This window comes from Phocoena phocoena, chromosome 2, assembly GCF_963924675.1.
Source record: "Phocoena phocoena chromosome 2, mPhoPho1.1, whole genome shotgun sequence".
Classification (NCBI taxonomy): Eukaryota; Metazoa; Chordata; class Mammalia; order Artiodactyla; family Phocoenidae; genus Phocoena; species Phocoena phocoena.
The window spans coordinates 152,451,781-152,521,828 of NC_089220.1; the positions used below are offsets into that span (position 1 = coordinate 152,451,781).

Here is a 70,048-nt window from a genome sequence, read left to right on the forward strand (position 1 = left end):
GGACATCCATGCAAAAACGTACAGCCGGCAGCAGAGGGCCAGGGCTGGAGGGACTCAACGGTCAGGGGTCAGTGAGATGAGTGGATGAGATGGGTGGAGGCACACTCGGCACAGGGACAGTGCTGAGCGGGGACAGAAGCATGTATGGGATAGGCCCTGACAGAGGCGCTCACGACAGAGACGGAAAAGGAAGGTCAGAAAGGAAAACCCAGAAGCGTGTTGTCGGAGGTGACAAGAAATGAGCTTCCGGAAGGTGGGAGTGATTGATAATTGAACTGAAAGGATCAGTAACATGAGGGCTAAAGGCACGTTACTTGATTTGGCAATTGGGTCCCGGTGACCTAAGAGCAGCAGTGAGGAAGCCGGGCGGCAGGGGATGGCAGGGCCCGGCAGTGCCCATGAACTGGGAACCAAGCACAGGCTCTTCTCTAAGGAGGTCGGGATGAGAAAGGATGCTTGAGATGGAGGATAATTAGGAGGGGCTGCCCCTCGTAAGAGCCAGGGAGGGAACGAGACTGGCCAGGAAAGGCACTCAGCACAGCATCCAGGACACAGTAAGTGCTCAAGAAACAGAAGTTATCGTTCACTCGTTGGCTATTTCATGATCTACAACCTTACCATGCGCCAGGCATTGTTCTGGGCCCTGTATATATAGTGAGTGAGCAAGAGACACAAAAACCCTGGCCAAGGAGCTTACATTCTCGTGGGGGAGACAGACAACAGAGAAAATAAATAACTCAAGACAGCTGGTATATTCCACAGTGGTAAATGCTATGGAGAAAACATGAACTAAGGGAAGAAGATATAAAATGTTGAAGGAGGGAACGAAATTCTAGATCTGGTGGCCAGGGAAGGGCCCCACTTTTAACACCCAAAGGAAGTGAGAAAAGTACCTATAATTAGGAAGTGAGGGAATACTACTAATGATCACCACCACTGTCATTAGCATTCTCAATATATTACTACTGCGGTAATAGGTTGTAATTATATCATCACCGCTATCTTTGCCACAATGTATGTTACTATCATCACTGCCCTCTCTGGCTCTCGAGTAGCTTTGGCAGCAGCATCCAGCAGCCCTGTCCACGCTACAGGGGCGTTTTCAATGGAGAGCCGTGTACTGGAGAACCAAGCATAACCCGACAGACCATCATCACGGTGAGTGTGTAAGGCAGAGGCACAGCTCGGGTGGGAACACACCTGTGTGCAGTCACTGCAAAGAAAAAGCTGCTTCACGTGTGTGTTGAGGGGAGAAGGGCAGCCCCAGACCGGTCTTTCTGTCCCACCTGCAAGTAGGGATGCACGTAACAGGCCATCCTCAGACCCAAAGGCAGGGACACGAAGACATCTCTGGAGCAACAGGAAACGGTTAACTGCAGCTGGAGAAGGTGCAGATGGAGACAGTGTGTGACTCAGAGGTCCCAGTCGTGTTTCTACCAGCACATTTATCTGGTTGTTAGGGATAAAAATCAGCCAGCACCACCTGGGAATAACAGAGAACTGGACATTCCTACTATTTGCCCAGCCTGGCACGATGCTGAGAATGGGGGTGAGGGTGTGTGATGAGTTCTTACCAGATGACACTGAACGAGGGGACTGTGTCTTGCTTGTGACTGATGAGAATGCTTTTTTAACAGATTGACTTGGACTAATAATTATTATTTGCATATAAAGAAAAGAAGAAAAGGAAAAGAAACAGGAAAAGAATCCAAATGCCTGAGGACTCATCCTTTCTTCAATCTGTTTAAGTTGCTACAAAATTTTTCAAAGTTACAATGTCGAGTGTTTCACTTCTGGACAGCCACAAGCTTCCGTGGGCAGGTGGAAGGTGGGACAGGAAATGTGACCTGTGGGACAAACCCCATTTTTCAAATGAGGTCGTGGAAAGGCTTTGTAAATATCTTCAATGCATTTTGAGATGCCTTTATTATCCAAAGGGAGCCAATACAGAACTTGTCATTAAAAAAATAATAACCTCAAGATTAAAACATTATAGCTCAAGGAGCAGTGCTTGGACTATAGAAACGTTTCCATTCCTTGTAAATGTCTATGTAAACAGATCCCAGCATTTCCTTCCAGGCTTTGAAGCCAAAAGTTAAACCATTGCAATGCCAATGAAAAGCCCATGAAAGAAGAAAGTATACAGGCCAATTATGTTTTACCTCTCAAGGCAGTAGGAACTTGCTATATTCTAAATATTATTATCATGGCCTCACCACACACTCTTGATTATAAAACATTTCACACACATACGTAACAGTATGTACACTGTATTTTCATGCTTCTCTAAGGATTCCAGACACCGACTTCATCAACATCATCTGACTCCACTGGAAGGGCAGAAAAAGTGAATCAGAGATTATGGAAAGATTCCGGTCGTGTGGTGTGCAATCATACAGCCAGGAGACAGACGCCTCATCCCTGGGGAAGCCGCCACCGAAGCGGGGAGTGCAGGAGAGGGAGGGCAGAAAACACTGGCTACTCGCCCATTTCACTGCATCTGCAAACAGATTCAAGCAGCAGGATGTGGATTACTGTTTTCCTCTGGAAACGCCCTCAGCTGTCGCGCTGTGGTTGAAGCACTGAAGGACATCCGGACTCCGTGTGAGCTGCTGAGCCAGGGCGCCCGTCACGTCCAGAGAGTCCCCGAGCCCAGAGCACAGGAGGAACTTGACGCAGGCCGCGTGCTGCCCCGTGCAGGCCAGGTGCAGGGCTGGGTGGGGACAGAGGCACCCAGCTCAGTGCACCAGCTACAGCAGTACTGACTGGGGAGCAGGACGCCCCTGATAAAAACACTGACTCTTTCAACTGCACAGATTTCATAGTTCCATATTCTTCCCTATGACTTTGCCTATTCTGGATCAAAACATTTTTCCTTTTAACCTGACTTGGTCACAAATGGTTTTAAAAGTAACAAAACCAATTGGAGAGAATTTGAGAGACTTGTCTAAAACAACAAAGTAAGTTAATGAGAAATAGGAGACTTTAAATAGTACAGAAGACATTTTCAAAGTTTTGTGAATTCTCTGTGTAAGTAAAAATATCACCATGAGTAAGAATGACGTAACAGAAAGAAAAACTGCTGACTCATCTTCCCATTCTGGTTAGAAACTGGCGCTGAGGGTTTCTGATGTGCTGTGAGCCATGATCCTGGGTCCTGCTCCCCTGTCGTTAGGAGAAAGTTTGTGTCCTGGGACTTAGTGACCTTCCTCTGCAGCCCTGGAGTGAGTTGTGAATCATCACAAGGTCCTACTTAACCCTTGCAAGATGGACACTGGTGCACAGAGTGCTACTGAGAAGGTTTATTCTAAAGTCCAAGTCTAAGGAATTAGCTCTGAAAATATCTTTCTGAGCCCGAAATCTAAAAAATTATAGTGGTTAAGGTTTTAAAATACATTCCGTAGAGAGAAGACCTATGAAGAATCTATGTAACACCTGGGGAGCTGGTGTGATCATGGATTAAGATAGAAAGTGCTTTGATTTCACATACGTTGTGTGGTTTAAAATAATCAAAACAACAACAATAATACCAGCAGCAGTAAGGAGTAGTAGTCATCATCGTTACCATGGTAACAGCAGTAGTTCTATAGCTTTGCAAATGGAGGAGGTGCTTTTTTAAGGAAAAGTTGCTGAGCTACTAGAGGAATAATATTAAAAGTGATGATTTTAACATAGAAGTCCATTGTTTACATTCAGTTTACTATAATAATTTTCAAAGCACGTGTAAAATGAGGTCGTACCTGATCGATTTCTTTCGTCCTTGGCGTTGATGTCGGCACCCAAGGACAAGAGTGTCTGGATTGTGCTTATGTGTCCTTCCTGAGAGTTGAAATAAACGTGTTACCACTGTAATGACAACAAAAGCAAGCCTTAAACACAAACTCTAATGCACATTAGGTGCTTTTTCCAAAATACTCGACTGCTGAAACTGAATTTTCATTTCCAAAGGAAGGCTCGTCACATTACTCTCGAACTTCAGCATAAATCATTGAAGACGTAGGTGACGCTTAGTTATTAGAATACAGATGATCAATTTTGTAGCCAAATCACTGACCACTATGGTTGGGTTTCCCTCAGTGTAAGGAGTATAAATCTTGTGATTTACTCAGAAAGCACAATTCTAAATCTCCCAAGCAAACACACTCTTTGCTAAATCTTTAGGGGAGAAATAAACTGGAAAAGAGCGTAACCTCCCCTGGATGGGATTATTATCACAGCTGGCATTGTCCTTTGTGAAGCAATCGATATACCTTTGTCCAGCCAGTTAGCCTGTCAGTACCTGCTGAGACTGAAACCAAGGCTGCAGGTTCAATCTTCCCACTCGCTTTTATCCCCGTGGCCATAGACCATGCTCTTAGCCCACCCTCAACTGTATACCCACGTTCTCAAAGGGGGAACACAGGCAGGGGAGTGCAGTTCACCAGAAAAATGTTTATTCCTGTTGCTAGGAAAACAAGTAAAGGCAGGCGGCCAATAATATTAAAGATAGTGGCTACTTTTCTAGCGAAAACTTTTGTGTGTCTTCAATACTTCATACATCAGAGAGCCCAGTAAATGCAATTCCCTTTTCTTACTTAAAGAAATCTTCTGAAATCCAGTAAAAGGATAAGGAACTAGGAATTTCATACGATGGATTTTTATGGCTTCAAATAACATTATTCCTGAAAACAAAAAAGGGCAGGAGGGAACACAGAGCCCAGACATTACATGGAGTAAAGGGCTCTTCTCAGTTTTTACCCAGAAACAAATAAAGGCAGGTTTCTATTTAAAGGGCCACAGGGCTTTAGAATCATGACCATTTTAAGAGTATGTCATGGGCAATTTCTTTTTTCCATAGAGATCGAGCAAAAGAACCACGACTACAGGGTTACTCATCAACAGAGTTAGGCAAGCCTCAGGAAGCAGGAACACTGTTCTGGAAAGAAACAAACCTTAGCTGCGTAGTGAAGTGCTGTGAGGCGGGTGGAGGCTGCTCTCACATCTACGTTGATGCCAAGCTCAGAGACCAAGAATTGGACGGCCTCATTCTGCCCAGTGACTGCTGCCCGGTGGATGGCCTGGGCCCCCAGGGAGTCCTCAGCAGAAACGCAAGCCTAGAGGTTGGGAGAGACATGAACAAAAGTAAGGAGCAGAGATACCTGGGTCCATGGACTTCTGACATTTTGGCAAAACTCTGTGGTCTACGTACATTTTCCTGGGCACATGATACATACAAAGCTTTTGTCAGATTCTCAAAGGATGCTCTAACCAAAAAGAATGGTTAAGATTCAACGCTGTAGGCTAAAGTGCCAAACAAATAGAGTTACTGGGGAGAGTCTGTTGTTATTATTATTACGAAACAACTACTACTTATTGAATACTTATTTTGCTAACTGCTTTATGTACATTATGTTATGTAATCGTTATAGTAACCCTGTTTTACAAATGGAAACACTGCTGCTTAAAGAGGTAAAGGGGACCTCAGAGGGGGGGATGTGGCAGAGCTGAGATTTGAACCCATGATCTGAACAACAATGCTTCCTGTTTATCCCATGATCTAAAACTTGTAGGAAGAACTAAAGGGATAAAACCAAACCATTTCTATACCTTGTGTTTTTCGAGGAGCAGCCTGGCTACGTCGATGTGTCCACACTGGATGGCGTCCATGAAGGGTGTGAGGCCACACTTGTCTCTGCAGTCCGGTTCATACTGGCACCTAGAGCCCAAACACAAAGTAACAGCTGGGAACAGTCACCGCTTCAAACCCAATGGTGCTGACTCCTGACCACCTGCCTTATAGATGATCCGTGAGAACCTGGAGTGCTTGCCCTCCTTCCCCACCTCAGTATGTGTACCGAGCTCTTCGACAGCAGGTTGGTTTCCCCAGCAAACCCTCTCCTCCTCTAAGCTTCTTGTCACATTTTAGGGACCGTGATCTCTCCAGCTTCTCATGCAGAACATTGAAGTCACCCCTCATCCCTCATAGCCAATCTATTACCAAAACCTCTCGATTCTACATCCAAAATATTAAACAAAACTGTATCCTTGTCTCCATCTTTGTCTTCACCCCTTAAGACCAAGTCAACAGGGACCTCCCTGGTGGCGCAGTGGTTAGGAATCCGCCTGCCAAGGCAGGGGACACGGGTGCGAGCCCTGGTCTGGGAAGATCCCACCTGCCACGGAGCAACTAAGCCTGTGTGCCACAACTACTGAAGCCCATGTGCCACAACTACTGAAGCCATGCGCCTAGAGCCCATGCTCCACAACAAGAGAAGCCACCGCAATGAGAAGCCCACGCAAGAGGGATATATGTATATGTATAGCTGATTCACTGTGTTACAAAGCAGAAACTAACACACCATTGTAAAGCAATTATACTCCAATAAAGATGTTAAAAAAAAAAAAAAAAGCCCTCACACCACAACTAAGAATAGCCCCTGCTTGCTGCAACTAGAGAAAAGCCCATGTGCAGCAACCAAGACCCAATGCAGCCGGGAAAAAGAAAAAAGAAAAAAAAAAAAGACCAAGTCAACAGGCAACAGCCTCCTACCCATTTTTCTCTCTTTGGTTCCGGCCCAGCCATTCTGCTCTCACCACTAACAGAGTAATCTTTTCACCATGTAATTTGGGTACAGCCTCTCCTGGTTAAAAGCTTTAACTACTTCCCAACCACAAAGGACAAAGCCTAAAACCTCAACATGACCTCCCATGGTCAGGATTATGTGGCATCCACTCACTTCTCCGGGATCCTGGGGCCCCTCCTCCCTGTGCTTAAGGTGACCCCCCCTTCTGTCCGGTCCCACAGCCTATCTGTCCTCCTTCTTCTGTTCATATTGCTTCATGGTCCTACCTCCTTCCATTCCTACCCGTCTTCCCTTCTCCCCAGTCCTCCCTTCTTCCGTTCCTACCTTCCTCGTGATCACACCTGTCTCCCCTTCCTCTCGGCCCTACCTCGCACCTGTCCCATCTTCTTCTGTTCCTACCTTCAACGGTCCTGCCTGTCCCACCTCCTTCTGCTCCCCTGGGTGCCAGGCTCTTTGCTGCCTTTGCACTTGCTGGTCCCCTCTGCTTGGAACATCCTAATGCCATTCTTCACCTGGCCACTCCAAGGCATCCTTCAAATCTCAGCTTCAGGAGGACCTCAGAGGCCCATCTTCTCCCCCAGATCTACAGGACGACCCCTGCTCCCGCACAGCATTGTGGACTTTCCCTTTGTAGTATCATCACCATTTGAAATTTTATGACATTTCTGTGATTGTGTGTCTATACTTGGCTCCACACTAGCCTGCAGGCTCTTAGGGAAAGAACTGTGTTAACTGCTTATCACCCAGTGCTTAACACACACAGGAGGTGCTTAGAAAACATCTGTTGAATGAAGGAAGGAGTATTTATGACTGCAGGTATACAGTCCCAACACGTAGGAGGCAAGCCCTACACAGTGATGCTTTCGGGGCACTACATTAGGCCGCCTCCTCTTCACTCATCGTCTCCTAGGTAACCACTTCCATCCTATGGATTCAATCGTCACTTCCATGTTGACGAGGCCCACTCCTGTATCTCAGCCCACACCTCTCTTCTGGGCTAAAATCTGTGTCTAACTGCCCGCTGGATGTCTCTGCCTGGGTGTCTCACAGGTACATGTGACTCAACATGCCCGAAAGTGACACTGCCAGCTTCTCCCCAAGCCTGCCCCTCCTCCCCAGGTGTCATCTACCTCGGCAGGTGGCACCAGCACAGCACCAGCTGCTTAAACAAGACACCTGGCCATCATCCTGGACTCGTCCTTCTCCCTCATTCCGTTTGTCCCTTTATTCACCGAGATCTGGTGATTCTACCTCTCAAGTGTCTCCAGACCTTTCTCTTCACCCTACAGTCAGCATCGTGGTCCAGCCACCACCATCTCTCCTGTTCAACTGCGACAGCCGCCGGACTGCGTTCACAGCACCCACGCTTGCTCCCCCTCCAATCCATTCTGTTTTGCAACCGGGGGATCTTTGAAAAATGAAAATCTCTTATTATTCAGTGGTATCTTATACGCTTAGCACAAGATCTGGAACCCTCAGATGGTGCCCAGTGTCCCACTGGTCCTGAATCGCCCTTCCTCTGCAGCCTCCCCGTCACTCTTGGGACACAGCAAGTGCCTATCTTCTTTTGGTCTCTTCTGTGCACTGTGTTTGTCCCCGGCCCTGAGCATTCACGGTACTGTCACCTCTGCCTGGAATGCCCCCTCCACCCTGCCCCCATTTTCAGCCTCCTCCAGGTCATAGCATCAGTGTCACTGGGGCCGAGATCTCTCACCCCTAGGCCACGTCCCATGCTGTTGTGGGGACCTCGCAATTCTCTGTAATGCCCATCAGACTCACACGACGCGGGCAGCGTCCAACTTCCCTGCCCGTCTGTGAGTTCCACGGGTTGGGGGGGAAAGTGCATTATTTTGTTGCTGTGGTAGCCCCTGCGCCTGGTACAGTGAGTGCCGAGTGAGTATATGAATGTCTGTTGAATGAACAGATAAAAGGCCAATGTTTCCCCAGGTTTGTTAGCTATTTTTGTTTCACCTTCTTTATCTGCTTAAGTCCTTTGTTCATGTCTGTTTTGGTACCTTAGATTCTTTATGAACATTTTGTCTGAGCTCTGATATTATGCAGCACTGATATTAACTGTCAATTAGCAAATATTTTCCTTAATCTACTGTTTTGTTCTTACCTCTGAAGAAGCACCTCTACTGCCTCTGAACAGCCATGCATTGCTGGGTGGAGAGAGTTGAAAATGAGAGCTTTTTAGCACAAAAATAAAATGCTTCTTCCCTCCTGGCACCTCTCTGTACCCCATCCCTCTAGCTGTAACTTCCAGGAAAGAGTATTAAGTTAGGTACACTGCCACCGCCCCAGAAAAAGACAAATTTAGCTCGATGAGTGGTAAAGAGTGATGTTTTCACTTAACAGGTACAAGGCTCACACTTGATTATCTTGTCTTTATGAGACTCTGATGGCAAACATTCAATCTTAAACCTGCCTCCTCACTTTCGTGCTACAAATCCCTAGGACCAGTCAGTTTTTTCCCAAGAAATGTAAAACATTTTAAGAGTAATCCATGACAAAATAACCAGGAATTTAATTCTCCTGCTAGAAATAACTATCCTCTATAATAAAGATTTCGAGGGAGTTCCCTGGTGGCCTAGTGGTTAGGATTGCGAGCTTTCTCTGCTCTAACCCGGGTTCAATCCCTGGTCGGGGAACTGAGATCCCACAAGCCACACGGCGTGGCCAAAAAAAAAAAAAAAGAAGAGATTTTGACTATCTACTCTCTACTATTTTGTGTGAATGACTGGGCACTGACTGTTTCTCCACAAGAGCAGGGTAGTTCGTCAAACAATTCACGAGCAGAGAAGTTTTTCCACTCATGTGCAAAGTTTTATAAAGGATTCTTTAGTCCCTAACTGTGGCCAGAATAACTGTGTGCCTATCTCCTCAATTACATCATGTCACAGGTATTGATTTCAGAGAAACCTAAAAGCCCTGTATTCTAATTCAATGTGGTATCCAGAGGGCTAAAGATTATGTTCTAAATGTCTTGACCTGGACTCTTGGTCTACTTAATGCCCCTTTTGTCTTATACCGTGGTGCTTTTGCTTTCAACTAAGATAATCTACAAATAAACAGTTCAGAGTTAAGGATAATTACTCCAAACAATGAAAATGGTAGTCCAGATTTATATTCAACATTGTCACTAGATAAGTCACATCCATTGAGCCCTGGTATTTAATTATAAGCACCTATATTTATTTAAATGGACAGTACCATAGTAGGTATTACTGAAGATACAAGGAAATAGTCCCCTTTCCTTTTGCTTTTAATAATAATAATGTCAAAATGGTTGTGAAATAGCAGCTGTAGCTGTCCGGTGCTCACTGCGTGTGGAGCACTGCACAGAGGGCCTTGCATGTGCCTTAATCCCTACGACCTTGTGATACGGGCATCATCATTATTATTATTTTGTGGCTGAGGAAACCTGCTCAAGAGACTAAGATCCTTGCCCAAGGTCAAAGACTTAGTAAGGAACAGAACCAGCCTACCATCTAACTGGAGAGGAGAAGACAAATGTATGTGAAAAGTCACCTAAAACAAGAAAGAAGAGCATGTTAAGGGCCCGGTGACACTGGTTTTAGAAACTAAGTGCCAAAATACCCCAAAGCTGCTCGTATGCCTTGCCATTTCCCCAACCCCTCGCTCCCTGGTGGGTGGCATCCTGCACAGCTCCAGGTCCTACCTGCCGTGTGCAGTGGGGTTCTCCCAATCTTGCTCTCTGTCTTCCAGGCAGCTGGGCAAACAGCGAGTAGGTACTGGAGGATCAGAGGGTCGCCCTCTCGGCTGGCAATGTGGAAACTGTTCCAGCCATCTTTGTTCTTCAGCAGTGGATTGGCGCCATGCTCCACGAGGTCCTGGACCACCTCAAGATTCCTCCTTGTGCAAGCCATCATCAGAGGAGTCCTAAGATCAATCGGGACAAGCTGTCAGACGGAAGGGCAGCTGAGGCATTAGAAGCACTCGACCAGGGCTTCAGAAAAACGCACACCCTTGGCAGAGACGGAAGACCTAGAGGACTCGGGAGTCTGGGAAGCAGGAAAACAGCTTTGGCTGGCAACTTCTCTGCCTGTCGTGAGGGCCCTGGGAGAATTAACAAGGGGAAAATGATTGTGATGTGGGCGCCCCTACAGGTGAGGAATACTGAGGAGGCAAAGTTGTTTCTGAACTAGTTTTTAGTATGGCACTGAATTGGAACAGAACTAGTCAAAATCACAGAGAGTTTGTGCTTAATATTTGCATAAGAGGTACTCTGCTGGACTTATCCCATTCACCTCAATCAGTAACCGATAATTAAACTGTTCTGAAAAGGAGTTAAAACAGAGCAGATGACAAAGTGCCTTGCCGTAAGGAGCCTACATTGGTGGAGCAAATGAAACGGCGTGATTACAATAAGGTTCTGAACTGATGTGTGTCCACAACTATGGGACAGTGAACTACATCACTATCAACTCCTCTTCTCCCACATCAGTGATTTTGTGCTTCTGCCTTCTCATCTGCTATGACTCTCGGAAGCAGGGGCAGGTCTTGTTTACCTCCTGTCCCAGGGGCTGGCCCAGCTGAAGCTCAACATAACTACATGGGTCTCAGCCAGGATCTGTCCTCTGAGACTGCTTAGATATTACTTAATTACCAACACTATTTTGATTTTTTATTTTTGGTAATGTAGTAATGATAGTGAATGAGAAATCAAGAGGGAGACACCCAGATAAATGAAGGCTGGAATCTTCAAGAAGTGCTTCACAGAGGGAATGAATCCAGGGAAGGGACTTGAGAAAGCCAGCAAGGTGAGAACAGGCAAAAATGTCTCACTGTAACTGCATTTCCTAACCACACAATCAAATGAAACGTGCCCTTTTAACGGTTGTTTGGGAAGCCTGTTTCCTTACCCATAGAACTGGATAAGCATAAGAAAATCAGTTTTGTGCTTTAGTCACAGCCCAAGTGCAAACCTCAAAAAGTCACCAGGTCTATGCACCCCGCACCCCCATGCCAGTGGGCAAGATGCACTTTGTTTAGCTATCTGGCTGTCTGATGTGTTCCTTATTTATATCAGATCAGGAATCCCTTGTGGATTCATTCAGGAACTTCATTATGTTATGAATCTTCAGATGTTCATAACCTCTAAGGAGGTGGACAGACATAGTACTAAAAACGATGTGGATCTAACACAATGCAATTACTTTGTGTGATGGTTACAGGTGAGCATCGTTGACTGTGGAGGTGGTCATGCAAGGCTACACATGATAAAATCACACAGAGCACCCCCCGACGCACACATGTGTACGTATAACTGGTGAAATCCGAGTAAGTATACTGATTGTAGCAATTGTGGTTCCTTCTTCTTGTTACCTTACTGTGGCTGTTAACATGTTAACTTTGGGGGAAGATGGGAGAAAGGTGCATGGGACTTCTCCCATGTCTTTGCAAATTTCTGAGAACCTATAACTACGAATTTCAAAGTATAAAGTTAAAACAATGTCAGTGGTGAAGTAATCATTTAGCTACATGTTCCTAGAAGAACATCCCGCCCTGGGGCTCATGCTATACGTAGGACATATAGACAATTTGTAGTTTCCTTATATTCTATCTGATCATGTACTTTACTGTTCTCTGCTCTATCATGGGAGACAGTCTGGAACAGAAGATCGGAGCAGTTAACCCCATAAGGGTAGCAACAATGTTCTGCTCAATAGGGTAAGGCTGAGGGGCTATGGCGTGGAGGCCGACCAAGGAGCGGGAATCTACGATTCTGCGGGGAATGGTGAGGGTCTCTCCGCAAGTTCCGCCACCTACCAGTCGGCCTTCTTCAGGCAGTCGACCGCGGCCCCTCGGCCTAGCAGATACCGCACGCAGTCCCGGTGGCCCATGGAGGCAGCCTCGTGCAGAGGCCGCTTGTAGTCTCGGTTGGCGGCCTCGATGTCCAGGTCCCAGGCCTCGACCAGATAGGCCAGGATTTCCCGGCGGCCGTGGCGCGCGGCGCAATGCAGGAGGGTGTCCCTGGCCGGCCCCGCGCAGCCGGCGCCTCCCGCAGCCCGCAGCTCCTCCTGCAGGGCACACAGCCGGCCTTCCTGCACCAGCCGGCACAGCCGCCTTGGGTCCGCGGGCGCTGCCATGGCCCCTGGCTCAGCTCCCGGCCCGCCCCCGCCCCCCAAGGGCCCTCCTCGACCCTTCCCCCGGACGCCCCCGGCCTCGCCCTGCCGGCTCGGCCCCGGGCGGGCGCTCAGGTCTCCGGCTGACCACGCGCCCCGCTGGCCGCCGCGAACGCACGCTCGGAGGCTGCCGCCCGCGCTGGCTTCACTTTCCGGCGAATCATTAGGTGAACCGCGGGACCGCCGCTGCCGGTCCCAGTCACAAGCAGAGCGGACCTGCGGGGACGGGGCGGGGCCCGCGCGTCCCCGGCCACAGCCCCGCCCACCGCAGCATGCCCCGCCCACAGCCTCGGCCCCGCCCCACCCCAACTGCCGCAGCCCCTCACTGGGTTCCCGAGCTCGGAGGAACTCTGGGAAAGTTTCTGCTCGCCTCTTCCGCCCTAGCGGAAGCACGGACGGGGCGGGGCCCGCTAGCGGTAGCCACCCCTTCTCCGGGTGCGCGTTTCGATTGGCCGCCAGAAGTCCGTAAGCACGCCCCCTCCGCACGCGCGTTTCAATTGGCCAGGGGCGCATTCCGTCAGCGCCGGCGGCGGGCTCTTCCCTGGGCTGCGGCGGGGGCGGAGCTGGTGGAGGAAGTCCGCGGCCTTCGCGGGCTCGCGCTGCCCGGGGGATGCTGGGACTGGGTGTCCGCGCGGCTCTGGCCCGGCGGCGGAGGCGGCGGCGGTGGCGGCGGCGGCGGGGCACCCGGTGTGGAGCGCCATAGTGCGTGAGGACGACGGCGTGGAAGGGGGCGCGGGGGGGCCCAGTCGTGTGGACACTGAACCTTTGGGTTCCTCAGCGGGTCCCGCCTCAGGGGTTCCGCGGGGGACTGGGGGCCGGGCGCGGACGCAGAGGGGCGCGGGCCGGCGGTGAGGGGCGCGGCGGGGCGCGGCGGGGCGCGCGCCGTGGAGGCCGAGGCGCCCTGGGACGCGGGGGCGCGGCGCTGCTCGGCGGTGTGGGAGTCGCGGAGACGTGGCCTCCGCTGGGGGCAGCCAACGTTTCCTTTCCTTCTGCTCTGCTGTTTTGACCTTGGGCGAGTCATTTTATGGTATCCTTTTGCCTCTTTCGTTTGCAGTCGCCCTCCCCCTAACCTGAGTATTAAGAAAATTAAGGTGATGTGGGAGGGCCTTGAGCGGGTGGAGGGTACTTGAGGTCTGAGCAAGCTGTGTGGGGTGACGGGAGACGTGAGGGTAGGTGTTGAGTTCTTTACCCAATCTTACTGGATGCTCGTCATTTAACCCTTCTGGTGTTTTCAGTTCCTTTAGAGATAAAATGGGAGCAGCTGCTATTTGCCAGGCCTGGAGACAATTCTGCTTTACATCTTGTATTGTACTCTGGTTTACAAACCACTTTACATTAATTATCTCATCCGCAAACAACCCTGTAAGGAAGGCATCATGACAGGTGGGGAAATTGAGACCTAAAGAAGTTAGCGATTTTCCCACGGGAGTACAGCTAATAAAGACCTCTGGAAGGAAGGGTGGTAGCCCCTGGTGAGGGTCTGCTAGTGCTTGGTACTCTGCTCAAATAAATTAAGGGAGATAAAATGAAAAAGACCTCTAGTACGAAAACAAGCTCATTTTACTTGTGAGCGGATTGAATTTGGTTAACTGAGTGTAATATGGATAATCATCAGAGATAGAACCAAGTCCAGTATCAGCTTTGCCAAAGTTACTGTCCCCTTGTATTTTGCCACTTCCAAAAAAATGGAAGGTGTAAAAGTGCTTTGAAGCGCATCAAGTTTTAGGACATGCCAAGCATTGGTCTTAGCGCAGCTGTTGGTGTTGGTGCAAATGGAAGTTGAGGTATCTGGTAGTTTCACACTTTTTGTTGTTAATCCCCCTCCACATCCTCATTGCCAGTGACTCCACCTTCTCTTGCCTTACGCCTCCAGCTTCCTTGCTTTTAAAAACAAAACGTTTGCAGTATAGGACAGTATTTTAAATTCAGATGATTGGTTATTTAACTGGTATCCCACATGCAGTTCTGCCCCTGCTGCCTTCTTTAGGAGCTTATTTTGGTCTGCGTCCCCCTTTAGATAACTAGATGACAATGTATGTTAACCTGTCCACAGCCCCTGTGGTTCTCTGGAGCAAAAGTTTGGTGTAGAGCGGACAGATCTTGACAGTAAGCTAATAGATGGAGCTATACTAGGGTCTTATTAAGGTTTCCCAGTTGGTGTGCTCATTCCTTTTTGTGCAGGTGTTTGGAATTTGTGGTGTGCCCTGTAGTGACTCATTTCGCATGTGGCCTTCATTGGCATTGTGATTTGCTGCTTGGCTGTCCTCTTTCCTTTATCTTTTGTTGTGTTTCGTGGTTCCGGTGTCGTGATCATTTGACATGTTTTGTGACCTGTGAGTGTGTGAACACCAAACTTGGTATTGGACTTAGAACTCTAATTTCAGATTTGTTGTCATCATCTTTCTCTGCTTGTCATTCCCCTCTATCCTTCCTAGGCTGATTTTATTCGAAGATTGAATGTGAATTCTGTCTTTGCCCATCTGTCAGTGGAATCAGCTGCTCTTAGAGCATCTCACCAAAGCGTCTTGAATCTTATGTCTCCAGTTGTCACTCACAGACGTTTTGAGGACAAGTCTCATATCTCAGATTACCTCCCGGAGCTTAACCTGGCATGCTACAGATAATTTTAAAACAGAACAAACAGCCATTTTCAAAACTGAAAGCTTTCATTTTCCCTTCATTCCCGGAAGAAGTGATTAAAACGAAAACACGATTTCTCCTTTACTCTTTAATGTGGTTAATGATGTGATCATTGAGCTCTGGCTAGAAACGTCAGTTACCTGTTTTGTTTTTTCTCTTCCAGTCTCACCAGTCCAAAAAAACTTGTTAGGCTTCACTTTCCCCTTCTCCCTATTTTTGCTGCTGTTGCCCTTAGGCCTCGACCACCTCTTGCCTTGGTTGGTAAAGTGACTTTCTGCCTTGTTTTCTTGACAGTCTGCATGTTTACTCATCCTCTGCCTGCCTCCAGAGTTACCATTCTAATGTGTAAATTTGGTTGGTCATTGACCCTGCTAAGAAAAGCGAGATGATTCGCCGAATTGCCTACATGATAAAGTCCAAATTCCTTGGCATTATATTTAAGGACATTTATCCTCTGTGTTTCCAAATTCTTTTCCATCCTTTTCCACAATCCATGAGCCTCTTGTTCTAATGAAACCCGGCTTACCGGCATACCACTGGTGTGCTATTTCTCTGTGTTTCTGCACACACTGTTTCTTTTGCCTTCCCCGATCCTACTCATCTTGCAAGGCTGAACTCTTCATAAAGCCTTTTTCATCCTTCCTAACTGGTCACATTTCTTCATTTCATAAGTGCATTTGTGTAGCACTTATAGTGCCTTATGTATAGTAATTTGTGTGTGTTTTGAGAGCTGCCTTATGGACAGGTGACATCATTTGTTTTTGAATCCTCAGTGTCTCAAATAGCATTTGACCCCAGAGATGCCAAGAGAGGAAGCCCTCATGGTGTTTATAATGAATCTGGGAAATCATAGATACTTAAAAGTGGTTGTGGGTTGAATTGACAGAAAAAAGCCTTTCAAATCTGTAAATTCTAGTCTGTAAGTAATGGTTATTTTCTTGTATTTCCGTTCTTCCCCTGTTCTTTCTTTTCCTTGCGAGAAACACGTAGAAAAGCTCTCGCCATCCTTGTTTGCTGTAATAAGTGAGTGCTCTTCCAAGGGAGGAGCAGGTGTTTGTGGGTGTGAGGGGACCTAAGTGAGGTTGGGCCTGCGAGCCTGGACCTTTGGGTTTGTAGGGAAGCAGGATGTAGTGCTGGCAGGGACCCAGCTCTGCACTGAGAGTGAGGACTTGGATGTTGTGTTTCCTTTCTGCCTTTGCTTCTTGTAGAGCTAATGGGGACAAAATATTTGGAAGTTTTTTCATTTTGAGTGTACAGTATTTTGTGATATTTTCCTTATGCTTGCTATTTTCTAAATACTTGCTATCTTTGGTTATGGTGTTCCACAGTGATTTCTAAAAAGGGACAGAGAAATTAAAGCTGAGGTTTTTAGAAGCTGCTTTGAATGTTTCTGGTTGTGGAAGAGAGAATATTACCTTCCGTAGAAAGAACTCTGGCTTGAGGAGTCAGAAGACCTAAGTTCCATCACCTGAGCCCCAGTGTCATCCTGGCACAATTGCAGGATTGTGCAAGGATCAGATGAGAGTACGTGAAAGAACTTCCAAAAGCTGTGAAGCACGTTGGACCTATAACAGAGTGTAGGATTTCAAAGCCAAAGAAGACAACCTCATCTTCTTCAGAGGGAAGTGCTGTAGTTGTGCATTTGTTCTTTTAATGCATTCATTTCATTAATATTTATGGAGCAGTGAGTGTTGGGTGCTGGGGCCGAGTGCCTTGCTCCTCCCACCAGACTATAAAGCTTTCAGCCTAGCGGCAGAAGACATGTTAATACATGCTTAAACAATGATTAAGAAGACCTTAATGAAACATACTATAGGGACTCTCCTGGTGGTGCAGTGGTTAAGGATCCGCCTCCCAATTCAAGGGACACAGGTTTGAGCCCTGCTCTGGGAAAATCCCATATGCTGCAGAGCAGCTAAACCCGTGCGCCACAACTACTGAGCCTGCGCTCTAGAGCCCATGAGCCACAACTGCTGAAGCCCGCAGGCCTAGAACTCATGCTCCACAACAAGAGAAACCACCGCGATGAGAAACCTGTGCACCGCAACGAAGAGTAGACCCCGCTCGCCGCAACTAGAGAAAGCCCGCGAGCAGCAACGAAGACCCAACGCAGCCAAATAAATTAATTAATTAATTAAATAAATTTAAAAAACCATACTATAGTAATAGTAATAATTTGTACATAAATGACTTATGTTAAATATAGTTGTACAGATAATTGTTGCAGGTCTCTCAGAGACATACAGGGTGGTTTTATTACTACAGAGTGCTGCCTGGGTTGAATGAATACTTTCTGTCGCACTGGAGTTGGGGACCAACACCGTTCATGTTGCTCAGATTGGGCTCTTAGTTCTCTCAGGGCACAGTTTGGCGTGTGAAGTACCTGCTCCTGGTTAACGATGGGCCAGCAGTGGGCACCTTTGCTGTCTCACCAGAAACAAGAGGGTGTCCGCTTGATCTGCACGGAGTCCCTCGGAGAAGGGCGGGAGGCTTGTGGGGAGCTAACAGGACAAGGTTGGGTTTCTCTAGATTAGCAAAACCACCCAGCTGGGTTCTCGTTATGAGCTGTTTCTCCAGTCAGGCACCTGTGCTGGTGAGTTATCTTGATTTTTTTTTTTTAATGGTTTTTTAATAATCTTTCCTTCCAGGAATTGTAGGCACTTACTATCTTCAGCTTGTCCATTTAGGTCTGTAACCTGTACATTTTGGAGGCCTTTTGTTTTTTCTTTTGTTTTTGTTTTTTTTGCGGTATGCGGGCCTCTCACAGCTGTGGCCTGCGCCGTTGCGGAGCACAGGCTCAGCGGCCGTGGCCCATGGGCCCAGCCGCTCCGCGGCATGTGGGATCCTCCCAGACCGGAGCACGAACCCGCGTCCCCTGCATCGGCAGGCGGACCCCCAACCACTGCGCCATCAGGGAAGCCCTGTTTGTTTGTTTTAATTAATTAATTTAATTTATTTTTGGCTGTGTTGGGTCTTCGTTGCTGTGCACAGGCTTTTCTCTAGTTGTGGCGAGCGGGGACTGCTCTTTGTGGTGTGTGGGCTTCTCTTTGCAGTGGCTTCTTTTCATTGCGGAGCACGGGCTCTAGGCGCGCAGGCTTCAGTAGCTGTGGCACGTGGGCTCAGTAGTTGTGGCTTGCGGGCTCTAGAGCGCAGGCTCAGTAGTTGTGGCATACAGACTTAGTTGCTCTGTGGCATTTGGGATCTTCCCGGACTCGGGACCAAACCCATGTCCCCTGCACTGGCAGGCAGATTCTTAACCACTGTGCCACCAGGGAAGTCCTGGAAGCCTTTTGGTATAAATTATGATTAACAAATGTAGGGGAAGAAGGGAAGTGACTTGGTGTCAATTTCAAATGATCCTAGAATGGTTAGGGTAGGTGTGACTGCAGTAACAAACAGATCCAAACGTGTAATGACCTCAGAATCCAAGCTCATTTCTCAATCCCATAACAGCCTCGGGTGGTTGCAGTTTTGTGTGTGTGTGTGTGTGTGTGTGTGTGAGTGAGTGAGCATTGTGCGGGAGGAGTGGTGCTCTTTAAAGCAGTTATCCGAGGACCCAGCCTGCTGGAGGGTCTTCCTTTTCGAATGTTTGGCCTCTAAGATTCTCTGGGGTCACCCTTCCCTTCTCTGGATGGGAGCAGAGGACGGAGGAAGGAGCAGGAGAGGCTTTTATGGGCCAGGCCTGGAAGAGGCGCACATCCTTCTACGCACATTCTGTGGGGCCTCCAGCTACCAGCACGATGGGGAAGCGTGGACCAGCCATGTGCCAAGGAGGAAGGGGACTGACAGTCTTCACCACGAAACCAGGAGCACTCCATTCTGCTTTGTGTGACTTGTTTTTTAAATTGTCTTGCAATCAAGAAGATGACAAAATGAAGCTAGGCGGATTACAACAGAATTGAGTCATAGCACGTACTTCTCATTCAATAAGCGTTGGAGTAAATAACTGTTATTTGCACAATGTCGTGCTAAGTGCTTTGAGGAAGAAGCTGATGAGACATGTTCCCTGCCTTTTCAGGGCTGGTGGTCTCAAACAGGTTTAGTGATGATTGCTCCAGGAGGGCTGAGGAGAGTCTAATCTCCAGCAGTGTGCCTGACTGGGGGCGGGGGTGGGTGGGACAGATCATCATCAAGGTGAAGAGATCGGTGATTGACAGAGGGCCACACCCCAGGTGGTTGCCACTTCAGAGTGAGATGCAAGGCTGGGACCTGCACCTGCGGTCCGGTGAGGCGTCTCTGTGAGAGGACCATCACAGAAAAAGCAGCGTGGGAATGAGCAAAATTCTGTTTGACAAATGGTTTTCATACTTTTCCAGTGTTTTTCTTTCATCGCATCTGAGGGATGTGACACATTTCTGTTAGTTACTGTGGTAGAGTCTCCAAGGGTACAGATACCCACTGTGGCCTGGAGATGATTCCGCTGGGCCTCTGGGGCCTCACGTAGTTTGGTTGTCATCTCCCTCCATCCCTTTAACGGTGCCCGTTCCTCACCGACCACTTTAAGTTTGCTTCTTGAAGAAACGCGAGCAGCTTCTAATAGTGCCCTTGGAGAGCGATGCAAAGGGCACCTACTGCTCAGAGGATGGAGGAGCAACACGAGGTTTGGGGACTCAGGGAAGCAAGAAGTAGCATTTGAGCATCTTTATTTTGATAAAGTTATATTTGAGCTGCTGGTTTAGAAGTATATTAACAAGAACAGAAGGTGGTTAGAATTTTACTGTAGTAATTTTAAATAACTTCACAAGAACATTGGTGCTGTTAAAATGTAGGCATCTTTTAGGAGACTCAGCACGGTGTGGTCCATGTGTAATTCTGAGCTGCTGGGCTTTGTGAGCCTCTGCATGGGTGTCGCTAGGTACTTTCATCTGTCTTGTCTGGTTCAAACCACGTGACTGTGGTGTTAACTCCACATGTTAGCTTGTCAGGGTCCTCGTTGTGATGAGAAGGGAACCAAGGCTGTTAGGGAGGAGGTCTCCCGGCTCCGGATCCGAGTGCATCACACGGCCTTTGACTTAAGTGCCTTGTTAACTCCGGAGACAGGTGCGGGGGCCCCAGCTCCCCATGCAGTGAATCACAGCACTTCATCTCTCAGAGACCTGAGAGGCAGAAAGAATAGTCTCGGTTTCTGACCTCTCACTGAAGTCAGAAAAGTAAGAACGTAAAAGTGCTAGCTCTGCCTCCCAGATGAGCAGTCAGGGCTGTGAGGACCATTCCAGATGGACAGTGTAGGCGGCTGTGCTGGTACCCAGAGGCCAGATGGCCCAGTGTGGGCACCTCTGTCCCCAGCTGCTAGCCTTTGCTCTGTGATGGCTTCATGCAGGACCACTCTGGGCTGTACCAGGACTCTGGAAGCAGAACGCTTCCTGCAGGTCTGTACCAGCGCCAAGGTCCTGGGTCATATGAATTTGAGGGTTTGATATTGTTAATCTTATTCGTTTGTGATTTTATCTATGGAACCTTCTTTAAATAAGATACTCTCTGTTGATAATTTTTCTAGACTGTTTCCAGTTTTAATTTCCAGTTTTAATTCTGGACACTGTATTTGCCAGCTTTGAAACAGTTGGGAATGTTTGAAGAGAAAGCAGAGATCAGTCTCATATCTGGGATCTACAGGGTTAGTGGGTTTATTGGCTGGAATTCTTAAACTGCTTCTGTAGTTGACCCAAGTGTGTTTGGAGCACCTGAATTAGGGGCCAGTATTCATCAGTATAGTCGTTCCAGGGTTTCTGCAGGGAATTCGTTCCAGGACCCCCTATGGCACCAAAATCTGAGAGGGCTCAGGCCCCTCAGAGTCCACCCTGTGGACAGGGACCTGTGGATCCCACATCCACGGATTCAGCCAACCACAGGTGTTGGTGTTTTTCATCTGCGGTTGGTGGAACTCGCAGGTGTGGAACTCACGGATCCCAAGGGCCAACTCTGTTCTGCAAGGCCCATTGTAGCTTCCTTATGTCTTCTGCCAGTCAGCCCAGAGGTCCCCATTCAGACAAAATAGCAATTATGTTGTTGGCTTTGTAATATGAAGAATTTTGAGCAGAAGAGGTAAACTTTCGTGTCTTATTTTTAAAAAGAATAATCAGACTTCAAGCTTTTTTTTAATGTGGAAAATTTTCAAATTTATTGTTTTAACATAGAAAAACTGCACATTCATTTTTTCTGCCTCTGTAAGTATGAGGAATATGTTCAACAACAAAATAATTATAAAACCATTATAGTGGAGGGGATGTTTTCTGTTCATAATAAGTAATTAAGATATATGACTTGGCTTTTTTTTTTTTAATTAATTAATTTATTTTTTGCTGCATTGGGTCTTTGCCGCTGTGTGCCGGCTTTCCCTAGTTGCGGCGAGCGGGGGCTACTCTTCGTTGCATTGCACAGGCTTCTCATTGCGGTGGCCTCTCCTGCTGCGGAGCACAGGCTCTAGGTGCGCGGGCTCAGTAGTTGTGGCGCATGGGCTTAGTTGCTTCGTGGCATGTGGGATCTTACCGGACCAGGGCTCGAACCCATGTCCCCCGCACCGGCAGGCGGACTCCCAACCACTGCGACACCAGGGAAGTCCCTTGGCTTTTTAAAAGGTATTTTCAGTAATACAGAGTAGGCTGTAATTGGACTGCTGATATATTTCATGTCTTGCCATTAGGTGACATCTTTATAATTTGAAAGTTATTTCAATGTTTTATGCAAATCAGTCACATCTAAGCTTTGTTTAACACAATAAGCAGATGTGTATATTTGTGTAGGGTTTTATAGTTTAACAAGTCTTTTGGAGTGTGTTTTCTCATTTAATCATTGTAACGCCCCTGAGTCTTAGAGAAGCTAAGTGACCAGGGGTCCTCCGGCCACTATGTGGCCAGCTTAGGGCTCACACCCAGTTTTCTTCCTTTTAAGTCCACTGTCCCCTCACTATGTGACACTGCTTTTATCCGGCTGAGCATTTTTTTTAAGTAAATTTATTTATTTATTTTTGGCTGCGTTGGGTCTTCGTTGCTGCATGTTGGCTTTTAGTTGCGGCGAGCGGGGGCCACTCTTTGTTGCGGTGCGCGGGCTTCTCATTGCAGTGGCTTCTCTTGTTGTGGAGCATGGGCTCCAGGCGCGTGGGCTTCAGTAGTTGTGGCTCATGGGCTCCAGAGCACAGCCTTAGTAGTTGTGGCACACAGGCTTAGCTGCTCCACGGCATGTGGGATCTTCCTGGACCGGGGCTTGAACAGATGTTCCCTGCATCGGCAGGTGGATTCTCAACCACTGCACCACGAGGGAAGCCTGGCTGAGCATATTTTAAAGTACTTCTTCATGACTTAAGAGTTATACCACTGCATTTTAACTCTGAATTCAGGTAGTGAAAAGGTCTCTAGCGTCCTTTCAGAGGGGCCTGTAGAACTATTTCTGTGTGTAGAAGTAATTTTTAAAAAGTCTTGAAATATCCATGAAGTTTTTTTAAACTTCCATTAAACCTTGAAAGAATAAACTGAAATTTGGAAGGATCATTTCTGAAGAAGCTAAGGGCTGAGGGGAGTTATTAAGTTTATAAACTGTATCAGATATACTCAGTGGTGTCTTGGTTTCAGACGTTTTCAGGCTTACAGGAAATGTTGAGTGAGATTCTGGCATTTGATACTACAGTTTTTACTACAGTAAAAATACTGGAGTATTTTTAGCACCTGAAAATACAGTACTGGCAGGAACTGATTTCTCTGTTGACCATCTCCTGTAAAGGGTCACATTTTTATTTTTTTTTAATTTATTTTTATTTATGTTATTTATTTTTGGCTGCGTTGGGTCTTTGTTGCTGTGCACGGGCTTTTTCTAGTTGTGGCGAGCAGGGGCTACTCTTCGTTGCGGTGCACGGGCTTCTCATTTCAGTGGCTTCTGTTGCTGCAGAGCACAGGCTCTAGGCACTGGGCTTCAGTAGTTGTGGCTCGCGGGCTCTGGAGTGCAGGGTCAGTAGTTGTGGCGCGTGGGCTTAGGTGTTTCGCGGCATGTGGGATCTTCCTGGACCAGTGATCAAAACCATCTCCCCTGCATTGGCAGGTGATTCTTTTTTTGTTATTTTGTTTGTTTGTTTTTGCGGTACACGGGCCTCTCACTGTTGTTGCCTCTCCCGTTGCGGAGCACAGGCTCCGGACGTGCAGGCTCAGCGGCCATGGCTCACGGGCCCAGCCACTCCGCGGCATGTGGGATCTTCCCATACCGGGGCACGAACCCGTGTCCCCTGCATCAGCAGCCGGACTCTCAACCGCTGCGCCACCAGGGAAGCCCTGGCAGGTGATTCTTAACCACTGCGCCACCAGGGAAGTCCCTAAAGGGTCACTTTAATTCTCTTGTATCTGTTCTTGTCCTCTTTTTTTTTTTAAGTGTAACTATTCTGTTTTACAGTAGTGTAACTGTTCTATTTAATGCCATAAGGAGGTAGTTAGATCTTACATGCGATAAAATGCAGAAATAGGAATGAAAAAATACCTGGCAGAAAAATGACTAATATAAACAAAAGTATTTCAGTACTCTCAAGACAGAATTCTAGGCACAGTCACTGCTGTAGTGTTTTGCTGAGGGAGAATATGAAATTTCCTCCTCTGAAGATGCTGAAAAGTGGGCTCCATTCTCTTCTACTTGGGGGCCTTACTCCTGTCCTATTACATCAGTGCCCTATGCTGAGATGCTCTCGGGGCCTAGAGGGGTGCATGGGGAGAGACATACAGCAGGGGTGGGAAATCTACTGTGACTGTCCGCTTAGTGCCTTCTGCTTCTCATACTTGGGGAAGCTGGTGTATACAGGGGACAATGCATGAGTATTTTTTGAAAAGCTATAGCCAACTCTTAAAATATTTATGGTTATTATGATAGTATAAACGGCCTGGCTAAAGTCAAGGAAAAGTTGCCAGATCTCCATTTATCCATTAGTGGCAACTTTTTTTTGAATGAGCATTTCATGATCAGGGCTTCTACAAAGTGTGATAGGTGGAAAAGAAGGCTATTTTAGGATCTTATTTTAGGATTCTCAAATCCTAAGGAAGAGATGCAAAGAAACTATAAAATGACTGAAAGTTGATGGGAATATGGGGAAGAGGGAAAGGGCTGGCTGGGGTGGCCCACAGCCACTGTATTCCTGAAAATTAGGGTTAACTTGCTAGCTTGTAGAATTGGTGATAACTAACAAGTGTCCCATTTCTTCTGCCTGTTGATACAAAACAGTGAGACGGTTTAAGCGGAAGCATCTTACAGCCGTCGACTGCCAACATCTGGCTCGCAGTCACTTGGCCGTGACCCAGCCCTTCGGTCAAAGATGGACAAACAGAGACCCGAACCACGGTCTCTATCCTAGACCCAGAACCAAAAGAGGGACTAGAGGTATGTCTTTCCCCCAAATATCTTGCGTTTCAGAATCTGTAGTGTGTGTGGCCTTTGAGTATCTCCCGGTATTTGTAAATACTGCTACTGTGATCTTGTGGTTCTTTTGCAGTAGTTTGACACTTTTTCACTATTTGTGAGTTTTCTATGAAAATTCCATCCTATCACAGTGGTTGGTAAAAGCCCCAGAAAAGCACGGCTGAATGAATTATACTAGCTGGCTTAACTTTAACGTGGTAGGGAACACGTCCCAGCATCACCATGATACCATTCTGGAACCATCGTGATTTCCTGACTCTTCAGCAGTCCTCTTTGTCCAATCCATCACGAGGTCCACCGGATCACTCTTTTTCTCCCAAACGTCCCCTCACTCAGTGCTTTTACGGTAGACTGTGCCCTCAGTCACCTCCTACCTGGGCTGCTGCAATAACCCTCTCCTTGCCTTCAGACTTTATTTTTTCCATATCAGCTCGAATATCAAATAATGTTCCTGAGTACCATTTTCTGTCATGTCACTGCCACTCTCAAGAACCTCCAGTGTGGTATGTTCCCTGTTACTGTGAGGGACTCAGGCTCAATCCCCTGACGTTATTACATGCAGGCTCTACTTCTGGCAGATTGTTTTCCTTATGACCCATTTAGTGCCAAGTGAATTCCCACTTTCATTAATACCTGTTTGTATAATCCAGATTGTCTTATTTCCCTGTGATATATCTCATTTCAGAATCCAACTCGGATCTCACTAGTCATCTTCAATTCTTGTGATGTGATTGTAGTCTCTGTTTACCACTTTTTGGAACCACTGTAACCAATTGTATGAGGCAGTTTTAAACTCGGTGGTTATATAGTGTTTGATATTTTGTCTGTTTTGTGTGTATAAGTCAGCTTCTCCTCTGTGTTGTGAGTTCTTTACTGATAAAGACTTATCAGCATGTGTGTTTCAGCGTGGAGTCCTAGCACTGAGCAGGTGGTAGCTCTTCATAAATATTGGTGTAATTAACTCCACAATTAGAAAACATCAGAATTTAACCCTGGCCTATTGCAAGGTGTACTGTGGTCCTCACACCATCCAAAGACTGGTCTCTGTCCCTTTCCAAATGTGTATCTGACTGTATGATAGAGCCCGATATAAATATTTTTTGGATTAATCTATTTATATAATCAGTTGACCAATAAAATACATCCTTGTCTCTTTCCTCTATTAAAATAGATAATTGAAAATTAGTTTGTCTTATTTGGGTCAACAAAGGGTCATCAGTCATTATTCACTTCTTGTTCACCTTGTTTGGGTTCTCTCTCCAGGTCGAGGATGCCTGGGATACAACCCTGAATTCTTCCTCGCTGGCCAGCAGCAGCGCACCAATGACATGGCCAAAAGCAATTCTGTGGGCCAGGACAGCTCTAAGGACTCGGAGGACGAGATGATTTTTGCTGCAGAAGGCCACTGTGCCCTGCCTCAGGGAGGTGATGGAGCAGTACGGCCACGCTCGTCAGGGAAGCGGTCTCGGTCCTCCGAGGACGAGAGGAATCAAGCCACAGGGACCAGTCAGTGGGATGGGGTTTCTAGGAAGACCCCACGGCATCATCTGTCCCTGTCGTGCAGACAGCCCAGGGAAGGCAGGCAGGAGGCAGAGGACGGTGTGTCGTGGTTCTCTGCGCAGCCTGGAGAATCCAGCCAGGAGGTGGAGGACATTGGTCCTGATCCTGTTCCTGACTCTTACTATGGGCTTCTTGGGACCTCGCCCTGCCAGGAACCCCAGAGCCACATCTGCAGCCTGCCCAGTGAGGTCCTGAGGCACATCTTTGCTTTCCTCCCCATGGAAGACCTCTACTGGAATCTGAGCTTGGTGTGCCACTTTTGGAGGGAGATAATCAGTGATCCACTGGTACGGAAAGCACTTTTCGTTCTCTCGTGTTTTCTCTAAAAAGTCCATGGATTCACTTCACTTAATGCATACTCCTGACAGTGGCGTTTCTTCAGAAATGTTGGTGTCCATTTGCCTCCAGGATCAAATCCCAATCTCCTGGAGGCAACCGGGACCTTCTGTGTGTGTCCCACCTTATTATTCCAGGCTCATTGCTGACTTCATTCCAGTCCATTCCTGTATTCTGTCCACAACCAATGATGTTCTGTTTCCCAACTGTGGACTGCACAGTACTTCCCTTATGTTGGTCTAATCTGCACCCCACTTCCCCCAGCCAACCAAAAGGGCCCCTCATAGCTCTGTTGATGTCTTTCCTCTTCAAGGCTGCACTCTTAGACTAACGCTTTCCCATTCCATCCCATTGAAATCACACACTCTCTTCCTTGTGCTAGTATAGTGATTTATACCTCTGTTCAAGCTTATCATGTTCTGTTATGGTCTTAGAGAGCCTTCTTCCTCCCTGTAAATTATTAGCATATTGCTAGAGGACTGGTTGTCCTGTTTGGTTTTGCATTCGGCACTGTCTCACGATGTTCTACATACAGTAGGTGATTAGTAAATGAGTGTTGCGTTTAGTCACAAGAGTACCTTTTGAAGATGACACAGGGGCAGCCCGTGATCTCATAAAGGATTTCCTGATACCGTTATCCTGTGCCCTGCCCTTCCCTTTGTTGTGTCATTATACTTCCCAAGTTCAGGTCTCCAGTAAGCCTGAGGGCTGGGAGAATGTTCTCCTTAGCTTGTATGTCCCTTAGACCAGATATTGGGAATAAACCAGAGGTAGAGAGTTTAATTTATTCTTCAAATGCATTGAAGTTTAAAACCTTGGATATGGAGGGAAAGGTGGATATATCAAAACTTAGTACATTTCTCTTCCAAGCCCAAAAGATTTTGGAGGAAATTTCATATCGCTCTTGCTCCATTCTTTGCCTGGGGTCTTGTCTCCTACTTTCTAAGAAATATCTTTCTGTTTTTATTTGTGGACTCTGTTTTGGTTCAGTATTTCTACCCATTTAATTATCTCTCTGATGTGAACTGGGGATAGATGAGGTTTCACTCCATTCTGCTCGAGAAGATTTTGGGAAGGTATCCCAGCTTATCCTTACCTCTTGATGTTTTTATCATCACCAGCAATGACTTGGTTATTTTCAGTGACCTTGTCACAGCTCTCATTTTCTTTTTATTTCTTGTAGTGTCTTTGTCTGGCTTTGGTATAAGGTTATGCTGGCCTCAGAATAAGTCTGCAAGTGCTCCCTCCTCTTAAGTTTTTTTGAAGAGTTTGAGGGGGATTGATGTTAGTTCTTCTTTAAATGTTCAGTAGAATTTTTCAGTGAAGCAGTCTGGTCCTGGACTCTTAACTTTTTGGGAGGCTTTTGATTACCGATTCAGTCTCTTTACTAATTATTGGTCTGTTCAGATTTTCTGTTTCTTCATCATTCAGTCTTTGTAGGTTTTGTGTTCCTAGGAATTTATCCATTTCTTCTACTATATCCAGTTGGTTGATCTGCAGTTGGTCATAGTATTCTTATAAGTCTTGTTATTTCTGTGACATCAGTTGTAATGTTCCCCTCATTTCTGAGTTCAGTTATTTGAATCTTCTCTTTTTTCCAAAATATATCTAAGGGTTGTCGATTTTGTTGATCTTGTTAAAAAAAAAAACAACTCTTAGTTTTATTGTTTTTTTTTTTTTTTTTTTTTCGGTACGCAGGCCTCTCACTGTTGTGGCCTCTCCCGTTGCGGAGCACAGGCTCCGGACGCGCAGGCTCAGCAGCCATGGCTCACGGGCCTAGTTGCTCTGCGGCATGTGGGAGCTTCCCGGACCGGGGCACAAACCCATGTCCCCTGCATCGGCAGGCGGACTCTCAATCACTGCGCCACCAGGGAAGCCCTTATTGGTTTTTTTTCCTATTTTTCTATTCTCTATTTCATTTATCTCTGCTCTTTAGTCTTTATTATTTCCTCCCTCCTGCTAGCTTTGGGTTTAGTTTGTTCTTTTTATAGTTCCTTTAGGTGTAAAGTTAGGTTGTTGATTTGTGATCTTTCTTCATTTTTTAAAAAATATTTTTAAAACATTATTTTATTTTTGGCTGTGTTGGGTCTTCATTGCTGCACGTGGGCTTTCTCTAGTTGCGGTGAATGGGGACTACTCTTCGTTGTGGTGTGCGGGCTTCTCATTGGGTGGCTTCTTTTGTTGCAGAGCATGGGCTGTAGGCACGTGGGCTCAGTAGTTGTGGCTCGTAGGCTCTAGAGCACAGGCTAAGTAGTTGTGACACATGGGCTTAGTTGCTCCACGGCCTGTGGGATCTTCCTGGACCAGGGCTCAAACCTGTGTCCTCTGCATTGGCAGGCGGATTCTTAACCACTGCACCACCAGGGAAATCCAGATCTTTCTTCTTCTTGAATGTAAGTTTTTATACCTATCAACTTAACTTTTAGCCCTGCTTGCACTTCATTCCATACGTTTTGATATGGTGTGTTTTTGTTTTCATTTGTCTCAAGGTATTTTCTAATTTCTTTGTGATTTCCTTTTTGACCCATTGGTTGTTTTAAGTGTGTTGTTTAATTTCCACATATTTGTGGGTTTTCCAGTTTTCTTTCTGCTACTGATTTCTAGTTTCTATAGTGATTGAAAAACATACTTTCTATAATTTCAGTCTTTTAAAATATGTTAAGACACTTGTTTTGTGTTCTTGTACGTGATCTTTCCTGGAGAATGTTCTATGTATACTTGAGAAGATTGTCTATTCTTCTGTTGCTGGATGGAGTGTTCAGTATATGCCTTTTTTGGTCCAGTGTTGTTTGTTCTATCCATTCTTGAAAGTGGAGTATAGAAGTCTCCTGTTATTATGTTGCTGTCTGTTTTTCTCTTCAATTCTGTTAGTGTTTCCTTCCTAGATTTAGGAGCTCTGATATTTGGTACATGCATATTTATAATTGTTATATTTTCTTGGTGAATTGACCCTTTTATCATCAAGTAATATTCTTTGTCTCTTCTAATAATTTTTTTTAAGTTATTTATTCGGCTGCATCGGGTCTTCATCGAGGCACGCAGGATCTTCATTGCAGCGCTCGCTGTGGCGTGCGGGGTCTTTGTTGTGGCACGCGGGCTTCTCTCTAGTTGTGCTGTGCAGGTTTTCTCTTCTCTAGTTGTGGCGTGGGCTCCAGGGCACGTGGGCTCTGTAGTTTGCAGCATGCAGGCTCTAGTTGAGGTGCGTGAGCTCAGTAGTTGTGGCACGTGGGCTTAGTTGCCCTGTGGCATGTGGGATCTTAGTTCCCCGGCCAGGGATCGAACCTGTGTCCCCTGCCTTGGAAGGCGGATTCTTCACCGCTGGACCACGAAGGAAGTCCCTCTTCTAACAACTTTTGACTTAAAGTCTATTTTGTCTAATCTTAGTATAGCCACAACTCTCATGTTATTTAATCCTCGCTGAAGCTCTGAGCCATTAGTGTCCCAACAGGGACAGGACACTATTTCAGATAGGGAAATTGAAGCACTGGCTTTTCCCAGATTCTGTAAAAAGTTAATGTTGGAACCCAAACCAAGAGCCCCCCCTTCTCCTAGTTTCCAACTAAAATTTGTATAATGTTTCTACCCTATTTGCCCAGCTTTTGAATTGTAGACTGTGATTGTTTTTCAAGCAATTATCTATATGTTTGTGGCCTGATCAGTTCTCTAATAGCCATTGCCTGCATGTTGTTTTGGATTTTTTAAACTGTCTAGTTCATTCCTTGGAAAAAACTGTATCACCGATACCTGATGAATGAAGAGCAAGCTGTCAGCAAAGTGGATGGTATCCTCTCGAGCTATGGCATAGAGAAGGAGTCAGACCTGTGTGTGCTGAACCTCATCCGGTGAGTCCCTGTTTCCTGGGAGGAAGTCAGTTTCCAAAGTCCTTTCCCAGAAATCAGCACTTACTGGATCACCTTTCCCATGGACGCTGCTGTGAATGTCTTACAGCTACACAGCCACCACTAAGTGCTCCCCGAGTGTGGACCCTGGACGGGCGTTGTGGAGTCTGAGGGATCACCTCCTCCTCCCCGAGGCAGAGGCCTGCGTGCGCCAGCACCTCCCCGATCTCTACGCTGCCCCTGCCGTATGTGAAGAGGCTGCAGGGAGGGGAGGGTTGGGGAGGCGACACCTTTTCTCTTTGGAAGAAAGTGTATTGGTGATCAAGTTTGGTTGAAGGTTATTTTAGATTTATTTTCAAAATCTTCCTTCAGCCTTTGCTTTGAAGCCTTAATCTTGTCATTGGTCCCATAGAGAAATAAAAGGCTACATTGTTATAGATTCTTTAATTTGGAAGGAATTTTAAAAAGTATTTCATCCGATTTCCCATTCTGTTGAGCGGTTCCAACAGAGGATGGTCATCTAGCCTCTACACACCTTGATTAGTAAGGACTTCTTTACAAAGCAGCCCATTGTATTGTTGACACCTTGGGTTATTTGAAAGAACCAGAGAAAAGAAGGATTTTGTACTGATACACAGTGAGTTAATGAGAAGCTGGAAATAGTCTCCAGTTTCCTTTGTCTTGTGGCTTCTCATCTGGATAGCGATTCTTCTTAAATTTTGTTTTGGAAGCCACACACAACCTCAGCCTCATTCTGCAGCCAGTCGAGGGTTGGAAATCCAGCCATGTGCATTTCTCTGTCCATCTTTAGTGAAGTGATTGTCGATGGAGTGAGATTTGTTTCCCAGTATGGTTGTAGTGAAAGGTGTGTGGAGCTTTGCTTTTGTGGATGCATTTTTAACAGGGAGGCTTGCAGTAAAGTTAAGAATGATAGTTATATACTTATATGTCTATTATTATTATTTTTATTTTTATTTGGTTGTGCTGGGTCTTAGTTGCGGCAGGTGGGCTCCTTAGTTGCGGCTTGCCGGCTCCTTAGTTGTGGCTTGCGAACTCTTAGTTGAGGCCTGCATGTGGCATCTAGTTCCTTGATCAGGGATCGAACCCAGGCCCCCTGCATTGGGAGCGTGGAGTCTTGACCACTGAGCCACCAGGGAAGTCCCTATATGTCTGTTACTGATATTTCCATGTTAGTGAACATTTTCTTAGACATTAATAAATGGAGCATACTGTGTCCATAATAATAAATTTTCAATAACTTAGTTAACTTAATATTTAATAAGTATTAAATAATAATAATATAAATACTAAATTAACATCTTAATGCCATTGAATTGTCAGTCTTGATTTCCCCCTAAAGACTGCTGTCTTCTTTTGTATCCCCCAGTTTTTGTGCCTCCCAGATGGGCACCCATTTAATAGTGAGCTTGTTTGACTTGAGTGTCTGGACCTCAGAGCTCACACTGACCTGGTGCGGGTGGGGTGGGCTGGTGAGGAGGCGGGAGGATCACGTCTGTGCAGCGTCTTGCATTAAGTACTTTATAAATGTTATTTAATCAAAGAAAACTTAAGAACTCAAACCCAAAAATGATGAGAAAGAAGGAATCCAGGGTAAAAGGAGACATGCCTGGTGTTTCCCAAATGTCATTCAGGAAGTTTGCGCTCCGTTTAGAAGGTCTGAGGAAGGTACACGAACCCCAAACCTGGCTTTCTTCACCGGCTGTCCCATGTGATTCTTACCGGTTGTGTTTTGGGTCTCGTCTCCTGTCCTGTCCACCTCCCTTTTCAGGGTGTCAACGTGTGGGCCTTGGTGGCGGCCATCATCCTCCTGTCCAGCAGCGTCAATGACATCCAGCAGCTGCTCTTCTGTCTCCGGCGGCCCAGCTCCACAGTGACCATGCCAGACATCACTGAGACTCTGTACTGCATTGCCGTGTTGCTCTATGCCATGAGGGAGAAAGGGATCAACATCAGCAACCGGTAACTGGCCCCCGCCCTGCCCCTTCCCCGCGTTACCACTGGGCGAGCCCCACCACCCACTGCTCTGCCAAGTTCTCCGTGAGGTTTGAGTGCAGTGATGCAGGCAAGCGGGCTCTGTGAATGTGAGGTGCCGTGGGGTCGTACATCATCCCCAAGATAGTGTTTACCTTCAGGACTGTTGAGCCTGGAGTGGACGGAGCCTTCTGTGTTCATACGTGGCTACATTTTGTTCCCCAAAGAGCACATCCTGGTGTATCTCCTTTGCCTCTGCCCACCGCAGCCAGGCATCTCTCCCAGAACCGTGCTTTCCAAATATTTACCTCCAACAGTGCAGGTAAATATAGCTCAGCTCTAGGTATATTTAAACCCTTTTCTTCCCTTTTTTTCATAAAATGGTGGTACATATTTTATTTTTAGCAATGATTAGGAGTCTAAAAAACATCTGAGGAAAAATAAGATACAGGTCATGACTGAATTTGAAAATCTCTAATCTGCTTTTTTCCTGTTAGGATTCACTACAACATTTTCTATTGCCTGTATCTTCAGGAGAATTCCTGTGCTCAGGCCACAGCAGTCAAAGAGGAACCATCGGTCTGGCCAGGGTATGTCTGTAAGGGTGTGTGTGTGTGGACGTCTTTGATTCCTGACTCTCGTACTTGAAGAGGAAAAGGTGTTTTGTTTTAACCACTTTATTGAGTTATAATTTACATTACATAAAATTCACCCATTTTAGTTGTATAATTCAATAATTTTTAGTAGATTTACTGAGTGTGCAACTAACATCATAACCTAGTTTTAGAACAATTTAATCACCCAAAGGGGGGGCGGCCCTTCCCTTTTTTCTGGTTAAATTTTATTCATCCCATTTGGTTTCCTGTTTCATTTTTGACAGTCTATCACCTGATCTTTTCAATTCCTTATTCTTTTCCTGATTTCTCTTCTGTAATGATTATAGCAAGAAAACAACCATCCAGCTGACACATGAACAACAGCTGATCCTAAGCCATAAGATGGAACCTCTCCAGGTGGTAAAAATTATGGCATTTGCAGGTAAGGGGGCTGCCATTCCTGGAATGCCTCTTACCACCTTACCCGCCACCTGCCAGAATATCTTTACCTTAATCTATTATTGAACTGCTGCAATTAAATCATCTAAAAAGCAGTTGCCAAGGAATAATTGCTTTTTCTTACCACTCCAGGGGGGCATCCACACTGGACTTCCTGGTGAACAAATGGTCCATAGGAGTTTGTTTGTGGGGTAGATGCCACTGGGATTGATCCAGCCTATTATGTATCATCATATCTGCTCAGACACTGATTGCTTATGGGGCGGTAGTTCATGTGAATCCCTTGTTCAGACAGTGTCAGGAGCTCCTTGATTTCTATAGGGTGAAGTCTGGAAGGACCTCCTACCTTTTGGTTCTGACATACATTCCTCAGTCAGCTAATTGTGCTTCCTGGCTCTTAAAGTACTTGGTTGCTCTTTGAACCTTTGCTCATACTATTTTCTCTACCTGGAATGCCTTCCCGCTTCTTTTCTGCCTAAATATCCTACTAAAAACAACAGCCACTTTATCAAATGTCTGCCCTGTGCTAATCCTAACATTCTGTGAGGTTGGTTTATTTATTTATTTTTTGGCTGCACTGCGTGGCATGCAGGATCCTAATTCCTCAGGGATTGAACCCATGCCCTCTGCGGTGGAAGTGTGGATGGCCAGGGAATTTCTGGTTCATTTTATGTATGAGGTTTTAAAGCTCAGGGAAATTAAAATGATGTGGTCCAGATTAAATGAGCAAATACGTGGTGGAGGTAGAATTCAAAGCTGGATCTATTTCTCTCCAGAAACGTGCCTTTTCGCCTACCCTCCCCGTCCCCTACTTCCTCTATCTCTCTGCCATCCGATGTTGACCCCCGTCACTTCTGTGTCTTCTTGGTGGAGGCTTCCTCAGCCCTTTGAGACCTCCGTGATTCTGAACTCTCACTGTGACTAATCTGTATTAACTGTTTGGTGCCTGATTACATAGGAAGAATAGCCAACACACACCTTCTGTAAACACCTCCACACTATGTCATTGATCTGTTGATCTTCAAACAGCCCTGGTAGGTAGGAAAGGAGGTGCTATTTTTCTTCTTTTATAGGCGAGATTTTCTTTTTTGTTTCCAGATCCATATTCTTTTTCACTCTACTGTGTTACCATTATTCTCTTTTTTTTTGTTCCAGTTGTTCCAACTGTGTTGGTGTTTTATTCCCAACTAGATTGTAATGCAGGAACCTAGCTTTGTGTTTGTGACATGCCTAGTGTAGGGCTGAATATGCAATAGGTGCTCAGGAAATACTTGTTCAGTGGGTGACAGTTGACTAACTGAATAACTGAATGAAAGGCGGGGAGGAGGGGCAGATAGGATAGTTCAGAACGGTTTGGAAGGATCCTTGAATCTCATTTTCATGCTCTTGCTGTCGAAGCATGAATGGTGCCTAGGCCAGCATAGCTACCGTTTATGAGTTCCTCTGCTGGGTACCTGGGTAATTATCCTGCACACCCTATGAGGTCAGTGTTACCCACACAGGCTGAGGAGCAGACTGAAGTGGCCCCTTTAGAGCTGCAGGGTCTGCTACCCCAACCCAGGTGGCTCTGTCTTGAGTCTGCTGCTCCCTTCACAGCACCGTTTTTAGTTTTCATCAGTACTGGAAAACTTGCCACTGTCTGGTCCCAGACAAGCAGGGAGATAGGCATGGGTGGGACCCGATTATAGCATCTGTGGGAACCGTTATTCCTGGTCAGAGGATCACCTCCCTTGCTCTTGGCTTCCTCAGGCACTGGGAAGACCTCCACCCTGGTCAAGTACGCTGAGAAGTGGTCTGAGAGCAGGTTTCTGTACGTGACCTTCAACAAGAGCATCGCCAAGCAGGCCGAGCTCGTCTTCCCCAGCAATGTCATCTGCAAGACCTTCCACTCCATGGCCTATGGACACATCGGGCGCAAGTGAGCATCATGGTGCCACTGTTGCCATTACGTCCAGTTACTGCTCTCACGTTGCAGTCAGTACACCACAGTGACTCGGAGAAAACTTAGTGCTTTATCTTCACTTACAGGCAGGGAATATGGCCATAGATTGAGTAATTTTTACTTCACCCCATAGAGATATATTGCTACTGAGGGAAGCTTAACACTGTCTCACTGAGGGAGGCATTTTCATGTCTCTGGAACTGAGGCACAGAAGGTCAGAGTGACTTGTCTAAAGTTCAGGGCATCACCAGTCTGGCTGACCCATTCAGGCTTTCCTCAGAAGCTGGAGGGGAGAAGATGGGGCTGAGGGGCACTTGTTCCAGGCACCCAGGGCCTCTAAGCCGTGTCCCCTTGGACGAGAAAGCTTCAGGGAGCTTCGAGGGTCCCCCCCTGGGGCCTCCTGGAGTCTGGTCCACACCTTGGAACAGTGGTATCTGCTGTGAGCCACTTCGTCTCCTGGGTTATTAGATGTGAATTCTGGAAAGTGTAACGGAGCCCTTTCCTATCCTACGAGGACCTCACTCACCTCCTCAGGCTTTTTTTTGTCACCTGTATGTCCCACTTCCAGTGACCTGGTGGTGTCATTGGAGAGAAGGGGGCAGGCCTGGGGGAGACACTAAATCGCGAGTTGCCACAAAAGCCAACCCGGTGCCTTTGGGACGTGCGTTGCAGGTACCAATTGAAGAAGAAGTTGAATCTCTTCAAGTTAACCCCCTTCATGGTCAACTCTGTCCTCGCTGAAGGGAAGGGTGGCTTCATAAGGGCCAAGCTAGTTTGTAAGACTCTGGAAAACTTCTTTGCTTCGGCTGACGACGAGCTGACGATCGACCACGTGCCCATCTGGTGTAAGAACAGCCAGGGACAGAGAGTCATGGTCGAGCAGAGCGAGAAGCTGGTGAGTGTCTCAGTCCCTTTGGAGTTAGGGCTCGGGAGGAACAAGGGCTCGACACGGTGCCAGTTTGTACTGGTCTTTGATGTCTTTAGAGCTGCTGGCAGGAGGTAGAGGTGGAGGGGAGACCGTAGGCCGGTTGTGCTGGCTGCGAAGTGTACAGGGTTTTCTGTGAAGAGCACTCATCTTGCTTAGTCCTCAGCCTGGTCCTCCATTTCACAGATGGGGCTCCTGCCCAGGGTTTATAAGAGCTCGTCGTGGGGTCTGCTGGTCCAGGGTCTAAAGATGTGATTCTCTTTTCTAATTTTTATCAAGTCTTTTCAGTCATTGACCACACTTTTTATGAATTAACTGTCGGTCATAAATCTAGAGGAATCATCTAGCCTTTCTTGGTTCATCAGATGCTGTGCTCCCTGAGCGATGCTCTACCTCTGGGTGTGGTCCAGCCCCTGGCTTTTGCCCATCTGGGCGCCTGACGTTGACATGAGGCCCTCGTGGAGCCGGGGGAGGTCAGGGAGGGGCTGCCGTTCACCGTGAGCTGGGGCCTTTGCTTTGACCCCTGCACATGGACATGAACTCCTGATTTCAGGGTCGTGACCTTCACATCACCGTGTCACTTGCTTTCTAGAACGGTGTCCTCGAAGCGAGCCGACTTTGGGACAACATGCGGAAGCTGGGCGAGTGCAAGGAGGAGGCTTACCATATGACGCACGACGGTACGCATGCGCCCAGCCCTGAGCCCCGCCGTGGACCCTCCTCATTCCGATTTCTGACTCTTGTGCCCCTTCTTGTAGGCTACTTGAAACTCTGGCAGCTCAGCAAGCCTCTGCTGGCCTCTTTTGATGCCATCTTTGTGGACGAGGCCCAGGACTGTACCCCAGGTGATAAACCATTCAGGACACCAGTAGTCCCAAACACATAGCAACAGTGTTGTGAATGTGTAAGAGGACACGTGTGTGCATAAGTCGATGATTCTTGTCTGTCATGAGGAGGAGCACGTGACGCTTAGTCATTCAGAAACCCTTCGCTGTCTGACTGGATTTCAGCACTTGTCTCTCCACCCCCACCCTCACCCAAAGGAGACTTAATTTTCTCTGAATGTTTTGCTTGCGTTATTCTTAAAATATTGGCTGAGCCTAGGTCACCAGATGATTGGGTTGAGACTCATGTGGAGGGGGAAAAGGTAGTCAATTTAGAGTGAACAATTTGTGTTGTGTATTTTTCCAGTGGCTGATAGAAAATAGTGTGACTTGGTCATTTTGGGGCCTTAAATTATAATATCAGAGAAGATAACTTGCCTCATTTTATATTTGCCTATGTGGTTTCTTATACTCAATAATTTATTCAGGAGTAAAAATAATCTGCATTCGTAGGGTTAGAAGCTGTTTCTTTTGTTTGTTATAAAATCATTTCTTTGGACTGAGTGCACCTATGCTGGAGGGAAAGATAACTCTGTTGTCCAGTGTGCAAGCGTTTTCATCCTTTTCTGTCTTAAGTTTGGTTTCTTTTTGCTCCGTGGGTTGGTGTCGCTTCAGAGCCCTTACTTTCCATCTTCTTGGTCGCAGCGATCATGAACATAGTTCTGTCTCAGCCATGTGGGAAAATCTTCGTGGGGGACCCACACCAACAGATCTATACCTTCCGAGGTGCAGTCAACGCTCTGTTCACAGTCCCTCACACGCACGTCTTCTATCTCACACAGGTAAGCGCTGTCTTTGCTTCCCAGTCCCCAGACACGTATATACACACAAGCCTTGTGGCTCCCCACCCTGGTTCTCCAGTGTTGACTACGTGCCAGGGCCCGTGTAAGGCTTTTCATGAGGCTCACTGTGTGTAGCAAATCCGTGCCTCTAAGCAGTGGCTCTCCGTGGTTCTCAGGGGGTCTGCGAAGTCAAAACTGTTTTCATAATAGTTATCTGCCTCTTGCACTATGTTGACATTTGCACTGATGATGCAAAGTCAGTGGTGAGACTGTGGCTGAGAATCTCGGCTTCGGCACCAGCCAGTCCTAGCAGTTGCCTTATTCTTCACTGCAAGGCACTGAGTCAAAAAAGAAAGCAGGCAGTTCACTAAGAACATCTTTTGTTTTTAAGAGTACTATTTTTTTTTAATATTTATTTTTATTTATTATCTTCATTGTAGCACACAGGATCTTCTGGTTGCAGCATGCAAACTCTTAGTTGTGGCATGCCTATGGGATCTAATTCCCTGACCAGGGATCGAACCTGGGCCCCCTGCATTGGGGGCGCAGAGTCTTACCCACTGGACCACCAGGGAAGTCCCTACTAAGAACATCCTTGATGGCACAGGAAAAATGATTAATTTCATTACTGTAGACCCTTGAGTCTATCTCTCTCACAGTCTGTGTGATGAAATGGGAAGTAGGATGAAGTCCTTCTGCCCCTGCGGTGTGCTGCTGTCTGACCAGGAGCACTTTTGTGATTGTGTTGTGAGCTCCACCGCTGCTTCTTTCGTTTGTGTTTGAACAAGCAGTTGACGGACCAACTCTGGTTATTCAGACTTGGGGATTTGGCATTTTCTCAAAAACGCATGCTATGAGCTGTGACTTCAAGGAAAACAGCTGACGTATGTATTGCCGAAGATAAACTTCTTGCTTTCAAGTGAAATCCAGATTTTGGAAACCTTGTTTCCAGCATGAGCATGGCAACTCCTGGGGCCTTGATTATCTGGAAAAGCTGCTACACGTTCCTCCCCTTTTCAGCACTCATCTTTGTGAGGCTGTCACACCAGGCTGGATGCAGACAGAGCTCTGAGATTCGGCTGTCTTAAGCTGGGCACTAAAAACATTTGCAAAAATGTAAAAACAGTGCCACTCTTCTCTCTAACTTCTGTTTTGGAAAATACCATTAAAAAATTTTTTTTTTTATTTTTTGGCTGCGTCAGGTCTTGTTGCTGCGGGCGGGCTTTCTCTAGTTGCGGTGAGTGGGGGCTACTTTTTGTTGCAGTGTGCAGGCTTCTCATTGCGGTGGCTTCTCTTGTTGTGGAGCACGGGCTCTAGGCATGCGGGCTTCAGTAGTTGCAGCATGAGGGCTCAGTAGTTGCGGCGTGTGGGCTCTAGGGCACCGCCGTGGGCTCAGTAGTTGTGGCTCTCAGGCTCTAGAGTGCAGGCTCAGTAGTTGTGGTGCATGGGCTTAGTTGCTCCACGGCATGTGGATCTTCCCGGACCAAGGCTCGAACCCGTGTCCCCTGCACTGACAGGTGGATTCTTAACCACTGTGCCACCAGGGAAGTCCTGAATAATACCGTTTTAAAAATATGTTCTGTATGTTATCATGTAATGGGGTTATTGTTATATTGAAATGCACTAAAGTTGCTAATGTGGTAATTGTAGGTAGGTGCAACTCACGTAAATGATAAGCGTCTTTGGGTGCTCACTAATTTTTTAAAGTATGAGGAGTCCTGAGACTAAAAGGTGTGAAAACCACTGCTTTTAAGAAACTCACTTCTAGTGAGAGGATGTGAGACTGCCAGCGAAAGTGCCAGCGTCATCTAAACTGTGTTCTGTTCTTTTCTAGGAGGCCCTGTAGCCCACTCAGTGACCTTATTTCCTGGAGTTTCCCTTGTTTGCTGTAGTGACTTAGGGTGGTGTCAACCCAGAGGAATTATTATTTTTTTTTTTTTCCAGAGGAATTATTTTTAATAGACGTTTTTTAGTTTCAGATATATAGAAGAGTTGAGAAGATAGTATAGAAAGTTCTTACACATCCTACATTCAGTTTCCTTTATTATTCACGTCTTATATTCGTGTGGTACATTTGCTACAGTTAATGAACTACCGTGGATACATTATTATAAACTAAAGTCCATCGTTTATTCAGATCTCCTTGGTTTTTTGCCAAATGTCCTTTTTCTATTCCAGGATCTTATTCAGGTGGCCCTATCTGCATTCAGTTGTCAAGTCTTCTTAGGCTCCTATTGGCTGTGCTCTGTGGTTTCTCACACTTGTCTTTTTTTTGGACCTTGAAGAGGACTGGTTAGGTGTTCTGTCGGATACCACTCTGTTGGTGTTTGTCTGGTGGTTGCACTGATGTTTTGGGAGGAAGGCCTTGGAAGAAAAATTGCCATTTTCATTACAAGGTATTAGGGGCCCGTACTGTCAACGTGGTTTATTTATTTATTTATTTATTTAAAAAATATTTATTTATTTGGTTGCACTGGGTCTTAGTTACGGCAGGCGGGCTCCTTAGTTGTGACATGTGAACTCTCAGTTGGGGCATGCATATGGGATCTAGTTCCCCAACCAGGGATCGAACCTGGGCCCCCTGCATTGGGAGTGTGTAGTCTTACCCACTGCGCCACCAGGGAAGTCCCCCATCAACATGATTTATAACTGATGATGTTGTCTTGGTCCCCTGGCTGAAGTGGTGCTTGGCAGTTCCCTTCACTGTGAAGTGACTCCCCCCACCACCCCTCCACACTGTGTGCCTTGGAAGGAAGTCACTGCCCTCAGTGCTCACTTGGGAACAAGAGTTGGAGTGTCTACATAGATTATTCGGAATTCTTCTGCAAAGGAGATTTTGTGTCTTCTCTTCCATTTATTCATTTATTTATTTGTGTCAGTATGGACTCGTGGATCTTTATAATTTGAGTTACGGCTCACTTAGAATAGTTCTATAGCAACAAAGTACTGTTTGTTGAAAGTCTTGCTTTCCTTAGGCTGTGTTATTGATATTCACCAAAGTACATAATACTTCATTACCTTAAGTTGTAAGTGAATGGAAAAAGGCAATAAATACCACGAGTTTGGGCAAGAATGGTGTCTTTCCAGCTACAGTGGTCAAGGGATTAGTGTGTTGGGCCGCGTTTTGAAGTTACTGCCATGCAGCACGGCAGGGGGAGGGCAGGGAACGCTCAGGAAATGGTGATTAGTCCCGTGGCCGGTTATGTAGGGTTTGAATCGATGTTGAGGGAGCCTCAGGGGGCAGGGAGAGACCCCCTTCCTCCCTTAATTTTCTGTATAATATACGCTTCTTTGTTAGAGGCAGTTTGGAAGGAATGGTAGATTTGCTTAAAAGAAAAGTTTGCTGCTGGTCTCACGGAACGAAGGGGCTAAGGCTGTCCAGGCTGCGGGAGTCCTGAAAGTCCACACGTCACCTTTTCTTCGTGGAGTGCTCGTCCTTTTTGTGGCGAGGCACGGGGCTTGATGAACACATGAGGGAAAGATTCAAGTGGCAGAGGGAAAAGAGGCCAAGTTGGGAAGGCATGAGGTAGGGGTCTCTGAGCTGCGCTGGGAGCAGTGGTAAGAAAACGACTGTAGAAAGCATGGTGGAAGATTGTCAAGGTTTGGATTTGGGGGCAAGAGATAAAGAAAAGCAGGTAACTCTCAGGTTTCAAGATAGAAAATGCTATTCTGAAAACTTAGAATGGTGATTCCTTGCTTGCCAAACTCCTGTTCTGTGTAAGTCGGTTTACAGTAGGGAATTCCCAAGTACCCATTCCAGGTCGGGCGAGTCAGAGATGCTCAGTGGGGTTTGGCGAGGCCAGGCCTTGGCGGTGGTAGCAATGTGCTCACGTTCTTCAGGGGGTGTTAACTCCTTTCATTGTGTTGTTCTCCCACAGAGTTTTAGGTTTGGTGTGGAAATTGCCTATGTGGGAGCTACAATCTTGGATGTCTGCAAGCGAGTAAGAAAAAAGACTTTGGTTGGAGGCAACCATCAGAGTAAGGCTTTCAGTTACTCGTATTTTTACACAGATTAGCTTCCCTCTTTATCTGGATTTGCCCTAGAGTTTGTGCTCTCTCCCAAAAGGTGGCATTCGAGGTGACACGAAGGGGCAGGTGGCCCTGCTGTCCCGGACCAACGCCAACGTGTTTGATGAGGCCGTCCGGGTGACGGAAGGAGAAGTGCCTGCCCGGATCCACCTGATAGGGGTAGGAGTGCGTTTCTGTCCTCTGCTCTCGCCCGGAAACATCGCCGACACACAGAGCCGTTGAAAACGGCCCACATGTCCAGGCTTACTCTGCACACAGGCATTTGGGTTTGTGACTGTTCCCAAGCCTGCTCTGTGAAGTCCTTCCCCCTGGCCATTCTGGTCCAGCGAGTCCTGTAAAGTCTGGCCCAGCAAGGACTGTGGACCTTTTCCTCCGTTATTTAAAAAAAAAAAAAAGAATGCCCTTCTAACCTGTGTGCATGCGGGGCTGCCAGCTGCCTGTGAGTGTCCTGGGGTGTGATGATCGGTTGTGTAAGACAAGCGAGGTGAGGGCACAGCTGGGAGGTGCCCGGGGCTCCAGATGCAGAGTGGACACTGGTTCTAGCTCTGCTTCTTCACTAACTGTGTGTGGCTTGTGGCAGGCGACTCAGCCCCTCTGTCTCTGGGACAGCAACACTGCCTGTTTCACAGGGAAGCTAGGAGGGTTGAGTGACATGTGTACGGCGTTTTTAACTCTTGGAAGCAAGAGTTTTATGTCTAAGAGACGTTCACCCGTTCATGTATGAAAAAAATATTTTCTAGGGCCTACTATGTGTAGGCCCTCAGTACATACAGTAAGTGAATCAAAATAAAAAATTTCTGATGCTCCTTTTTTTAATTTATAAAGATTATGTAACCAAGTTACAGAAGTTTTGGAAATTAAAAGGAAAAAAATCACCCTTAATCTCAGTGTTTTATGTAAAAATTCTCATTTTTGCTAATTATTTATGTCTTTGGCCTTATAGTTGTGTATTTTTACACAATTGCATTTAGAGTGTACAAAAAAGAGTATGTGTTTTTTACTCCACCCACGAGCATATTTTCTCCCATGTTGCTACTTGAGTGACTTTACAATACTTTCTCAGTGGATGTAGCATAGTTTAGCCATCTTTGTTATTGTAAGGAAATGGTACTGTTGGAGCATCTTCCACGCCAGGCAGGATGTGAGCTTGTCCTCTCCCCTCTTTCACTCTCACATGTGTCATCCCGCTTGATCACTTCTGGTTACGTTATAATCTGTACTGTCTTATTTTGGTCTCAGTTTGATGTTAATGTTTTATGTGTCCCTTCCCCAAATGATCTAAACCCTTGGAGTGTGGAGCCTTTGTCCTGGGCCCCAGTCAGCGCTCAGTACACACTTCCCAGTAGAGGTGGGCTGAACTGGGAGGGTCAGGCCCTCTCCTCCAGCAGCTGACCTTTTAACAGATCCAGTACCTGTAGACAGTCTAGTTCTTTCCTCAGAAGGAACAGCGGCGAGTGTTTGTGCTCCACACTCAGTATTCAGGTCTCATCTGTCTTCTTTGCTGCAGCTGTTTTATATTCGTGGAAGGTAGATGATTTAAATTGCCTTCTTTGACATGAAAGCAACATGCAGCTAGTTCTTGCCTTTTTTTTAAACGTAGGAGAAGTCTGAGGGAGCAGCCAGAGCTTAGCACTGGGCCATCCCGAGTTTGCAGGCTGCGTTGCAACCTCTGCTTTTGTGCGTAATGAAGGTTCCCACTCGATGTCTTTATGCTTTGGGTGCAATTTGAGATCTGTTTCCAAAAAAAGGGTCTCATTTCAAAATCCCACCTCTACGTTTGCTTTACTTTGTCCTGTTAACAACAGTAACAAAAATAAAACAAAACTAAAAACAAAACACCAAAAAATTCCCACCGAAAAACTTTTACAGGGGATTAAATCATTTGGATTGGACAGAATCATTGATATTTGGACGCTTCTTCAGCCGGAGGAAGAACGGAAGAGACGTGAGTGTCCTCCTTGCTGCGTGGGGTGGACGCAGGCACACAGTGGCGGGGTGGAGGCGGGCGGGCAGGTTCTGAGTCAGTTCCCGTTTGCTCTGGAGGAGCCAGTGTGGCTTCTTCTCATCAGCGGTGGGATGCCAGAGACCTCCTGTTTTCAGACACACCGATGGCTCTTTCCAGACCCTTTTCTCAGGAGTCTAAGTTTCTCTGTCACGCTGGCCCCTAGGCCATCTTCCCCACCATCTTTCTGTCTGCCCGGGTGACCTCACACACCGAGACTTCTGCATGGGCCCCATGTGATCCTTTCTAATTTTCTGTAGTGCTTTCGTTTTTTCGTTACTGCACAATTTCGAGTCCCTGAGAAGCAGACAAGGATGTCAGCAGGGCTCTTGACCCTGAGTTTGGAGCTGGAGGGGCTATGGCACAGGTCACTGCGCTGACTTGCCCAGGCACCCACGGCAGGTTAGTGATGCCGTTGAGCCTGGACCTGGGTCTCTAGCTCTGAGACCATTCGTTTATCATGTGGTCAGTTAGGAGTGCACGTCGGTGCAGCCTGTGTCACCTTGACTCCTACGCCTGTTCCCTCTAGGAAACCTCGTCGTTAAAGACAGGTTCATCAGAAGGTGGGTGCACAGAGAGGGCTTCAGTGGCTTCAAGCGGTATGTGACTGCGGCCGAGGACAAGGAGCTGGAAGCCAAGATTGCGGTCGTGGAGAAGTACAACATCCGGATTCCAGAGCTGGTGGAAAGGATAGAGAGATGCCACATAGAGGACTTGGACTTTGCAGGTGAGGGACACGGGGGCTCTTCACTTCCCCCTGGGGACGGGGGCAGCCCGCCTCCGGTGCCTCTTGCCAGCGTGGACATCATGGGTGACCAGGGGCGGCTGTGTCAATGGAACAAGGCTGCTGTTCTCCTGTGGCCTCTTTATTTCTGTTCTACTTCCAGCCCGTAGAAGGGGCTCCTGAGTCCCATCTCTGCTAGCGGCTGACCCTTGGCAAACCCCCAGCCTCTTCTGGGCCTCTGTCCCCTCGTGCGTAGGAAGCAGGCGGTGGGCAGCCGCCATGAGCTCTGGACTGGAACTCGGCCGTGTTCGCAACACCTGCAACGAATTTCTACTTTCCCCTCGTCTTTTTTTTGTCTCCCTTTTTTTGTCTGACTGAGGTTTCCTCTTTCCCCCTTTCTGCAGAGCCGCACCCAGGCAAGAAAACGTAATTAGCATTTTGGGAGTGGTGGGAAGTGTAAGCTTTTCACCTCTTTCCTTTCTTTCCCAGTCACCCCCTCATCTGCCCGTCCGCTGTGTTTCTGTTCCAGAGTACATCTTGGGCACTGTGCACAAGGCCAAAGGCCTGGAGTTTGACACTGTGCATGTCCTAGATGATTTCGTGAAAGTGCCTTGTGCTAGGCACAACCTCGCTCAGCTGCCCCACTTCAGAGTCGGTAAGGAGACCGCTGGCGCCTCACTGCAGGGCTGCCTTGCTTTTTCTTGCACGGTGTGGCTCCTTGGAAGGATGCTTCTAGAACAAGAAAATCCTCCTGCTCCTAAATTTGTTGTTTTTAGACTGTGTGTTTAGAAAAACTGAGCCTCTAGGGTCCACCTCCCTCAGGGCTGCTCGGAGGGCAGCTGTGTTTATTGCATCCTGTTTAACCTGCACCGGCTCTTCAGCTGTGGGTTTTTCCCCATCAGACAGAAGCTCTAAAACAGTTTACCTGCTCACCAAGGTGTTTTTTCTTTAATTAATTCTCCTTTTTATTAAAGAGGCCGGAAAATCATACAAGGGATTAGTGTAAGCACTCTATCATTTGTCTGCTTTTGTATCAGTTTATACTCAAGGCTACCTGTTAAACTCTAAGCATCAGTGCTGTTTTTTTTTTTTTTTTTTTTTTTTTTTTGTGGTACGCGGACCTCTCACTGTTGTGGCCTCTCCCGTGGCGGAGCACAGGCTCCGGACGCGCAGGCTCAGCGGCCATGGCTCACGGGCCCAGCCGCTCTGCGGCATGTGGGATCTTCCCGGACCGGGGCACGAACCCGTGTCCCCTGCATCGGCAGGCGGACTCTCAACCACTTGCGCCACCAGGGAAGCCCAGTGTTGTTGTTTTGGTTTTAAGTCTTATAATAAAACCATTTGAGGTTTTCCCACAAACAGACGAACAAAAGCTCTCTGTTAGTCATGGAGTCAAAATGTGGGTGTTCTGTGCCCCTAGTCTGTTAGAGTTTTGTTTCTTTTCAGAGTTGGTGTTTGTAGGAAAATTTTGCTTATAAAGCCAGCAAATCCTGAGGGTTTTTTGGGGCGATGGGGAGTAGTAAATTTTTTTTTTTGGCTGTGTTGGGTCTTCGTTGCTGCACGCGGGCTTTGCACACGGGCTTTCTCTACTTGCGGTGAGCAGGGGCTGCTCTTTGTTGTGGTGCATGGGCTTCTCATTGCAGTGGCTTCTCTTGTTGCGGAGCACGGGCTCTAGGCGCACAGGCTTCAGTAGTTGCAGCACGTGGGCTCAGTAATTGCGGCACAGGTTCTAGGGCGTGTGGGCTTCAGTAGTTGAGGCATGTGGGCGCAGTAGTTGTGGCGCGGGCTCTAGGATGCATGGACTTCAGTAGTTGTGGCGCATGGGTTCAGTAATTGTGGCTTGTGGGCTCTCGAGCACAGGCTCCGTAGTTGTGGTGCATGGGCTTCAATAGTTATGGCTTGCAGGCTCTTGAGCTCAGGTTCATTAGGTGTGGCACATGGGCTTAGTTGCTCCACGGCATGTGGGATCTTCCCGGACCAGGGATCGGACCCGTGTCCCCTGCATTGGCAGGCAGATTCTTAACCACTGCGCCACCAGGGAAGACCCGAATAGTAAACATTTAGATAAGAATATAAATTTCTGTAAGCAGGCTTCCGTGTTGATATTTTTTCCCCCTTTGCTTTCTGCAGAGTCGTTTTCTGAGGACGAGTGGAATTTACTGTATGTAGCAGTAACTCGCGCCAGGAAGCGTCTCATCATGACCAGGTCACTGGAGAACATCTTGACTTTGGCTGGGGTAAGAGGACAGCATGAGTTAATTTAACAATGTCCGGATTTTACCGGTTTGAATAAGGGATCAGCCAACCCGGGGCCTTCGAGGCTTTTGGTTGGGGGTCTGCATCAGAAGAGAGAGGCTTCTCTTTCTTGGGTGCTTGGAGGCCGATTGCCAGTGGGGGAGGGTCCTTCCTAACCACAGAAACAAAAACCTGGGTTCTTTTCTACGTTCTTTCCTGAGTCAGTTTTAAAAGTTCTTTTTAAACACTAACTGCGCTCACGTCTTTGGTGAGTTCTCCCTGCTGGGTTAGCGCTCAGCACTCTTTGGGAAGAACAGCAGGAATGTCCTCTGGGTCTGCACGCCCTCCTCCTGCTCCCTGGTCCCTTTTGGAATGGTGGACTCCAGACTTGGACAGAATGTGTCCTGCCAGGGAGAGCGCGTGTTCAGGCACCTGTCCTTGTCACTGGTGAGAAGCAGGAAAGTGTCAGCCCTCCCTCTTTACCCCTCACAGACCAGCCCCCTCCCCCACCCCCTCATTTCCACGTCTTTTCTGCCTTTCAAGGTCTAGAGGATAAGCTGTTCAGTTTTTTCAACCCTCTTGGGTTGAAACTAGAACAGAAATTTGAGCTAATGGTTACTACTTCGTCTGTCTTTCCCTGAAGCAAAGCTTCTTAAGCCTGAAACATAAAACTTACACGTAAAAGAGACTGTAAATATTCTTTTTTTTTTTTTCCTTTTGGCTGTGCTGCATGGCTTGCAGGATCTTAGTTCCCTGACCAGGGATTGAACCCTGCATTGGAAGTCTTAACCACCAGATCGCCAGGGAAGTCCCTATAAATACTCTTTTTTCCTTAGCCGTCTCCCAAACGTGTGAGGTTTTGTACAGTAGGAGGATTTAGTCCAAGTGCTGTAGTGTGTGTTCTCTCAGAGGTGAGAACACTGGGAGCCGTGGAATCTCAGCTTTGCTGCTCACAGCTTGGGGCCTGGGCTGGGGGAGATGGGGGGCAGTGGTCCTTTCTAGTAAGTGGTGTCCACAGTCTCAGAGTTGGTAAGTGGTGGTAACACAGAACCCTGATGCTCATAATCGAATATCTGTTGAGTGTCTGATGTGTTCCAAGTGTGTGTCTAGGCCCTGGGGTATGATAGTGGGCCGGAGAAATTCCTCCCCTCACAGAGCCTGAGTTCTAAGACGAGAGATAGATGGTAAACAAGTTAGCAAATAGCATTTCTCTTCACATTCTTGAGGAAGAGTGTGTCCGCGCTTAAAAGGGAGAAATTGCAGATGAATATGCTGCATGACCTGTCGTGGCCGCAAAAGCTTCCTGTGTGAGACTGATGACCTTGCATTTTTATTGCACTTTTCTCTGAACCCTCTCTGGCACTTGTCTTCCATGCCTCTCGAAGACAGGCCTGTTTGGCCATAAGAATGTTTCTGGAATTTGAAGTCAGCTGCATGCTTCCCCAGCAGCGTTGCTTCGCCTGGGCCTCGCTGTGTGTAACAGCTAATGTGTCAGCGCTTAGAACTGTAAGCCTTTTTCTTTGGCTGCACCCTTGGTGGCACCTGGGTCACCCAGTGGAGTTTCCAGAGATGACTTAGAGCAGAGTGCTGCCATCTCTTTCTGTCAAGGGCCAGACGGTAAATATCTGAGGCTTTGCAGGCCTGCAGTTTCTGCTGCGTCTTCTCAACTCTGCTACCACAGCAAAGAGAGCTGTGGGCCATCTGTTAACAAACGGTGGGCCACGTCCCAATAAAACTTTATTGACAGCAGCAGACGCTGGTCTGGATTTGGCCCCTGGTTGCAGTTTGCTGACTCCTAGTGTAGAGATAAGCATGGCTTTTTTTAACCTCTAAAACCAGTACCCTAGGGAGTGAAGTAGGAGAGTAATTTTTATGTACAAATAATCTGTACCTACTGTGTGAGTTTTTGCATAAACTTTGATCATAAGTAATTTTTTTTAGAACCTGTAGTATGGTTTTCTTGTAGAACCTGTGTTATGGTAGTGGTTAGATCTGTAACAGAAGCAGATTGTCACATCCGTGACTTTTTTTTTTTTTGTGTGGTATGTGGGCCTCCCACTGTCGCGGCCCCTCCCACTGTGGAGCACAGGCTCTGGACGCACAGGCTCAGCGGCCATGCCTCACAGGCCCAGCTGCTCCGTGGCATGTGGGATCTTCCCGGACCGGGCCACGAAGCCGTGTCCCTTGCATCGGCAGGCGGACTCTCAACCACTGTGCCACCAGGGAAGCCCTCATCCATGTGAATGGAGGTCTTGTAGAGCAGTGATACTTCACAACATGGGCTACATAAGGAAAATTTTGAGACGTTTTAAAGTTGAGAAAATGGTATATCGAATTTCCGTGTACAAATCACCCATGTGTATATTTGGAGTCCACGTCTCTAAAACACCCTGGACCTTTCTCTCGTAACCACGGTCCCATTTTATATCTTATAAAATTTATGGTGGTTCCTTATGGGCTCTACTACCCATTCTGCAGTCATACTTCTATGATTATCTCAGAAATGTCTTTTACAGTTGATTTGTTCAAATTAGGACCCAAACGCATGTTTGGTTATAAGGTCTTTTAAGCTTCTTAATTTAGAGCAGCCCAGGACCCCCTGCGTCCTTTCTGACGCTCCTGTCTTTTTGTGGAAACCGAGTTGGTTGTTCCCCAGAACGTCTCCCATTCTGGGTTTGTTCTGCTGTCCCCTGCCCTGGGCTCCCCATCACTGGAAGTCACTGCAGGGGCATGACTGGATTTGGGTCTAACTGTTCTGGCCAGAATCCTCCATGGGGGGTGGGGTGGGCAGGGGGCTTTGCTTTGTGTTGCATCCCATCAGGAGGCAGTGATTTCAGATTCCCTCCCTCTTAGTGATGCTCAGACTGTTTACCTTTTTAGTAGACAGGGCTAGGAAATCCGTATTTTTGAAAAGAAAAATCAACAGTTCTGATTATTATCATACTGATAATTCCAATCGCAATTCTTAATTTAAACTTCTTGTTGTTAAACGTGACACATGTATAAAACACACGGGCGGGTGCAACTAGGGGTGAGGTGGGCGTCCACCCAGGTCAGGAGAGTGGGTCTGCCAGCTGTCCCCACTGCCTTCCTGGTGGCCTCACAGCCAGCACCCCCACCCCACCCCCACCCCCGGGAGTAGCCACTGCCCCAGCTGTGACCACAAGCACTTTCTCACTTCTCCTCAGAGTTTTTTGCCGAGTGTGCACCACAGACAGTGAAAACCTTTTCTTCACCTGCTGTCCTTCTGCTCCCGTTTCGTGAGGCTGCTCTGTGTCCGCACTGTTGGAGCCGGTGGCCAATTACATTTATAAACCTCATCACTTGTGGTTTTCCAGCCCAATCAGATTTAACCTTTAAGGATTTTTACTTCTTTTAAATGCTTGAATATTTTCTCTTACACTGAAAATCTTGGTTCCGAACAGTATTTATTACTTACTTATTTATACTATTCTGTGTATAAAAGTTTTAATGTAATACCAGTATTACTGTTGGCAGAATACTGTATGGAATTTAAGATTTCCTACCAGCTCTGTTTCCCCACATTCCACTGAGGATGTGCAGTCAGAAGAGCATGTTCTGAAGGTGCCTGAGATGAGTCTTTTCCTCTTTGTGTGGTTTGATCACCAGTTTAATTGCAGGCAGATATGTTTCTTTGTCTACACTTCCTGAAAGAATTGCTTTCCTGTTTGATTATCTTTTTTGAATGTATAAAACTTACGTTTTCAAAGTGAAAACTTTGTAACACATGTATCCCCGAGAAGTCTCATTCCCTCCCTGTCTCCTGCAGACTTTCTCTCCCTCCATTGTTGATAGCTACTTTTTATTTATTTTTAAATTTTTGGCTGCGTTGGGTCTTCGTTGCTGTGCACGGGCTTTCTCTAGTTGCGGCGAGCGGGGGCTGCTATTCGTTGTGGTACGCAGGCTTCTCATTGCAGTGGCTTCTCTTGTTGTGGAGCAAGGGCTCTAGGCGCGCAGGCTTCAGTGGTTGCAGCACGCGGACTCAGTAGTTGTGGCATGTGGGCCCTAGAGCACGTGGGCTTCAGTAGTTGCGGCATGCGGGCCCTAGGGCGCAGGCTCAGTAGTTGTGGCACACGGGCTTAGTTGCCCTGTGGCATGTGGGATCTTCCCAGACCGGGGATCGAAGCCATGTCCCCTGCATTGGCAGGTGGATTCTTAACCACTGTGCCAACCAGGGAAGTCCCAATAGCTAGTTTTTAAAAATTAGTGTTTGATTTATCCTTCAGTATTTCTTTTTGCAAATATTGGCAGATATGTATATATATATTCTTCTGTTCTCCTTTTTCACAGAAAGTAGCATTCTGTAATATTCTTTACCTCACTTTGTCACCGAGAAATAGACATGGAAATCACTCTTTATTAGTTCCTTTTTTTTTAATACATCTTTTTAATAAATCTTTACTGGAGTATAATTGCTTCACAATGTTGTGTTAGTTTCTGCTGTATAACAAAGTGAATCAGTTATATGCACACACATATCCCATATCCCCTCCCTCTTGCGTCTCCCTCCCACCCTCCCTATCCCACCCCACTAGGTCATCACAAAGTACCGAGCTGATCTCCATGAGCTGTGCAGTAGCTTCGCACCAGCCATCCATTTTACATTTGGTAGTGTATGTATGTCAGTGCTACTCGCTGACTGCATCCCAGCTTCCCCTTCCCCCCTGGGTCCTCAATCTGTTCTCAACGTCTGCATCTTTATTCCTGCCCTACCACTAGGTTAATCAGTACCATTTTTCTAGATTCCATATATATGTGTTAGCATACAGTATTTGCTTTTCTCTTTCTGACTTACTTCACTCTGTATGACAGACTCTGGGTCCATCCACCTCACTACAAATAACCCATTTTCATTCCTTTTTATGACTGAGTAATATTCCATTGTATATACATGCCACATCTTCTTTATCCATTCATCTGTTGATGGACATTTAGGTTGTTTCCATGTCCTGGCTATTGTAAATAGTGCTGCAATGAACATTGTGGTACATGTTATCTTTTTGAATTATGGTTTTCTCAGGGCTATATACCCAGTACTAGGATTGCTGGGTGATATGGTAGTTCTGTTTTTAGTTTTTTTTTTTTTTTTTTTTTTTTTTTTGCGCTACGCGGGCCTCTCACTGCTGTGGCCTCTCCCGTTGCGGAGCACAGGCTCCGAACGTGCAGGCTCAGCGGCCATGGCCCACGGGCCCAGCCGCTCTGCGGCATGTGGGACCCTCCCGGACCAGGGCATGAACCTGTGTCCCCTGCATTGGCAGGTGGACTCTCAACCACTGCGCCACCAGGGAAGCCCTGGTTTTAGTTTTTTAAAGAAGCTATATACTGTTCTCCATAGTGGCTGTATCAATTTACATTCCCACCAACAGTGCAGGAGGGTTCTCTTTTCTCCACACCCTCTCCAGCATTTATTGTTTCTAGATTTTTTGATGCTGGCTCTTTATCAGTTTCTAAAGCTCTTTCTCCTTTTTATAGCTGAGTAGTATTCACTGTGTCCATTTATCATGATTTATGTAGCTCCTCGCTGATGGGTATTGGGTTCTTTCCAATCTTTTGGTTTTAAAACTAATGCCACAATGCATACTCTTATGCACAAGTCATGTTCTGTTTTTGCCAGTGCTTCTTGGGGATACATTTCTATAGTCTAAATTTCTGGATCAAGGGTAAATGGATATGTCATTTTTCTAGATATTGCTAAATTCATCACATGGATTTTATACCTTAGAGTCCCACAAGTTATGTATTAGAGTCTAATAGGCTTTTTAAAACTAACTGGAAGCTTATCAGTTGGTCACTGCATATATTTTATGGGGAAAATGAATTTTCTTCATGGAAAAAAGAACACAGACTCTAGAGAAATACTTCCCCCTTACTGAGGCTGGGCTGGGAAACATCTGTTGGCCCACAGGGTGGGGGGCTCTGAGGAAACCCCGGAAATATTGCCCATTTGCATGACTAGATGTTTCTAAGTCTGAAGGACCTTGCGTGAGGACTTCTGCTTTTTCTTTATCGCAGCTGCAATATGAACCAGTTTGGGTGCATCCTGTTTCAGAAGTGGCTAAGTCTACCCTCAGCTCATGGGGGATCTTGGAGGTTCTGGAGGGAGAGAGGAGGGTAGTCACTGGAGAAGGTGAAAGCATGTCGTGCCTGGTGAGGATTTAGAACAAAAGGGAGCCCTTGTTTCCTGCTACCTTATCACCTGTAAGGTGATGAGCCATCCTGGTCTCCCCTGTAACCAAAAGTAGGGCAGGCAGACTCCTTTTTCTCTGACCCCCATAGAAAATCTAGGTAAACACCTTTTGTTTCTTTAAGTTTTGAGGAAGCGAGGGGATCATTACATTATTGAATTATTAAATGACGTGGAGTTATGCTGGTTGCTCAAAGACGCTTCTCAGCCTCAGCATCTTGGATTCTGAACCCAGCGCTCACGGGTCTCTCCTTAGAACAGGGCCTGCACAGAGTCAGCACTCAGTGCGCATTTGTGGGATGAGGGACAGCAGCATCCCCTCCTGTTGAGAAGCTTTGCGGGGCCAGTTCTACAGGTCCGGGTCAGACTGGGTCCTCCACGTGGGCGCTCTGAGACCTTGGCAAGTTACTCATTGCTCTGTACCTCTGTTTCCTAGTCTGTAATACTGGCAAAACGGCGATCACCACACCTCAGAGGAGACGGTTAGAGAAGGGTTGTGATGAGCTGATGAGATAACTGCATTACAGTCGATTGGGAGAAGCGTCAGGGTCCTCAGTGATGGCTACTTGTCTTTGAGACGTTGACCTCCAGGGACAGGGGCCGAGGGAGGCCTGGCATTTAGGAGGAGATTAATAATAAGCAGGACATATAATAGTAAATCATAAAACAGGTAAATCTGATTGCATCGAGATGTAAAGCTTCAGTGTGATAAAGTAACAGCTAACATATAGTTAACCCTTAAAAAAAACATCTTTCGTGGCAGTTGTCGTTTTGCCAGTTTTACTGATAAGAAAACTGAGGCACCGAGTAGAATCACCTGCCCAAAGGTGCACTACCCCAAAGTGGGTAGACTGGGCTGTGAACTGAGGTGAGTCTGCAGGGCCTGTGCCCTTCACCGTGCCGGCCGCTGCTTTGCATGAAGTTAAAAGGCCCGTCACGGAGTGGAGGGGACACTTCCCCCATCCGTCCTGCATGTGCTTACTAAGCGCAGCTGTACTCAGCACTGTACTGGGCACAGTGCTGAGGTTGTGGGCATGAGCCAAGCATAACTCTGCCCTCCTTGAGCTTATGTGCTTGTGGAAAAGAGGACCCACACAGTCATAAAGAACTGCACATTCCTGAGACACAGGCAACCTAGTGGGTAAATGGGCAAAGGAAGCCCCAGGGGCCAGGGAATCTGTTAAAAAATTTATATTTATGCAACCTCCTTGATGGTCAGGGAAATGCAACCTAAAATTGTCTGATGGGTGAGAATGAAGAAGTCTGTCCTTTCAGATTCTGGCCAGGATGGTCGGGGGTGGGCACTGGTTCTCAAAGTGTGGTCAGAGGAACCTTTTGGGAACCTTTCACAATACACACTGTACGTGTACTCCGTGCTCTTCTCATAATACTGGGTAGTTACTTGCCCTGAAACCTCAGTGTTCTCACAAGTGTACAGTGGAGTTTTCCAGAGGCCACATGGCATGTCGTCACCACAGATTGAACCCAGAGGCAGAGATGGGAGCCCAGTTGCCTTCTTTTAAGCTGGACATGAAAGAGATTTGCAAAAATGTATAGCAATGCTACTCTTCTCGTTAAAGTTTTTTTTTTTTTTAATAAAAACCCTGCAATTATTTGAGCCATTATTTAAGTGTTACAGGCAGTAGAACACAACGCCTAATTGACATATTAGCTGTCCAGTCTGTTTATTTACTTTTATTGAGCTGGTTTGTTTTCATGGTACCCTTTGTTTTTTTTCTTTTTTGGCCACACTGCACGGCATGTGGGATCTTAGTTCCCCAACCAGGGATTGAACCCGCGCCCCCTGCATTGAAAGGCAGAGTGTTAACCACTGGACTGCTGGGGAAGTCCCTTGTTAAGGTTTTTATTTTTAATACAATTGTTTTTCATAAAAATATACAGGTTAACATATGATAGGTTTATTATGTTTTAAATGAATTAATAAACATTTTAAAACGTTTGGGACTTCCCTGGCGGTGCAGTGGTTAAGACTCCAGGCTCCCAATGCAGGGGGCCTGGGTTCGATCCCTGGTCAGGGAGCTAGATCCTACATGCATGCCGCAACTAAGAGTTCGCATGCGTCAACTAAGGAGCCCATGGGCCTCAACTAAGACCCGGCACAACCAAAAGACAAAAGTTTAAATTTCTTATCAGGTAAACATTAGTAGCTCTAACTCATGGAAGCAATACCTCTTTGGAGCCTTTAATGTTTATTAGTGTAAAGGAGTCCCGAGACCAAAATGTTTGAAAACCACTGCTCTGCAGCAGTGTTTTTCCAACTGTAGATTGCAATTTATTAACGATTTAGGAACCTAGTTAGTGGGTTATGATGATCTTTAAAAAAAAAAAAAAAAGGGAAGTGGAGTAAAGTCTAAAGGAGGAATCAGTCCACAGCATGTGAGGTTACATACTATTTTGTGAAACTGATTTCAGTCTTTCATACATGCATTTGTGTGTATGTAGAATTGTAATGCTGAGTGGATTTCTTGGCGTGGATCGGGGTCAGAAAAGGTAGAAAGCCCTGGAGGATCTCTTGCATGTGTGGGCGGGAAATCATGTACAAGGATGTTCATTGCTGCGTTGTTGGAAATAATTTGGTAACATCAGTCTCCACACAAAGGGACTGTCTTAATAAAATGTGGGAGAGTGAGATGATTGAATCCTGTACAGCACTTAAAAGAAATGTACTAGGGCTTCCCTGGTGGTGCAGTGGTTGAGAGTCCACCTGCCGATGCAGGGGACACGGGTTTGTGCCCCGCTCCGGGAAGATCCCACACGCCGCGGAGCGGCTGGGCCCGTGAGCCATGGCCGCTGAGCCTGCGCATCCGGAGCCTGTGCTCCGCAGCGGGAGAGGCCACAACAGTGAGAGGCCCACATACCGCAAAAACAAAAACAAACAGACAAAAAAAACCAAAAAGAAATGTACTAGATGAGAAGCAAACTAACAGTATAACACTTACGTAAATAAATACCTATAAGATGACACCTTATGTTCTTAGAAATATACGTTAAGTGTAAAGCCAGTTTAGAATGGATTGGAAAGGATTCATGCCAGATTCATGATGCTGCTTTCCCCTAGGGAGGGAATGTGATGACAGATGGGCAAAGGGGACTCCAAGAAAATCTCTAATTTTATTTTAGAAAGGATTTCCCACAGTTAGATTGGGAACACTAGTGTTTATTTATTTTCTGTTCTTTCCTAAAGCAGGTAGCCAGATCCTGAAAGAGAGAAAAACCATATAAATCAGAACTTTGGACACGGATTTTGCAAAAATTGGATAAATAGCCAGTTGTAATCCAAAAAAACATGAAATCATAATTATTTTGTCAGCAAGTATTTGCAGTCTTACTGGTATGCCAGAACCTTGTTAGCCTCCTGTGGGGCAGCAGCAGACCAGACCCTGGTCCCTGTTCTCATGGCATTTCCCGTCTGGTGTTTGATCTGGGTGCCCATTGTGTGCAGTGGCTGAGCACTTAGCTCTCGGTGTTGTGTGTCTTCCTCACAACAGCCGGGTGAAGTGGGTGCTGGCTTCTGTGCATTTTACAGATGGAGAAACTGGGGTTTAGAGAGTTTGAGTGTTTGCCCCCTAGGACAGCCAAAGACTTGCGAGATGGTAGTGGGCAGGACTGATGTGGGCAGGTCTTTTAAGCTCATCTGGGCTGTAAAGAGAATATACAAGTCATCCTTAATGATTCAGGCACAGGTCAGCCTAAGATAAAATCCAGAAATAGTCCTGAAATATCATTATAGCCAACAGTTTCACATTTGTCCATTAAACCTTTCCTTTTTAAACTGGCCGTTTTAGCAAGAATCTAGCTAGACTGGGTCCAGCTGTGAGTGTTCTCTTGGAGACGGTGTTACAGGCAGGAGGAAGGTAGAGAAACGGAGGGAAGATGCAGGGGTCAGTGCTCTTCTCATTCCGGGACTTGTGCAAGGTCTACAGAGTGTTGACAGCCCTCAGCTGTTGGGGTGTCCAAGTAGGAAGTGGCAGAGGCATTGCTGTGACTCTTGTCCTCACTCTTTCCTTCCCAGGAGTATTTCTTGCAAGCAGAGCTGACAAGTAATGTTTTGAAGACAGGCGTGGTCCGCTGCTGCGTGGGGCAGTGCAGCAACGCCATCCCCATGGACACCGTGCTCACCATGCGGAAGCTGCCCATCACCTATGTACGTGTCTTGGCCACGACCTCTGCTCTCCGTAGGATTTAGTTCATTCGTCTTTGTGCCCATCTGGGTTGTGGGTGAGGGAGGTGAATGGGAAGCTCGTCCAGTCCTTCCACAAGGAAGGCCCAGAGGTGTCTGGTGGGCCTCAGTGTCACAGACGCTGGACACAGTGGGGCCAGGCTGGGTGACCACAGTCTGGGAGGTGGGCTTGTGTGGACACTCAGATGAGGACAATTTACCTGGGGGCCCAGTTAGGTTTTTCTTGGCTCTTCATCCCTTGCCTTGATACGTTCTGGGGGATTTGATAGAGCAGAGTCCACCCTGGGCACTTGTGCTGGGAGAGGTACGGCCTCAGGGCCACACAGGCGGGTCTGAAAGCATCAGTCATGATGGCAGTGCTGGTGGTGGTTGGTTCACGCTTCTTGGTGGGAAACGCTTGCCCTTCAGTTGTTCCCCCTGCTCCCTTTTTCTCATCCTGCCCTGCAGAGCAACAGGAAGGAAAACAAGGGTGGGTACCTGTGCCACTCATGTGCGGAGCAGCGCATTGGGCCGCTGGCCTTCCTGACTGCCTCCCCCGAGCAGGTGCGCGCCATGGACCGCACCGTGGAGAACATCGTGCTGCCCCGGCATGAGGCCCTGCTCTTCCTCGTCTTCTGAGGTGCAGGGAGCTCTCTCCTCCGGCCGGGATGCTGGGCAGACTCCTGCCTCCGTGGACGGCGGCATGGGGGGCTCCCTCCCCGAGACCGGACTCACTCACAGAGCATCTTCTGAGGAAGATGAAGCCGACTGGAGCTGGACTTGCCGTGTCTCCACCCCTGGAGGTAGCCAGACCCCACTGCCCCTCCTCCACCCCAGCAGGCCGGGGATGCAGGGGATGGTCTTTTGATAAAAAAAAAAAGAAAAAAAAAAGAAAAATTATGTATTTAAACTTTTATTACAAGGTTTCGATTAAACAGGCATTGTAGCACTGGCGTTCCACTGTGTGACGGCCCCTGCCTTCAGCCCTGCTGTTTCTGGACTTTCTCCTTTTCTCCTCTTACTCTTTTCAAAGCTCTGTAACTGTTCACAGTGCACACCAAGCAGAGTAGGAAGCTTATTGTCCAGGGTGACAACTAATGCATCAAAAATGAGATTTTTCATGCTGTGGGGAATCACACATGTATAAGACACAGGGTGCGCCTTTGTCATCATGGGGTTCACAGCCTGAACAGGGAGGCAACGTGACATATAACAAGACAAGTAGAAAGTGACACTAGCTAGACACCTTGTGTTCCCACAGGTAGAACGGAAGACCAGAAATACCTGAGAGGGAGGTGAAGTAGGCCAGCCACGTTGTGGGGGAGACAGGAGCAGGTGGAGATGGGCAGCTGGTACCTCGTTCACTGCCTGGGGATGCTGGGTGGATGTCGTAATAAAGCTGTTCTTTATAGAGACCAGTGGAAAAACCCATGTTGCTTAGCCGTACATGGATCTGGTTTTTTACATTTTTGCCATGCAGCACTTCAGGGATGCAGATGGCAGGTGAGGGCATTGCCCAGAGAGTTCACCAGCTAGTGTCTGAGCCCAGTCAGCGGAGTGGAGAGCAGACTCCTAGCCTCATTGTTGCGGCCGCCCCTAACCTCTCCCGCGTCAGGCCTCTAGTGGAGTTTAGCGAGCAGGCCGGTGAGTAAAGCAAGGGTGCTGTTGGATCGGGCTGGGGTGCTTGGAAAGGGTGATGGACACGTCTGCATATAGCAGAGAATTCACAGAATGGGCCCTGAAGACAGAGGTGGGACGGGGTGCTTTCATCTGCTCCGCCGGCATGCCTGGCCTCGCCTCGCCTTGCCTCATTTGGTGCTTTTGGTTAACTCAGAGCAAAACAGCACGTCAAAGGAAATGGTTTGGATTTGGAGGTCACAGTGCTCAGAGTCGTTCAGAAGAGGGGTTTGTGGGGGTGGGTGGCAAGAGGGGCCATGAACACGTTTTCTGGAAATCTGCTTTTACCAACCAGAGAGGAAGCAACTTATTTATTGGGGAGAAGTCATGGATTCTCTAGACCTTCTCAGAGCACCTGATGTGGGGCAGGGCCCTGGTCGCGGGCGTCTGCAGTCAGCCGTGGTCCTGACTCGGAGAGGTGACAGTAAGAGGTGTGATGTGTGTCAGGTGTTTGGAGGCGGGCCGCTCGGGTGTGGGGCAGAGGGCGTCCGGAGAGGGGACCGCACTGCTGCTCTGGGGCGGGAGGGGTGTCTCTCTCAGAGGTGAGGTCGGAGGACCACCAAAGCGGGTGGTGCTGGAGCTGTTTTTAATAACGGGGTGAGTCGTTAGCTATTAAAGAAGAAAAGAATATTCTAGAAAGAAGGAAAAACATGAAGGTGTTGGTGGTCACGGCACTACCAGGGCAAAATGTCAGCACTAGTATTTTGGTACTTATTTAAAAAATAATAGGATCTAGGAATTGATGCTGGTACTTTATTTTTTAAGTGTTAAGAATTTCTGTAAAATCAAATGGTTGGTGTGTTTCAAATAGAAAAACAATTTTTAAATACACAGTAAAAATAGAAATGTTATTTATTTTAGTTTCTTATCAGTAATCAGTTTAAGATAGAAATTCCTATATAAAACTTAACGATTTTGTTAAATATACTTATAAAGTTAATTATATTCTATTTATTTTTATTAAAAATTTTTTATTGAAGTGTAGTTGATTTACAATATTATATTAGTTTCAGGTGTACAACATAGTGATTTAATATTTTTATAGATATACTCCATTTAAAGTTTTTAAAAATGGTTATATTTCCCTGTGCTGTACAATATATCTTTGTTGCTTGTCTATTTTATACATAGTAGTTTGCATCTCTTAATCCCATACCCTTATCTATAAGTGTTAAATACCCATTATCACTTTAATTAAAGTGATTAGATGGAAAGAGTAAAAGCATTATTCAAAAATGTAAACTAAATACTACATGAAAATGAAGATCTTTTAGATCTTTTATAAGGTATAGTCTTTAAAATATGGCGCTTCCATGATTTCATTTAGTTGTTAATGTATTTTTGTGCACAATTTTCTGTAGAAGTTTGTTTTGTTTTTACACCACGTAAATTGGGAGAAAAAATAATTATAAGCTAGTTCCAAATATTTTTCTTTGGTTCATTAATTTTTAAATAATCCCTCTTATTTGATAACTTAGAGGAGTTCTTTTTTCAGTTGTTTAAGAATGTGCAGTCTACTGATAGCAAGTTCTAGTTTTTTTGTTTCAAAGTTAGGATTTCTGATTTGTCTCTGTCTTTGACTTTATCATGTATATAGAGGTTCTGATGCAGAGTTACTCATATAAAAACAAATTCTGTTATGTCATAATCCATTTGTTTAGAAGGTATTTGAAATAAAATAAAAATTATTCTTGGAATAGAAGTGTTAAAATATCATAGTGCATTGTAGACTATGCATTAGTTTTTCCTTTCACATAATTATTCTCAAAACATATTTCAGATTTTAGATTTTTCAAAAACTAGGTGATAGTAGTTGACCAACCTGAAATACTGGCATAGAGAAATTTTAAAATGTCACAGAACATCAGCACCTGAAATTGCATTCACTAAAGGTATGCCACTGTAGGAAAGGCTTGGGGAAATGAGATGTGTGTGGCTGGAGAATGTATATAGTAGGAGCCGGCTAGCGAGGGCCAGGTAACAAAGGGCCCGGGACACGAAGGAGTTTGGGTGGTATCCTCAAAGATTATGAGTCAATGAGAGATTTTAAGACATCAGATTTTGTTTTCAGGAAGAACATTCCAGTTGTAGATTGGAGGATGTTTTAAGAAGGTCAGATCAATTAAGAGGCTCAGAGTTGTGATCTCTGCAAGAAATGACAACCGCTGGGCTGGACCAAGACAGGCAAAATGGGTCTGGTGAGGAAGGGATGGACCTAGGTGAGTGGTCCTCAGAGTGTGGCCCCAGATGAACAGCGTCAGCATCCCTTGGGAACTTGATAGAAATGCACATTCTGTTCTTCACCCACATCTACTGGATCAGAACCCATGAGACAGCCCAGCAGCTGGCATTTAACCAGCTCTACAGTGATTCTGATACACACTGAATTCTGAGAACTTCTGCTCTCAGGATTAGAAGGTAGAATCAGTAGGACTTAGTGCTTCAGTGGGAGTGGCGAGTAGGTGATAGGAATCCCGATGGGACCCCTGGTCTTCTGGCTTGTTTTCAGGATGGGTGAGGGTACCCATCATTAGGACAGAAAACATAGGGTGTGGTAGGTTTGTATAAAAACAGTGATGGGTTTGGTTTTGACATGTTGAGTTTGGGTGCTTATGAGAAACCCAGGTAGATTTGTCCTGGAGGCTATTGGGAAAACAGGTGTGTACATCAGCAGACCTGTTTGGGCTGGGAGCAGAGGATTTAGAGCTGTCATGTGTAAGTGGTGGGTGAGGTAGATCAGTGTAGGGGTCTCTGAGCTCACCCCAGCATAGGGTCCAGAGAGAAAAGAGCAGAGGACGACGAGGCTTGGGAGGAAAAAGGAAGAGGATTCTGTGAAGGAAGTGACAGCTAGTTCCGAAAGATAGAGCTGCTGCTGAATTCAGGAGAGGAAGGGGTTTAAGCAGGAGTGAGCTTTAGCATCCAGCACTGTCCAGACCTAGGGGAATGAAGGTACAGAGCCCGAGGTGATGGTGTTAGTGCAAAGCCTATTATTTGCTCTACCTTCACCCAAGGTCATCCTTTAAAGAACCTACCCAGGGCCTCAAGAAGTAGCTGACAGGACTCAACATCCTGGATTGTTTTTTTCCTTTTTTAAATGTCCAATTCAATGGTCCTGGATTTTTTTTTATGTAATCATTTTCCTGGTATTATGTTTTCTTGATCTGGAGCCTGTGACAGAAAAGGTAACATTCTAATGAGTGGTTTGGAGCTGCATGAGGAAGGGCCACTGACTTCCTGGCCTGAGGTGGAGGGACCTCACTGTCCTGTCCTACCCCTCTGCTCAGCCCGTTTCACATCTCAGGGTAACTTACACCGTCCCCACTTTGTGTTACCAAATTCTGTATCAGGACACTTGGGGCCATGAGTCCCCCAGACAGAAGCTCTAAAGGGCGTTGAACAGGAAATGTGACGGTTTCGCAGAGGAGGGCGGCCTGTTTCTGGCCTCCCTGCCGTCTCTAGTGTCAGCTTTGCCGCCAGGCTGGCTTCCCCGTGGCAAGCTGCCTGTATCTTGTCGGGCAGTGTGTCCAGATGCAGCAGTGAGAAGAAAGCCTGTCCTTTGTGTCTCTTGGGAGCAAGGAACCCTTCCCCAGGAGCTTCCCCTCACGTCTCAGTGGTCAGAACAGGGTCACTTGCCCATTCCTAACCCAGCTGCTAGCAGGAGGGTAGCTTAAAATAATCAGGATTTGCTTTCCTGGAGTCTGGAATGAGGTCTGCTTCCTTTGATATACATGATGGTGTGGAAGAGAATTAATACCCCAAAAGTGGGAACTGGTTTGAAAAGGAAGGAGAGGGGCAGGCAACTGCCAGGGCCTGATTGTCCAGTGTACACATCGATGTCGTCCAGGAAACGACTGCAGCATTTCTTAGCATGGTAGACATACTCGGGACTGCACATTATTTTATTTAGTTCTCCCGACAAACCTGGAGGAGCGGATGATGAAGCAGCCTTTAGAGTGATTGATCAGTAGCACATAGAATAGTGCTCGGGTTAAAACAAGTGTGATCTTCAAACCCGTGGTATTTCCAGCACCACCATGTCAACGGAACTAGAACTCTTCAAAAAGCCCACATTTGTCAAAAGCAAAGCATCAAAGGCTTTCTGATGTTCTCAGCCATGGCATTCTTCAAACCAAATTTTACTGCCAGTTAAAGTGTAGCTACTGTAATTAGGACTTGGGGTGGCAACTAGAATTCTTTCTTAAGCTCTCCCCCTGGGAAGCCCCCAGGCTAAGGCTCTAAGGCTTCTGGGAACAGACCAGAGACACCGCAGCCACATGCAGCCCAGGCGGCCCTGGACAACTTGGAATTAGAGAAGCTCGGGTGCCTCTGGATCACATTCATCTCAAAGGGGGTTCTGAAGATTACACACTTGTTTTGTAATTAGTGCTTTTGGCTCTCTGCCCAGAGAAATGAGGAAACAGCTCTGGACAGATAACCATCCAAGTTCATGGTGATGGTGTCCATCAGAAGGGGGCCCTTGGGTAGCACCTGGGACTTGCAAGACCCTAAGATTCTGCTGATTGCACTCAATCCCTGCAAGACCATCGCTCTTTAAGGCTGCTTTCGTTTCTGTTTGTTTATAATGGTCATCAAGCAGTCCTCCCAGAACGAACTGGTGTCACAGGCCACCCCAGGGGTTGTAAGAGAAGCATGGAGCTCCACAGTCTGCCTTCCACCTCGTCTGTTATGTGAGCCCCACAAGTGGTCTGTCATTTCAACTGCCTCCTCCTCTTCTGAACTTGTCACTTGCTTCCCTCTGTCTTTGCCTGTATCGTTCCCCCTATTTAGAACCCTCCCTGCCTATTTCTATTTATTTAAATCACAACCATACTTCAAGTCCCATTACATCTAAAATACTCCTCAAGTGTCCAGGCCTTTTAGTGATTTCTTCCCCTCCTGAGCTTAACGTGGTAATATTACTGTGTTCACGCCCCATGTGGCATTTATATCTGCTAATGTGTGGTATGAAGTTTTTGCTTCGCTTTGTTTTGCTATGTCTCCCCTTTTTTTTGATCAGGCTGTAAGCACCTACAGGGTAAGAACCAGGTCTTCACTTAGCATCTCTAGTGTCTAGAGAGAGAGAGAGAGAAAGAAGCAGTTCAGAAAGCACTTTCAAACACTGCATTGATCCTCACCTTTGTGAAAAGGACAATGCAGGTGTTGTTATCCCCACTTTAAAGATGGAATGTCAGTCCTTATAGCTTAAGTGACTCTCGCAAGGTGACAGGGCCAGCGAAGGGTAGAGTGCGAGCTTGGCACCCAGGTGGTCCGAGTCCTGTGCTCCTGCCACTGTTTGAGGTACTATTCAGCAAACTCCGCATTTATAGGACACGTAATAAAGGTTACAGGGGCTCAGGTGGACAATTTCACATATTTGAGTAGCTAATGAAGGCTCCCTGGAGCAGGTAGATATCGAGCTGGCTCTTGAAAGGTAGAATGGATGTAGAGAAGATGGCCAAGGACTGGCAGATGGGTTGACCGTGGACGTCGTGCTTGGCCTGTGGGGACACAGGGAAGCGGTGGGGGGAAAGGTAGAGGAGGCAGCCTGGAGCAAGGCCCTGGATGGCCCTTGTGAGGGCTGTGATTTAGTCGAACAGGCTGCTATGTGATCCTGAGGGTCTGGCTGGCATAATCAGTGGGGGGTAGAACAGGGCCACAGGCTTCCTCTTACAAGGTGACTCCTCAACCAAGGAAGTAGCGATGCTGCCTTGAAACAAGCGAGGGGCAGCGTTGCCAGGTAAAACGGGCTGCTGCTGAGGATGAGGGAGGGTCCCTGGGGGTAGAGTTGGGAGGCTTGTGAGCTCCAAATTTCCCCTATATCTTTTTTTTTTTATTGGGGTATAGTTGATCTACAATGTTGTGTTAGTTTCAGGTGTACAGCATAGTAAATCTTTATACATATACATATATCCACTCATTTTTAGGTTCTTTTCCCATATAGGTCATTACAGAGTATTGAATAGAGTTCCCTGTGCTATACAGTAGGTCCTTATTAGTTATCTATTTTATATATAGTATTGTGTATATGTCAATCCCCATCTCCCAATTTATCTCCCCTCCACCCCCCACCCCATTTCTTAATTCCAATCCTGGGGCCTCGTCCTCATCCAATCAGTGCTCTGTCTTCCAGCCCTCAGGTCTCTTAAACCTGCCGTGGCTGTAAATTCAGCTAACATGATTCAACACTGTGAAGACTTGAGCTCTTAAGTTGGGTTTCCTCTTGACCTTGCATCTCGAAGGCATGCGATTCAGTGGTTACAGAATCTCTAGGTTTTAGACTGTGGCTTGAAACTTGAATAGAGATTTTAGGGATTTGAACTCGTGTTCTTTTATCTAAATTATTCAATGCCATGAATAGTAGCCACCTGGCTATGGCCTTGGATTTTTCCACCCACAATATTTTAGGCCAGCTGTGGTGCAGCCTCCCGGAGCTGGGCCTTCAGTGGGCGTGCCGTTCCAGGCCACTCCTGGGGAACTAGTTCACTGCCTGCCCTGGGCCGCTGGAGTCCCATCTCAGGCTGCTAGCCGAGCTTACGCTGTTTTCTGCCCTCTCTAAGGCAGATAACCATTCAAAACTATTCCTTCTTTCCCTACTTCTCTGTAATTTGCAATACCTCTTACTAGTACCAAATTCCATACTGGTGGGACCTTCTCAGTGACAAGTAATGAAAACTGAATCTGTAACAAGGAAAGAGAAGATGTATTGGACGAGTGTTGGGGGCTCATAGAATCACAGGATGTTGGAGGATTAGGCTTGGGAAACAGGTAGGAACCACAGCAGTCTGGAGAGCTAGGAAACAGGCAGCCTGACAACGTTGGATGCCCCTGAAGCCTTGCTGGGCGCTGCTCCATCAGTTCTGTTGTGTTCCTTCATCCCATAGTCAACGCTTCTCACCAGGTGAGGGCATCTGATGGGCCTCATGTGGCTCTGGGGCCCACACCCGGTGGGAGTTGGTGGAGGGGATATTGGCCTTTCTGTGTTGTGGGAGGGAGGGTGCCCCACACAGTGGCGGGTCCCCAAATTGGAGAAGAGGGAGTGTTACATCCCAGATAGACCACAAAAATAGCATGGGTGGATTTTTAGACAGGCCCTTAGAGGAGAACAGTGTGAACCACAATTCCCTCATAAGTGTAGCGCCATATATTTATAAATTCTGTGAAAACAGTCACACGTTGAATTCCTCATAGGTTCCCACAGTGTGAGGTGTTGGGGATGCTCTGATCTGAATCAGGCTGCTCTTGCCTTCAAGGAGCGGAGTCTTACGGGAAAACAAGCAAACTCAAGATTCTTGGCTACGTTCTCAAAATTCTGAGGCCATAATTGAAGAAAGTGGATTGGGCAATTAGAAGCACGGAGAAACCCTTAAATGTGCCTTTTTGGTCCCTGTTCTCCTACTTCCTAATGTCTAGAGGAGGGTTTAAAAAGATGAAAGTCAAAGTCTTAAGGAAAATCAAGTTAAGATAAAAAAAGATGATGGGCAATCAGTTTTCTTCATGACAAATGTGGTGGAGCACAGGAAATGAGAGAGGAGGGAAAAATGTGAATTATGTAGGTTTGTAGCCAGCTGGTGACATCATCTGGGCTAAAGACCTAACAGCTGTAGAACTTGCAAATCCCTTTGGGTCCTATGTACCTTGTCCACTAAAAAGTAAAAATAAAAAGATCGACTCTTCTCAGTGCCTGGCAGATACTGACCCCCGATCATTCTCTTCACTCATTTGTCCAACATTTCCTGGATTTATGGAGTGCCAAGGATCGAAAGATAAATGCCACTTCTCTGGTGCCCCTGGGAAGTACTCTGGTATAATCTCCAAAGATGGTTTCCCTTGATTCCTTTCCTCCTTTTTTGTCATCCCCCTCCCCTTGGGGCTGGGTGGCCTGGCGACTTGCTTTGACCAATAAAATGCAACAGATGTGCCCATCAAGTGTGCCAGCTCCTACCTTTGAGGTGCCTGGTGGCTTCTTCTTTCAGCCACCTGTAAGCGGTCTGGCTGTCTCGAGGCCACCATGCTGTGAGGAAGCCCAGGCTAGCCACGCGGAGAGTTTACACAGGGGAGCACTGGGGCCCCAGGCAGTGAGTGAGGCCTTCTTAGACCTTCAGCTCAGCCCAGCCACTAACTGAATGCAGCCGAGTTGATGACACAGAGCAGAACTGCCTGGCTGATCCCAGTCAGCTCCCAGAGACAGTAACAGTGGTGGTGCAGAGCTGCTGTTGGGGTGGCCTGTGATGCGGTGATAGGTAACTGGAGGAGGTAACGGCACACCAGGTCTTTCTGCAGGACCCTCCCAGGTTGGCTGGATTGGGGCTTCTGGGTAGGAGAGGGGAAGTGGTAGTTTTTGGAGAACTCTCGCAGGCAGCCTACAGGTGGGGGCAGGTGGGAGGGAGTAGGAAGGGGGTCCTGATGCCACATAAGAGGTGCATCTGAGACCCCCGCATACCGTTTATCTGCCCTTCCAGCATATGTTGTTATGGTTTCCATGTCTATTCCTCACTTCCAGGTCACCTTGTGTCCTCCCAGGCCAAGCCCTCTGGGCGTCAGTCACTATTTGTGTGTAAAAATAGGGGCCAGATGTAGAACTTGAAGCAGTGCTTGGAGCTGTCAAAGAAGGCTAGGGAGATGGGTGCAAAAAGACAAGTGGCTGAGTGCCCCCCAGATCACTTCCTTTGTAGCTTTGCCTGAGAACCTGCTACCCTGTCTCAGAAAATTTGGCCTTACTGTGATTAGGAATCTTTTAGTGTATTGATCTAGCATCTGTTAATGACCTTCAGGGCACTGCATCAGTCTCTGGGAATTCAAAGATGAAAGCACAGTTCTTTTCAAGATGTTCATCACTGCTTGATGGATAAATTCTGAGGCCATGGTATGTTCTGGCATCGTACAGGTTACTTTAACATTTCCCTAGAAGGACTACACCACCTGGTAAGAGAATTCATTTTACCCCTTTGGACTTAAAAAAAAAAAAAAGGAAGAAAGAAAAAAAGGTCCTGATTGATTGATTGATCTGTCCCCACCCAACCCCTCTTGGCCCTTTTAGACCTCAGCTCCACCCAGCCCTGCTTCTATGTCTAGATCTAATTTTTGTTGTATAATTTACCCAGCTTGAACTTGGTTGGTGCCTGATAGATCGCAGATTTCCGTGCTGGACCTGAACTGGGTGATTCTGCATCTTCAAAACAGCACCCCCTGCCCCCCAGAGGTCATCATGTCACTCACTCTTCCAAAGATGATGGTGATTTTGAACCATAAATCCTTGAACTATCCCTGTGACTCAGCCCTCTTCCATCCCATAGAAACCTTTCAGATTCCTGGCTCCACTGAACATCTGCTCTTTTTTTTTCCCTGTCAAATTAGTTTTAAAATAACAAGGGTCATACACTTAAAGATTCTTGTAAGAACAAACTGGATCCAGTTAATGGTAAACTCTAGAAACTTAGGGACAGGCAGCTGAAGAGAGAAGCAAAAAGTTTAGGTAATCAGGCAGGTTCAGGATAATCAAGTACTTAAGGCCAATAGTGAATAGAATGGCCCAGCTCATGTGTTAGCAATGAGTTTTCCTACTTGTTGAAACAGATATTTGCAGATAGTGAAAATGGTGTGGCTCTGAAATTCCCAAAGCAGCCATTTAAAATTCCTCCCCTTCCTTCCTTCACTTTTTTTAAAAAATAAATTTATTTATTTATTTTTGGCTGCGTTGGGTCTTCGTTGCTGTGCGCGGGCTTTCTCTAGTTGTGGCGAGCGGGGGCTACTCTTCGTTACGGTGCACAGGCTTCTCATTGCGGTGGCTTCTCTTGTTGTGGAGCACGGGCTCTAGGTGCGCGGGCTTCAGTAGTTGTGGCTTGCGAGCTCTAGAGCGCAGGCTCAATAGTCAGGCTTAGTTGCACCGCGGCGTGTGGGATCTTCCCAGACCAGGGCTCGAGCCCGTGTCCCCTGCATTGGGAGGCGGATTCTAAACCACTGCGCTACCAGGGAAGTCCCCCTTCCTTTACTTTTTTTTTTTTTGTGGTACGCGGGCCTCTCACTGTTGTGGCCTCTCCCATTGCGGAGCACAGGCTCCGGACGCGCAGGCTCGGCGGCCATGGCTCACGGGCCCAGCCGCTCCGCGGCATGTGGGATCTTCCCGGACCGGGGCACGAATCCGTGTCCCCTGCATCGGCAGGTGGACTCTCAACCACTGCGCCACCAGGGAAGCCCTACTTTTGACGAAGCCATCTAAATTCATGACGTGAAGAAGTTTATAAGAAATGGTACTTTGAGAGCCGCGGCAGCTTGTGAATTTGTTGCTGTGCCTATGCCCCACCTCCTGTATGCTTGTGCTGTGTGATGGGGCAGCTGACACCTGGTTTATAGACCTACCCCTGCACCTGCCCTGTTCAGACTCTGTTCAGACTCTGGCATTAACTGAGCCGCATGGCCTTGGGCAAGTCACTTCTCTAGGCCTCAGTTTTCCCATCTGTAAAATGAGAAGGTGGGACCAGGCCCATGATTTTATAAACAAAAGTTATAAGCATCAAAGCATGAAAGAAAAGAACACTGTAGAGAAAGAGACGGTGTGTGCACCAGGTATGCCTGGGCCACAACCTGCCACCCGTTGCTTCTGTCGTGGAAATGCTATTAAAAATTCTCCAAAACTGTGATCTGACTCAGATTCAGACAAGACTTTTTTTTCTCCTTTGAGAAAGAAAAGCTGAACTCTGCATTCCTGATCTCCTTTTTTTATTTGTGGTACATTTCTCATGATTCTTTCAGTGCATTCTTTTTGTATTGAAAATAGACATTTTATTTTGTTTATACAAGACACAATTTCAAAATACAAATCTTATAATATGTAGCTATAAAAGACAAGGATATAAATATAAATGCACATCTATAGAAAATGTCACCAAGTTCAGTTTTCTCTCTGAACGTTTAAATCAAGAGGATTCACTGGGCACAATCTCTCTGT

At 46.8% G+C, this 70,048-nt stretch overlaps 2 protein-coding genes across 3 annotated transcripts; one reads left to right on the top strand and one right to left on the bottom strand.

Annotated features, from left to right (window-relative positions):
• Window positions 1–2,268: 2,268 nt before the first annotated feature.
• Window positions 2,269–12,676, bottom strand: ANKRD16 (ankyrin repeat domain 16). Its single transcript, XM_065872394.1, has 7 exons — window positions 12,357–12,676; window positions 10,246–10,466; window positions 8,683–8,725; window positions 5,587–5,695; window positions 4,932–5,093; window positions 3,741–3,819; window positions 2,269–2,713 (listed from the first exon to the last, which is right to left on the bottom strand). Exons 1-7 carry the CDS (start codon window positions 12,674–12,676, stop codon window positions 2,532–2,534), a joined length of 1,116 nt encoding a protein of 371 aa, XP_065728466.1. The 3' UTR covers window positions 2,269–2,531.
• An 11,870-nt stretch (window positions 12,677–24,546) lies between these two features.
• Window positions 24,547–58,065, top strand: FBH1 (F-box DNA helicase 1). Of its 2 annotated transcripts, XM_065870879.1 has the most exons (20): window positions 24,547–24,697; window positions 26,000–26,583; window positions 30,344–30,474; window positions 30,581–30,716; window positions 32,261–32,451; window positions 32,961–33,053; window positions 33,407–33,501; window positions 35,268–35,436; window positions 36,133–36,355; window positions 36,978–37,065; window positions 37,144–37,230; window positions 37,915–38,051; window positions 41,930–42,029; window positions 42,118–42,239; window positions 43,950–44,025; window positions 44,612–44,809; window positions 45,336–45,461; window positions 46,937–47,043; window positions 57,280–57,411; window positions 57,895–58,065. In XM_065870879.1, exons 2-20 carry the CDS (start codon window positions 26,065–26,067, stop codon window positions 58,063–58,065), a joined length of 2,901 nt encoding a protein of 966 aa, XP_065726951.1. In that variant the 5' UTR covers window positions 24,547–24,697; window positions 26,000–26,064. The 2 variants fall into 2 exon arrangements, with proteins under 2 accessions (XP_065726951.1, XP_065726950.1); XM_065870878.1 differs by lacking the exon at window positions 24,547–24,697 and having other exon boundaries at window positions 26,065–26,583; window positions 44,612–44,851.
• The last annotated feature ends 11,983 nt before the right edge of the window (window positions 58,066–70,048 follow it).

What these genes read in the sequence shown, in the direction of transcription:
- ANKRD16 (XM_065872394.1), bottom strand. Translation starts at nt 12,676, where the DNA reads ATGGCAGCGCCCGCGGACCCAAGGCGGCTGTGCCGGCTGGTGCAGGAA. An exon ending in TGCTCCTCGAAAAACACAAG is followed by an intron (nt 5,094 to 5,586) that starts GTATAGAAATGG and finishes CCCAACCTCTAG; the next exon opens with GCTTGCGTTTCTGCTGAGGA. An exon ending in GGACGAAAGAAATCGATCAG is followed by an intron (nt 2,714 to 3,740) that starts GTACGACCTCAT and finishes GTCCCCACCCAG; the next exon opens with CCCTGCACCTGGCCTGCACG.
- FBH1 (XM_065870878.1), top strand. Translation starts at nt 26,065, where the DNA reads ATGGCCAAAAGCAATTCTGTGGGCCAGGACAGCTCTAAGGACTCGGAG. An exon ending in TATGGACACATCGGGCGCAA is followed by an intron (nt 35,437 to 36,132) that starts GTGAGCATCATG and finishes CGTGCGTTGCAG; the next exon opens with GTACCAATTGAAGAAGAAGT. An exon ending in GGAAGCTGCCCATCACCTAT is followed by an intron (nt 57,412 to 57,894) that starts GTACGTGTCTTG and finishes CCTGCCCTGCAG; the next exon opens with AGCAACAGGAAGGAAAACAA.